General features: G+C 42.0%; 1 protein-coding gene across 1 annotated transcript; it reads right to left on the bottom strand.

Moving 5' to 3' along the window:
• Positions 1 to 13,097: 13,097 nt before the first annotated feature.
• LOC111144918 (phosphodiesterase 6C) lies at positions 13,098 to 60,731 on the bottom strand. The gene is made up of 22 exons (XM_022499523.1): positions 60,297 to 60,731; positions 54,025 to 54,177; positions 53,832 to 53,921; positions 52,768 to 52,908; positions 51,464 to 51,538; positions 50,188 to 50,252; positions 50,021 to 50,087; positions 45,636 to 45,683; positions 41,637 to 41,786; positions 40,908 to 41,051; positions 39,554 to 39,622; positions 34,641 to 34,787; positions 34,294 to 34,401; positions 33,792 to 33,901; positions 27,995 to 28,082; positions 21,196 to 21,296; positions 19,320 to 19,427; positions 19,151 to 19,214; positions 15,987 to 16,061; positions 15,789 to 15,872; positions 15,264 to 15,417; positions 13,098 to 13,385 (listed from the first exon to the last, which is right to left on the bottom strand). Exons 1-22 carry the CDS (start codon positions 60,729 to 60,731, stop codon positions 13,324 to 13,326), a joined length of 2,538 nt encoding a protein of 845 aa, XP_022355231.1. The 3' UTR covers positions 13,098 to 13,323.
• Between the last annotated feature and the right edge of the window lie 1,604 nt (positions 60,732 to 62,335).

Raw genomic sequence — 62,335 nt, 5'->3', positions numbered from 1 at the left:
GTACTAAGGGTTTGACCATTTAAAAAAACTTGAATTCATGTTCAGAGTTGACCCATCTGAAAAACAGAATCTTATAAATGATTAACCAATTAACATCTGTTTCTCAAGCAAACCACTGAACTGCACAATCTGGGAATCTGAGTTGTTGCTTTGTGCCAGGCACAAAGTTTGTTGCCTTAAGATACAAAATAATGTTTTTAGTTCACAGAGACTTGCCAGGGTAGCAGGAAGAAAGTTCAGAAGTAATTTTTTATGCAAATAAAGATAGATTTATATCCGATACACTGAATACGAACAGAAAATGTCAAGAGCCACTTAAAGATTCTGATAGCCTGTTCATCATAAAATTGAGATAGGGATTAAATTTAATTGTACTAAGAAATACCTTTGCTTTCCACTTGCATCGTAGAATTTACCTCTTTTGTTATCTTTTTGAAGTGAAAATCAGGTTCTTGCTTTCCCATCTAAATCCTTTAAAGACTTCCCTTTGCTCCTCTAGAGGACAAATCCTCAAGCAAGGCCTTTAAGGCAGCATTATCCTGCCCAACTGCCTTACCAGCTCTACCTGGTACTTAGCCCAGCTTGCTCTCTGGACTCTGGCTACACCAGCTTTTAGATTCTTCAGTCGCACCAAGCTTATTTCCACTTCAAGGCCTTCGTGCATATTCTGTTCCTTTGCTTCCTCCCCACCCCTCCCCCTTTCTTGGCTTAGCCAAAGCCTCCAGTCTTCAGAGTTTAGCATAAGCATCCTTCTTCAGGAAAGTCTTCCCCCATGCTTCCTCTGATAGTTATAATCAGTTGTTCATGATGATAGATAATCAGTTCATTTATTGGTTTAATGTCTACCTCCCCGACCACGGGGTAAGCCCTGTGCGATAAGGACCCCAACTTTCCCCAGGCCCTGCCTAACCCAGGACCTTGTACAGAATAGACCCCCAATAAATACATTGGTGAATGGGTATCAAAAAGTCAAACTCCTACTTTTATTCTGTTGAAGGACATCCTTAACCTTTTAAGCAAACCACTTTCTCCCTCCATGATTTGTTGGTTACACGATAAAAATTTCCTACAAAACCTTTGAAGTGCTGAACCCTCAAGACAAAATGCAAAGTGGTGACATTAGCATTCCCATTTCAAGATGACATTTGAGTCATCTGATAAACTCTTAGTTGATCCCAACAGAGTAATTTCAGGAGTAGAAGTTTCATCAGGAAAAACCACTATCTGGGGACATTTGAGGCACAGCCAGTCTTAAAATACCTGCCAAGTCATCCTATTCAGCTGGCCAGCTCTGCTTTTCATGAGGGGCTTCCTTAAGTCTAGAAGGGAGGCTGGAGGTCTGTAAAATCTCATATAGAGAAGAATATTGAGCTCAGAGGTTAAGCAAGTTGCCCAAAGTAATAGCTAACATGTAATGTTAGTACTAAATTTGTTTTCTCACCTAACCCTGATCCCACTGATTCTATGGCTTTCGTATTTCTAAAATCTCAGTATTCTGTGGAGGTGATCAGGAGCCACATACCAGAGTGGATGAAGCAGGCTAGCCCCAACCCCTACTTCAGCTGAACCAGTCAATTCAGCTGAATTTGTGGGGGGGGGGGGGTGTAATCTGAAAAGCACTAATCAATTTATTATATATAATTACTTGAAAAGCAAGTTTCCTGTTTACATTTACTTTTTATGGTTTTGTCATGTGAAATTAAGCTCAGACTGACTCCTGGTTACTTTACAACAAGCAAAAACAGATTCCATCTAACCTTTTGTGGTCATGTTTCCTTCTTGCTTTTTCATCTCCTCTTCAAGCACCTTCATCTTTGCATCATACTCATCAGCTAGGGATTTCCACTCTACTCTGTTGTTCTGAAGACCATTCAGCATTGGTGTGATTTCTGTATGAAACCGTGAGAACTCCTAGAGAGAATTTTAGGTCAGAAACTATTTAAATCATGTAGTTGATTTTCAGTACTTTTCACATGCAGAGAAGGAGCTGTAAGGAGTTGTATCAGTGCTCAGAGCTGCTAGGATGAGTTTAACTCAGTGCTGTGGAAACAGGGAAGACAGGTACTGTTTTCTAAGTGTGTCTGGTCTGTTCAGGGTGCTCCCGAGTTCTAGTTTTTCTTCCACCCTTAAATGAGATTAGGGTAATTCCTCAAGCTACTTTGGAGAAACAAGGATACCCCTAATGGCTTTCCATGTGAGTGACTTTTGATTTTGATAACACTTTGAAAGAAAAATCCTCATCCCCAGATGATTATATATTTCACTCAATTTGTTTACTTACCTTATATACAAAAGTACAGACAAAATCAATAAATCCAACTTGAAGTTTGGGTAGTTCATCTTTTTTGTTTCTGTCCATCATAGGCTAGAAAGAGAAATAAATCCTTTAAGGATAGTTTTCTAAGACTCTGTGTACAAAAGAGACTGATTTGTATCTATAATTTGTAATAGAAGTGCATTTTTATGTCAAGGTCTTTACAATAGGCTGTTGCTGCAGCACAGTCCTCTCCAGATCTCCTTGTTCCCAAAATTCATTTGCCACCAGAAGTGCCACCTGCAAATAAAAATAAGACTTGATTCGTGAAACTCAGTCATTCATAGAGAATTTGCATTTTATTAGTATGAGTGACATTTAAGGGTAGCATTTATATTAATGCTTGAGGCATTGTCACACCATGTACTCTTTGGTTTTAGAAAGATGGTGTCTGGGTGGCTCAGTTAGTTAAACATCCAGATTCTCGATTTCGGCTCAGGTCATGATCTCGGTCGTGGGATCGAGCCCCATATTGGGCTCCACACTCAGCGGGAAGTTGGCTTGAGATTCTCTCTCTCCCTCTTTCTCTCCCTCTGCCTTTCCCCCTGCTCACATGTGCTCTTTCTCTCTCAAATAAATCTTAAAAAAAAAAAAAAGATAAAAAGATGTCATCTACAGATTATATTGAAATGGAAGGGGAAATTTCTCCTGTCACTTCAGCATTCTAGGCCCATTCTGGAAATACCTATCTCCATTTGCTATTGCCACTACATCTCAACAATGAAAAGGGGAGATGGGAGGATATTTAATTCCATTACATTTTGCTTCAAGCTCTGCAGCTTCCTACACATCGTCATCTTGTCCTGCTTATCTGTTAGCTTCTAGCATATATCTGGGTATACACACATGCACGCAGATGAGCACCAAGATTTACTTGATAACGGTGAGGATATTTGAGGGTAAATTTATATAGCTTTTAAAAACCCGATATCAAGTTTAATGAACACCTACTAGCTTCCTTATATTGGCATGAACCAGGCTTGCCAGGAGGAATCAGATGTGACCTGTTTCTTTAAGATGCTTCTAGTCTCATAGAGACAGTCATGTAAATCATATGGGTAAGGACTGTAACAGTAGTAGTATGAAGTGTTGGGGATCAGGAGAAGGAAGTAAAGATGAGTTTCATAAAGGAGCTTGCATTTATGTTGTATCAAGGATGAATAGTAGTTTTTCAGATAAAGAGGAGGGGAAGACTATCTGCAGAGATAAAATTGAGCCTCCAGAGCTTAGAGTGAGAGACAGTGAATGGGAGAGAGTGCTGGGAAATAATCTGATGAGTGTGAGTTAAGGACAGGTAGGGACAGACCGTGTAAGCTTTGCTAGGAAGTTTGATTCTCTACACCAGCGATTCTTTTTTTTTTTTTAAGCTTTTATTTCTTTATTTATTTGACAGAGAGAGATCACAAGTAGGCAGAGAGGCAGCAGAGGGAGAGAGAGGGAAGCAGGCTCCCCGCTAAGCAGAGAGCCTGATGCGGGCCTTGATCCCAGGACCCTGAGGTCATGACTCGAGCCAAAGGCAGAGGCTTAACCCACTGAGCCACCCAGGTGCCCCTAGACCAGTGATTCTTATTCTTGGAGCCCTAGTGCACCAAAGAGCACTAGCAGCCCCAGCAGGTAGGGGCCAAAAGAGATTTCAGCTAAAGTAACCTTGCTTCTTTCTTTTATATAAAGTGATTTTGTATAACTTTTTGTGGGGGGTTGCGGGGGAGGACTTTACTTCTTTTTTTATTATTTATTTATTTGTTTTTTAAAAGATTTTATTTTTATTTATTTGACAGAGAGAGAGAGAGAGATCACAAGTAGGCAGAGCAGCAGGCAGAGAGAGAGGGTGAAGCAGGCTCCCCACTGAGCGGAGAGCCTGATGTGGGGCTCAGTCCCAGGACCCTGAGATCATGACCTGAACCAAAGGCAGAGACTTAACCCACTAACCCACCAGGCCCCTTTACTTCTTTTTAATAAGAAAGCTTGAACACCTCTGGCCGGAGGGGGTGGGGGGAAGGGTGGGGTAGAGGGGTGGGGAGTGGTTAGTAGGCTTTTAAGTAGAGGAGTGGCTGAGCAGAGGTCTCAGTATAAATAATCCCAGCAGCAGCTCGGAGGAGGGCTGAGTAGTGAAGGAGGAGGAAGGATCACTTAGGAGGATCCCACCACACCATCTTGCTGATGAAAGAGGGTAAAAGTCTGACCTGAGGCTATAGCCAGCAGGACTGACAGGAATGGGGAGGGGAACTTCATGCAAGGCCCTAGGTTTCTGGCCTGAGTGATTGTGCAGATAAAGAATAAAGAGTAAATAAAGAAGGAAGAACAGGCACATCAGGGTGGAAGGAGCACAAGTGTTTGGTTTTGGAATTTGACGGTTCCAATTACTCTATCCTTATTCATATAACCCACAATTACAGTTGAACCCAGTGAATTCTGGCCTCTCTTCCCCCTAGGGTTTTTCCTAGAAGTCACTGAGGGAAAAAGATAAGTTTCTTTCATCCAGTTAGAAAGAAATCAAGTAATAAACTAGTGACTCCTGACTCTCATTGCCCGAGGTTGGCAAAGAACTGGGGCAGGCACCCTTAAACACGAACTTACTATAGACCGTGCCTTTTAATTTTTTTTTTTTTTAAGATTTTATTTATTTGACAGACAGAGATCACAAGTAGGCAGAGAGGCAGGCAGAGACAGAGAGGAAGGGAAGCAGGCGCTCTGCTGAGCAGAGAGCCCGATGCGGGGCTCGATCCCAGGACCCTGGGATCATGACCTGAGCCAAAGGCAGCGGCTTTAACCCACTGAGCCACCCAGGCGCCCCAAACGGTGCCTTTTAATTACTGACAACACAAGAAGAGGTTGTAGGAGCAAAACCACCCTTGATAGAGGAAAGCACTATGATTCTTTTCTTGTGCCAATTTATCTCCTCTATTAAAAACTCAGACATTCCCTAAATAATTGTATATAAAGTTTTTGCAGTCTGTTCAATGATAAGGAATTCTTTGCAAAAAGCATTTTCTAAAGTCCCTTCTCTTTGCCTTGGGGCCTAACCAAATGACCTGTTGTCTTACTGACACTTGTGAATTCTTGAAAGCTAGTTGTCTGCCTTCATTAGCAGAAATCCAACAGGGAACATTTTATTTTTGTTCTAACTTCCTAAGTTTCTTTTATCTTTTTAAATATAAACCAATTGTTTGTTCTAGGATAATGAAAGGTAATCGCTTACAAAATATATAGTCACATAATTGCTACCTATAGCAAAATTCCAAGATTGCCAGAATATTCCTTTTCTCTCTTACATATGATCTAGATAACATCTGTGCATGTGACAGAAGAGGAGACATAACCGTACTTGCCTGACTTTGTACCTCCCAGGGTTTGGTTATAGCTGACAAGTCACATGCAGTCATCATCATTGCCCTTGGGAGAAAACAACAATTGTTAAAATAGAAAGATATACAAAATAAGTGGTTTATTGTTTTGTTTTGTTTTTGCCAAAAAAGAAATAAAATTCTGACTACTCACATGATAACCTCTTTTTTGGTTGGATCAATGGTTACGTATTTGATGGCCTCTTCTTCAGTTTCCATTTTTTCACAGGCATCAACAATTTTTTGAAACATGGTTCTCTTCCTAAAAAAGATACAGCTGTGCAACAATCTTAGCATATAAGACCAGAGATAAAAAGTATCTTTAATATGTGCTTTTCAGATTTCATGTTCCCACTTTCCATCAGATGTCCACATAGTGGATCTAAGGGGTTGGGGAGAAGAGAACAGGGAATGGCTATTAACCTTGGCATAGAAAGAGTTTAAGAGAGAAAAACCACAAGCCACAAAGGGGGGGGGGGAACCACTGGTAAGTTTGAATACATTAGTAACAAAGGAGATCATAACATAAACATAAAGGCCAGAGGCTGTGTTGAGATAAGATGATGATAAAAAATTCGTAAAACCAACAAAGAACCTAAAATACATGAAAAGATGCTCAGCCTCACTGGTAAAAAAAAAAAAGAAATACAAATTTGAATAGCAGTAAGATGCCATCTCACACTCAAACTGACAAGATAAATAAGTGAATAGATGTGTGACCAGATCAAAGGTAGTCCAGATATAGGATAACAGGAATTCTTGCACACTGCTGGTGGGAATTTAAATTAGGGAAACTACTCAGGAGTGCAGTTTTGCAATGTAGTATTAAGACTGAAGATTTGCAAACTCTACAGCAATCTCAGTTCTAAGTATGTACATTAGAGAAACTCACATGCATACAAGGATATACAATACAGCATTGTCAACAATAATGAAATCTTGGAAATGATCTAAATGTCCATGTGTAGAAGAATGGCTGAATTCATTATGACATCTTCATGAAGTTGAATATACAGTTAAAACTAATAAACTGAATCTTCATTTATCACCGAAGTAAATCTTTAAAACATAATGTTACATGAAAAAGCAAGTTGTAGAAAAGTGTGTACAGTAAGATACCATTTATGGACAATTTAAAAACACAATTAACAATATAAAAACATGGAAAGGATGAGTACACATCAACATCAGAATGATGGTATCTGTGAGGGAGATGGTAGGGGCTTTTCATAGTGGGATGGGATGCCTTGAGTGCATGATTTTTTTTTCCACAAAAAGAGATCTCAGATGGGTGTGGAAAAAATCTTAGTATTTGCTGAATCCGGGTTATGGATATTTGGATATGAATTATATTATTCTAAGTATCTGTCTTCATCTTCGAACTAATAACTAAATTTTTAATTAAGAAGGATCAGAGAGCCACAATTTGATACTACCCATCTAAGTCATTAAAGAGTTAGATACTACAACTAGTTCACCTTGTTCTAATCCATTTTCACTAACAACTTTATAGTTCACTGACAAGAAAATGGGCAGAAGCTTGGAGTGTCTGGTCTCCTTGGTTATTATTACTATAAACAGGCTAGTACTCTGCTGTATGTGACTCAGAATTATCCGAGTTTTATCAATGTGCATTAGTATCACCAAGATTTCTTAGCTCCCAGATTGCAGCAGAATCAAATGTCTGATCCCGCAACTCTAAACCTCAGCCCGTGGACCACGTGAACCCACCTGGGCAAGCATCACCTCCTAAGGCTTTGTGGCGTCACCCTTCTGGCAATGCACCAACCTTGCTGTACATTCTTCAATTCAAATTTCTTCAGAGAACAAACCATTGACATTAGGGGGTTAGTTTTCTAAAATGTGTTTTCAGATGTCTAGTAAATTATGAGGTACTGGGAGGGTATTCTACTGGTGATCCCAAAGGAAAGCGAATAAATATGTGTGTGAAGAAATGCCTTTTAACTTAAATGCAATGGGTCGTTTATGTAAGGCAGAAGCACGCAGAGTATAAGGAAGTTCGTACTTACTTAAAATACAAAGCCAGGTCAGTTGCTATTATTGCAACTTCAAACAAATGAATAACTGTTTCAAACTGGCGTTTATTTAGGTTCTGGAAGATATTCAAACTCTGTAAGATAAAAATTCACATAAATGGGTCTATTAGTTTTAAAAAATCACAATAAAGTACAATCATTAATTTGCTTTTGATTCAACAAACCAACAAAACTATGCCTAACAAAATAAAGATAATTAGCATAGAAGAAAAACTAAGTCTTTCACTTTTTTTCTTTCAGCTTTCTCCCTTGGACTGTTACCCCTCTACATTGAGTAAGGTAATTTAAAGTATAAAAATAGATATTAGCAAACACTCATGTAATCAGTGTATAAGTTTGGGAAGCAAATAATAGTGCTTTTTCCCAGAATCAATTATAAATATAATAGATTTAAATTTTGCTTGTATTAATTGAGGAGCTTTAATAAAGAATATCTGGTACAGCCAATTGTTGGATATGCTGAATTATCCACCAGATAATTTTAGAGTAATCACAGAAATTGTTGGAAAACTTTCAGAAACTACAAGTTAAACTAGTACCCATGTGTGTGTGTGTGTGTGTGTGTGTGTGTGTGTGTGTGTGTGTGTGTGTATGATCATTTAATCCTCACAGCACCTCTGTGAGGAAATACATTGTTCTCCTTTGTACAAACATGGAGACTGAGCCCAGAGAAGTTAAGTAACCTGCTAATATAAGCTAATAAGTGACAGAGCTAGAACTTAAACATTGTCTGACTTGAAATCCTGTGGTATTTTCCTGTATCACTCTGGTTCCAAGTGCTAATATTTATTTAGTACTTGATAGTTTTCATTTTATTTTACCATATTATAGTACAATTTAATATCTCCTTTCAGATTTTGATTCATTGTTTTACACATGATATTTACTGCTACGATTATATATTTACTATTCCCATAGCAATAAAGACCTACAGCCTAAGCAGATTTTCCCCATTCCTAGGAGTAAGACTTGTATTTTTCCTGAAAATAGTTTTCTTTTTCATTCATTTCTTGGTCAGACTATAATTTGAAATGAGAAAGAACAGAGAATTCTGTCAACCAAAAAAGTAAAGAGAAGTAGTAACGTTTCATAACAGTTATGAAGCACGACTCTTCACAAATAAAGTAACATTTTACTTTAAAGTAAAATCTTAGGTAATAAATACATTTAGGGTGTGGGGGCAACATACAAAACATTTCACATTTAATCAATCTGGGTATACTTATGATTATTCCAAAAGCTGAGGATTATTTGATGGCTGAATCATGAAATATATCAATGTATAGAAAAATCAGCAAATGAGTTAAAATATTTTATTTTCATTAATCACCTATAATGTGTCACCTACTAATTTTTTTCTGTAATTGTTGATCTTAATCAATACATATACTTTTTCCTTTAAATAGAGAAGAAGAATTTGATGACTATTTCCAAGATTTATTTCTGTGAGATGGAAGAGAGAAGCCCACATTCCTTACTGTGAAAGTACACTTTGAAACTCTTCACAAAAATTTTATCTACAAGTTGCAGCTTGAGTGGTTTATCTTCAGAAATAAAAATCCAAGTACTCTCAAGATGTCAGCTGCTTTGGAAGTTTTTCAGTTCTATTGGAGACATGTTTCCTCATCCCTTATATATCTTTTCAGATGCTTATTTACAGCCGCTCCATCTGTAGCTGCTAGAGGATAAAGCTAGTACACTGTATGGAGAGTTCATTGTTCCTGTATTTTGTAGGGGTTTTTGTTGTTGTTTTTATTCATTCACATTTATCTTCCCTTGCCTGAATTAATTTAAATTATTAGAATTACTGGTATCTCACAAAAATTATAAAATAGAGTAAATATGTCTTCACCTTCTTTCCTTTGATACACGGGTACCCCTCCTTTTAAGCACCTACTTTCCCATTACCACCTGTTTCTAGCTGCCTTTTTTTTTTTCTTACTTTTCTCTTGCTTCCTTCTCACCTATACTACTTATGGGAGCTTGTTATTATCAGATTTGACTTCCGAGTGTGTGAGTAGTTTATTATAAAGTAAATTAATACTGTGAGGCAGCAGGAACAGCAAATGAGGTCACAGAAGTCTACAACAGTAGATTAGGTTCACAAAAGTTGACTCTCCAACAGAGATATTCTATAATAAGATAATTTAACTAATAATAGTATATGCTGGAGCTTATCTCAGATGTAGTCACACAAATACGGATATACTTATACGCCAGGATATAGTATAAAATGGAACTTCTTAATTTGCTGATCATCCCCCTTAGAGTCGATGAATGTGCTTTAGGAGATCTAAGCACTCCTAGAATCTGAGTGTAAACTTCTGTGATTATGTGTATTTATGGGGGGAAAAGGTCCATAATTTTCATCAAATTTTCAAATGTATTGATTTTTTAAAAAAAGGTTTTAACCCATTTTTGTAAAGTGCAAAGAGATGGATAGGAAGACGCATGATTTAGTGAAGAGAGGACCTATAAAAAGCAATCACAGCATTTCAATTATTTTGTTAATTAAGTATTTTAAATGACATTTAAACATGGAATGATTGGCATTAAATTGCAGAATAAGTAGTTTAGTGTCTTATTTTTAAGTGGTTAGTATCTGATTTTCCTTTTATTCAATAGTTGTTATTCATTAATTCAAATATTTATCAGGCTTCTGTTATATGTGAGGCACTATGCTAGATGTTGCTACAAAGGAACTATCTAGGAAGTAATTACACAGTCATTTCTAAGCCATCAAAAACAGTAAATCAGTATTGGTTTGTTAATGTTGAACATTGTTTTTAAATCCCCTTATTAAAGAAATTGTATTTTTTTTAATCTCACTACTTACAGTGAATAAAAAGGAATCTTGGTTTCTAAGGAGAAAGTGTTGAAATGTCCGAAAGCAAACTGATATTAGTATATATGTAGCTAAAACATGTTTATGATTAAAAAAAATTCATAGTTTACTGATCATCAGAAAATAAAATTCCTATAAATGATAAGTAGGAAAACTAGACTCTCAAAATAAATTCATGTATTTGGTGTTATAAGTATGGTTTATAGACATTAGGTTCATTAGTAAATTTTAGATCATTATATATAATCACAACACTTAATCCATTCATACATAATCGAAGTCATATATTTTGTTTTGTATTTTTCTTGAAATTATATTTTTAAGGAGCGTTTGAAAAGGCCACAAGATGATGAGTTTAAAGATTAATTCTCCGACAGACCTCTCTCATATTTGGCTATAGTGCAGTCAGTAGTGTTCAGTGGGCCACTGTTTGGGATATGAAGTTAATACCTTCTTCTACTTGCTCTTTAGCAAAGTTCCTATTTTTGCAGATCTTCAATGGCAGTACATCTCTGCTCCTCAACTTGCTTTCTAGTGAATGAGGAGGGGATGTTGTTTGAGCTGATAATTTGGGGTCCAAAATTACATAAAACTAAAGAAAGAGTTCCTTTTTTTTTTTTTTTTTTTAAGATTTTATTTATGTATTAGAACATGAGCAGGGGGAGGGACAGAGGGAGAAACAGACTCCCCTCCAGGCAGGGCTAAGTTGGGGCTTTCTGAGATGATGACTTGAACTGAAGGCAGACACTTAACCGACTGAGCCAGCCAGGTGCCCCTAAAGGAAGAGTTTCTTAGGCAGTTTCTAAAATAATCCTAAAAGTAGAGTTTCAAAATTATTTTAAGTAATGAAAGTAAGGTGTACATGTTATCACTTACTCAAGGTGATGACTTATTGTCTATACAACACTCATGCAAGTGTATATAATAAATGAGTTTTTTCCCCCCTAAAGATTCTTTATTAACTTACAGGTACTCTTCATTTATACCTGTTTGTTATGACATTTATTCAAAATATCATTCATTTGTATTCACATAGCAATCCTATGATTCTAAATCTTATAATTTTTACTTGTAAACGTACAAGAAATGGTGATTTTTTCCCCCTTGGCCTTAACATTGAAAAATATTTTCTGTATAACAAAACATTGGAGGTTTATAGTCTATCAATTTGATTTATTAAAATTTAGATACCTTTTGGTAAGAAAAATCTGTGGCAGAATTTATGGCATAATTTTTACTTGGTCAATGATTTTAGATAAGTAAAGGAAGAAATCCTAAATTTCTCTGATGTCTAAACATGCACCATGTAGTAGTAGTAGTGGATTGTCCTTAGTTTCTCTTGACAAAAGAGTATTTAGAATGCTTGGTAGATGGTTTTAGTAATCTTTTTTTTTTTTTTTTAATAACCTCTGTTGAAGTGCCACTAAACTGCTTTTGATAGTAAAGTTCTTGCATAATCAAATCACATGCTTCTTAATAATGCATAATATTTATTAGCTGATTTAATTTACATTAGGATTACCCGGGGAATATCTTATAAGCTGATTATTCTTTCAATGAGAAGAATAGAGTATTGGGGTGCCTAGGTGGCTCAGTGGGTTAAAGCCTCTGCCTTTAGCTCAGGTCATGATCGGAGGGTCCTGGGATCGAGCCCCGCATGGGGCTCTCTGCTCTGTGGAGAGCCTGCTTCCTCTTCTCTCTGCCTGCCTCCCTGCCTGCTTGGGATCTCTCTCTCTGTCAAATAAATAAATAAAATCTTTAAAAAAAAAAGAATATTAAAAAATATTCTTAGTTATACATAAAATAATTGCTTTCAGACTTGGGGAGAGGGATGGGCATAGGGCAAAGACATAAACTGCCAAAAGCAGTGTGGTCTTTACCCTTCCATTATCAAGGTTAAAAAGTAGAGGAAAGATGATAAGCATTTCAGATGGAATAACATTTGACATCCTATTACTTGTTTTGTGTATAGTACTTACAGATGTTATAAATTCTAAATTGTATTTGCTCTTAAGATGCATAGATGAGAGATTTTTAGTTTAGGAAGGAATCTGAGATATGAATCACAATTGTTATGCGCTGAATTGTGTCTCCCCGCCCCCCAAATTCATGTTGAAATTCAACCCCCCAGGACCTCAGAATATGACTATAATTGGAGGTAGGGTATTTAAAGAGTTAATTAGAGTAAAATGAGATCATAGGAATGGGCCCTAATCCAATATGATTGTGTCCTTATAAGAAGAGGAGATTAGGACACAGACGCACAAAAGGAAAGACTATGTGAGGGTAGAAGGAGAGAAGATGATTATCTACAAGCCAGGGGGAGAAGCCTCATAAGAAACCAACCCTGACAACACCTTGATCTTGGACTCCTAGCCTCCAGAACCGTAAGAAAATAAATTTGTGTGGTTTATGCCACACAGGCTGGTATTTTGTTATGGTAGTCCTAGCAAATGAATACTATTAATAAGAACCTTTAAAAAAAGAATTGGTGACTGGTTTCAGGATTATATGTTTTTAATTTAAAACAAATTGGCACCAAGAATGCGCTTATTTTCATCTTCTGTTTTGCACTTTTGTTGAACTTTAATTTACCCTCAGGGTTTTCAGGCTATCAATATATTTCCTTTTGGTGGCCACAAGGGTAGTGTATCTGAAGATCCTGATACTCTGTTAGTTGATGGTGTGCTGAATGAAGTTTGTTTCTTCTGTTTTTCTTCAAAAGTAGAAACGATATTTGAAATTTTGACCAGTCGGATTATATTATAACATGAGGCATGTTTTCGACTTTTTGTCATCACCGCCACCTCCTACATCTTCTGTGGCTAGTAAAAATGAGAAAAAGCGGTAGCATTGGGAATCCATGGTCACGCAGTGTTTATTCTAAAACTCTGATGATGTTAGTATCAACTTCATAGCTAGTTAATAGTTGTTAACTTAGAACAAGTACTAAGGGTTTGACCATTTAAAAAAACTTGAATTCATGTTCAGAGTTGACCCATCTGAAAAACAGAATCTTATAAATGATTAACCAATTAACATCTGTTTCTCAAGCAAACCACTGAACTGCACAATCTGGGAATCTGAGTTGTTGCTTTGTGCCAGGCACAAAGTTTGTTGCCTTAAGATACAAAATAATGTTTTTAGTTCACAGAGACTTGCCAGGGTAGCAGGAAGAAAGTTCAGAAGTAATTTTTTATGCAAATAAAGATAGATTTATATCCGATACACTGAATACGAACAGAAAATGTCAAGAGCCACTTAAAGATTCTGATAGCCTGTTCATCATAAAATTGAGATAGGGATTAAATTTAATTGTACTAAGAAATACCTTTGCTTTCCACTTGCATCGTAGAATTTACCTCTTTTGTTATCTTTTTGAAGTGAAAATCAGGTTCTTGCTTTCCCATCTAAATCCTTTAAAGACTTCCCTTTGCTCCTCTAGAGGACAAATCCTCAAGCAAGGCCTTTAAGGCAGCATTATCCTGCCCAACTGCCTTACCAGCTCTACCTGGTACTTAGCCCAGCTTGCTCTCTGGACTCTGGCTACACCAGCTTTTAGATTCTTCAGTCGCACCAAGCTTATTTCCACTTCAAGGCCTTCGTGCATATTCTGTTCCTTTGCTTCCTCCCCACCCCTCCCCCTTTCTTGGCTTAGCCAAAGCCTCCAGTCTTCAGAGTTTAGCATAAGCATCCTTCTTCAGGAAAGTCTTCCCCCATGCTTCCTCTGATAGTTATAATCAGTTGTTCATGATGATAGATAATCAGTTCATTTATTGGTTTAATGTCTACCTCCCCGACCACGGGGTAAGCCCTGTGCGATAAGGACCCCAACTTTCCCCAGGCCCTGCCTAACCCAGGACCTTGTACAGAATAGACCCCCAATAAATACATTGGTGAATGGGTATCAAAAAGTCAAACTCCTACTTTTATTCTGTTGAAGGACATCCTTAACCTTTTAAGCAAACCACTTTCTCCCTCCATGATTTGTTGGTTACACGATAAAAATTTCCTACAAAACCTTTGAAGTGCTGAACCCTCAAGACAAAATGCAAAGTGGTGACATTAGCATTCCCATTTCAAGATGACATTTGAGTCATCTGATAAACTCTTAGTTGATCCCAACAGAGTAATTTCAGGAGTAGAAGTTTCATCAGGAAAAACCACTATCTGGGGACATTTGAGGCACAGCCAGTCTTAAAATACCTGCCAAGTCATCCTATTCAGCTGGCCAGCTCTGCTTTTCATGAGGGGCTTCCTTAAGTCTAGAAGGGAGGCTGGAGGTCTGTAAAATCTCATATAGAGAAGAATATTGAGCTCAGAGGTTAAGCAAGTTGCCCAAAGTAATAGCTAACATGTAATGTTAGTACTAAATTTGTTTTCTCACCTAACCCTGATCCCACTGATTCTATGGCTTTCGTATTTCTAAAATCTCAGTATTCTGTGGAGGTGATCAGGAGCCACATACCAGAGTGGATGAAGCAGGCTAGCCCCAACCCCTACTTCAGCTGAACCAGTCAATTCAGCTGAATTTGTGGGGGGGGGGGGGGGGAATCTGAAAAGCACTAATCAATTTATTATATATAATTACTTGAAAAGCAAGTTTCCTGTTTACATTTACTTTTTATGGTTTTGTCATGTGAAATTAAGCTCAGACTGACTCCTGGTTACTTTACAACAAGCAAAAACAGATTCCATCTAACCTTTTGTGGTCATGTTTCCTTCTTGCTTTTTCATCTCCTCTTCAAGCACCTTCATCTTTGCATCATACTCATCAGCTAGGGATTTCCACTCTACTCTGTTGTTCTGAAGACCATTCAGCATTGGTGTGATTTCTGTATGAAACCGTGAGAACTCCTAGAGAGAATTTTAGGTCAGAAACTATTTAAATCATGTAGTTGATTTTCAGTACTTTTCACATGCAGAGAAGGAGCTGTAAGGAGTTGTATCAGTGCTCAGAGCTGCTAGGATGAGTTTAACTCAGTGCTGTGGAAACAGGGAAGACAGGTACTGTTTTCTAAGTGTGTCTGGTCTGTTCAGGGTGCTCCCGAGTTCTAGTTTTTCTTCCACCCTTAAATGAGATTAGGGTAATTCCTCAAGCTACTTTGGAGAAACAAGGATACCCCTAATGGCTTTCCATGTGAGTGACTTTTGATTTTGATAACACTTTGAAAGAAAAATCCTCATCCCCCAGATGATTATATATTTCACTCAATTTGTTTACTTACCTTATATACAAAAGTACAGACAAAATCAATAAATCCAACTTGAAGTTTGGGTAGTTCATCTTTTTTGTTTCTGTCCATCATAGGCTAGAAAGAGAAATAAATCCTTTAAGGATAGTTTTCTAAGACTCTGTGTACAAAAGAGACTGATTTGTATCTATAATTTGTAATAGAAGTGCATTTTTATGTCAAGGTCTTTACAATAGGCTGTTGCTGCAGCACAGTCCTCTCCAGATCTCCTTGTTCCCAAAATTCATTTGCCACCAGAAGTGCCACCTGCAAATAAAAATAAGACTTGATTCGTGAAACTCAGTCATTCATAGAGAATTTGCATTTTATTAGTATGAGTGACATTTAAGGGTAGCATTTATATTAATGCTTGAGGCATTGTCACACCATGTACTCTTTGGTTTTAGAAAGATGGTGTCTGGGTGGCTCAGTTAGTTAAACATCCAGATTCTCGATTTCGGCTCAGGTCATGATCTCGGTCGTGGGATCGAGCCCCATATTGGGCTCCACACTCAGCGGGAAGTTGGCTTGAGATTCTCTCTCTCCCTCTTTCTCTCCCTCTGCCTTTCCCCCTGCTCACATGTGCTCTTTCTCTCTCAAATAAATCTTAAAAAAAAAAAAAAGATAAAAAGATGTCATCTACAGATTATATTGAAATGGAAGGGGAAATTTCTCCTGTCACTTCAGCATTCTAGGCCCATTCTGGAAATACCTATCTCCATTTGCTATTGCCACTACATCTCAACAATGAAAAGGGGAGATGGGAGGATATTTAATTCCATTACATTTTGCTTCAAGCTCTGCAGCTTCCTACACATCGTCATCTTGTCCTGCTTATCTGTTAGCTTCTAGCATATATCTGGGTATACACACATGCACGCAGATGAGCACCAAGATTTACTTGATAACGGTGAGGATATTTGAGGGTAAATTTATATAGCTTTTAAAAACCCGATATCAAGTTTAATGAACACCTACTAGCTTCCTTATATTGGCATGAACCAGGCTTGCCAGGAGGAATCAGATGTGACCTGTTTCTTTAAGATGCTTCTAGTCTCATAGAGACAGTCATGTAAATCATATGGGTAAGGACTGTAACAGTAGTAGTATGAAGTGTTGGGGATCAGGAGAAGGAAGTAAAGATGAGTTTCATAAAGGAGCTTGCATTTATGTTGTATCAAGGATGAATAGTAGTTTTTCAGATAAAGAGGAGGGGAAGACTATCTGCAGAGATAAAATTGAGCCTCCAGAGCTTAGAGTGAGAGACAGTGAATGGGAGAGAGTGCTGGGAAATAATCTGATGAGTGTGAGTTAAGGACAGGTAGGGACAGACCGTGTAAGCTTTGCTAGGAAGTTTGATTCTCTACACCAGCGATTCTTTTTTTTTTTTTAAGCTTTTATTTCTTTATTTATTTGACAGAGAGAGATCACAAGTAGGCAGAGAGGCAGCAGAGGGAGAGAGAGGGAAGCAGGCTCCCCGCTAAGCAGAGAGCCTGATGCGGGCCTTGATCCCAGGACCCTGAGGTCATGACTCGAGCCAAAGGCAGAGGCTTAACCCACTGAGCCACCCAGGTGCCCCTAGACCAGTGATTCTTATTCTTGGAGCCCTAGTGCACCAAAGAGCACTAGCAGCCCCAGCAGGTAGGGGCCAAAAGAGATTTCAGCTAAAGTAACCTTGCTTCTTTCTTTTATATAAAGTGATTTTGTATAACTTTTTGTGGGGGGTTGCGGGGGAGGACTTTACTTCTTTTTTTATTATTTATTTATTTGTTTTTTAAAAGATTTTATTTTTATTTATTTGACAGAGAGAGAGAGAGAGATCACAAGTAGGCAGAGCAGCAGGCAGAGAGAGAGGGTGAAGCAGGCTCCCCACTGAGCGGAGAGCCTGATGTGGGGCTCAGTCCCAGGACCCTGAGATCATGACCTGAACCAAAGGCAGAGACTTAACCCACTAACCCACCAGGCCCCTTTACTTCTTTTTAATAAGAAAGCTTGAACACCTCTGGCCGGAGGGGGTGGGGGGAAGGGTGGGGTAGAGGGGTGGGGAGTGGTTAGTAGGCTTTTAAGTAGAGGAGTGGCTGAGCAGAGGTCTCAGTATAAATAATCCCAGCAGCAGCTCGGAGGAGGGCTGAGTAGTGAAGGAGGAGGAAGGATCACTTAGGAGGATCCCACCACACCATCTTGCTGATGAAAGAGGGTAAAAGTCTGACCTGAGGCTATAGCCAGCAGGACTGACAGGAATGGGGAGGGGAACTTCATGCAAGGCCCTAGGTTTCTGGCCTGAGTGATTGTGCAGATAAAGAATAAAGAGTAAATAAAGAAGGAAGAACAGGCACATCAGGGTGGAAGGAGCACAAGTGTTTGGTTTTGGAATTTGACGGTTCCAATTACTCTATCCTTATTCATATAACCCACAATTACAGTTGAACCCAGTGAATTCTGGCCTCTCTTCCCCCTAGGGTTTTTCCTAGAAGTCACTGAGGGAAAAAGATAAGTTTCTTTCATCCAGTTAGAAAGAAATCAAGTAATAAACTAGTGACTCCTGACTCTCATTGCCCGAGGTTGGCAAAGAACTGGGGCAGGCACCCTTAAACACGAACTTACTATAGACCGTGCCTTTTAATTTTTTTTTTTTTTAAGATTTTATTTATTTGACAGACAGAGATCACAAGTAGGCAGAGAGGCAGGCAGAGACAGAGAGGAAGGGAAGCAGGCGCTCTGCTGAGCAGAGAGCCCGATGCGGGGCTCGATCCCAGGACCCTGGGATCATGACCTGAGCCAAAGGCAGCGGCTTTAACCCACTGAGCCACCCAGGCGCCCCAAACGGTGCCTTTTAATTACTGACAACACAAGAAGAGGTTGTAGGAGCAAAACCACCCTTGATAGAGGAAAGCACTATGATTCTTTTCTTGTGCCAATTTATCTCCTCTATTAAAAACTCAGACATTCCCTAAATAATTGTATATAAAGTTTTTGCAGTCTGTTCAATGATAAGGAATTCTTTGCAAAAAGCATTTTCTAAAGTCCCTTCTCTTTGCCTTGGGGCCTAACCAAATGACCTGTTGTCTTACTGACACTTGTGAATTCTTGAAAGCTAGTTGTCTGCCTTCATTAGCAGAAATCCAACAGGGAACATTTTATTTTTGTTCTAACTTCCTAAGTTTCTTTTATCTTTTTAAATATAAACCAATTGTTTGTTCTAGGATAATGAAAGGTAATCGCTTACAAAATATATAGTCACATAATTGCTACCTATAGCAAAATTCCAAGATTGCCAGAATATTCCTTTTCTCTCTTACATATGATCTAGATAACATCTGTGCATGTGACAGAAGAGGAGACATAACCGTACTTGCCTGACTTTGTACCTCCCAGGGTTTGGTTATAGCTGACAAGTCACATGCAGTCATCATCATTGCCCTTGGGAGAAAACAACAATTGTTAAAATAGAAAGATATACAAAATAAGTGGTTTATTGTTTTGTTTTGTTTTTGCCAAAAAAGAAATAAAATTCTGACTACTCACATGATAACCTCTTTTTTGGTTGGATCAATGGTTACGTATTTGATGGCCTCTTCTTCAGTTTCCATTTTTTCACAGGCATCAACAATTTTTTGAAACATGGTTCTCTTCCTAAAAAAGATACAGCTGTGCAACAATCTTAGCATATAAGACCAGAGATAAAAAGTATCTTTAATATGTGCTTTTCAGATTTCATGTTCCCACTTTCCATCAGATGTCCACATAGTGGATCTAAGGGGTTGGGGAGAAGAGAACAGGGAATGGCTATTAACCTTGGCATAGAAAGAGTTTAAGAGAGAAAAACCACAAGCCACAAAGGGGGGGGGGGAACCACTGGTAAGTTTGAATACATTAGTAACAAAGGAGATCATAACATAAACATAAAGGCCAGAGGCTGTGTTGAGATAAGATGATGATAAAAAATTCGTAAAACCAACAAAGAACCTAAAATACATGAAAAGATGCTCAGCCTCACTGGTAAAAAAAAAAAAGAAATACAAATTTGAATAGCAGTAAGATGCCATCTCACACTCAAACTGACAAGATAAATAAGTGAATAGATGTGTGACCAGATCAAAGGTAGTCCAGATATAGGATAACAGGAATTCTTGCACACTGCTGGTGGGAATTTAAATTAGGGAAACTACTCAGGAGTGCAGTTTTGCAATGTAGTATTAAGACTGAAGATTTGCAAACTCTACAGCAATCTCAGTTCTAAGTATGTACATTAGAGAAACTCACATGCATACAAGGATATACAATACAGCATTGTCAACAATAATGAAATCTTGGAAATGATCTAAATGTCCATGTGTAGAAGAATGGCTGAATTCATTATGACATCTTCATGAAGTTGAATATACAGTTAAAACTAATAAACTGAATCTTCATTTATCACCGAAGTAAATCTTTAAAACATAATGTTACATGAAAAAGCAAGTTGTAGAAAAGTGTGTACAGTAAGATACCATTTATGGACAATTTAAAAACACAATTAACAATATAAAAACATGGAAAGGATGAGTACACATCAACATCAGAATGATGGTATCTGTGAGGGAGATGGTAGGGGCTTTTCATAGTGGGATGGGATGCCTTGAGTGCATGATTTTTTTTTCCACAAAAAGAGATCTCAGATGGGTGTGGAAAAAATCTTAGTATTTGCTGAATCCGGGTTATGGATATTTGGATATGAATTATATTATTCTAAGTATCTGTCTTCATCTTCGAACTAATAACTAAATTTTTAATTAAGAAGGATCAGAGAGCCACAATTTGATACTACCCATCTAAGTCATTAAAGAGTTAGATACTACAACTAGTTCACCTTGTTCTAATCCATTTTCACTAACAACTTTATAGTTCACTGACAAGAAAATGGGCAGAAGCTTGGAGTGTCTGGTCTCCTTGGTTATTATTACTATAAACAGGCTAGTACTCTGCTGTATGTGACTCAGAATTATCCGAGTTTTATCAATGTGCATTAGTATCACCAAGATTTCTTAGCTCCCAGATTGCAGCAGAATCAAATGTCTGATCCCGCAACTCTAAACCTCAGCCCGTGGACCACGTGAACCCACCTGGGCAAGCATCACCTCCTAAGGCTTTGTGGCGTCACCCTTCTGGCAATGCACCAACCTTGCTGTACATTCTTCAATTCAAATTTCTTCAGAGAACAAACCATTGACATTAGGGGGTTAGTTTTCTAAAATGTGTTTTCAGATGTCTAGTAAATTATGAGGTACTGGGAGGGTATTCTACTGGTGATCCCAAAGGAAAGCGAATAAATATGTGTGTGAAGAAATGCCTTTTAACTTAAATGCAATGGGTCGTTTATGTAAGGCAGAAGCACGCAGAGTATAAGGAAGTTCGTACTTACTTAAAATACAAAGCCAGGTCAGTTGCTATTATTGCAACTTCAAACAAATGAATAACTGTTTCAAACTGGCGTTTATTTAGGTTCTGGAAGATATTCAAACTCTGTAAGATAAAAATTCACATAAATGGGTCTATTAGTTTTAAAAAATCACAATAAAGTACAATCATTAATTTGCTTTTGATTCAACAAACCAACAAAACTATGCCTAACAAAATAAAGATAATTAGCATAGAAGAAAAACTAAGTCTTTCACTTTTTTTCTTTCAGCTTTCTCCCTTGGACTGTTACCCCTCTACATTGAGTAAGGTAATTTAAAGTATAAAAATAGATATTAGCAAACACTCATGTAATCAGTGTATAAGTTTGGGAAGCAAATAATAGTGCTTTTTCCCAGAATCAATTATAAATATAATAGATTTAAATTTTGCTTGTATTAATTGAGGAGCTTTAATAAAGAATATCTGGTACAGCCAATTGTTGGATATGCTGAATTATCCACCAGATAATTTTAGAGTAATCACAGAAATTGTTGGAAAACTTTCAGAAACTACAAGTTAAACTAGTACCCATGTATTTACTAGGGGGAAAAAATCCTCTCCAAGTTGTTCTTAAAATGTTTTCCTGAAATTATGTCTTACAATTTAACTAGACCTTTCTTCAAAGAGCTTCCCACTAATTATCTCCTCATAAATGGATCAGCTTCATAGTGTTCTAGAAAATGAGAGCAAATTTGGGAGGGGTTTTTAAAAGCTCTTGTATTCCAAAATGTATCATTTTGATGATTACATGGTTTTAAACAACAAACTACATCTAGTTAATAATATTGTAACAATATATATCATTTTGCAAAAGCTTTCATATTCCAAATCCATCATTTTAGGAATACAGGCCAAAGGACATGGATAGTGGCTTTGCCAAATGAAGTTGATGGTTATGAAATAGGCATATAGACCTGAATCACATTTTTATCTTTTTTCTCCCTCATTTTCTTTGTAAAGATTTTATTTATTTGACAGAGAGAGAGAGAGACACAATCAGGAGGAGCAGCAGGCAGAGGGAGAGGGAGAAGCAGACTCCCTGCTGCACAGAGAGCCCTACAGCATGGGCCTCGATCCCAGGACCCTGGGTCATGACCTGAGCCGAAGGCAGACGCTTAACTGACTGAGCCATCCAGGTGCCCCTTCTCATTCATTTTTCACTTTCCTTTAAAAACATGGGAAAGTCTCCTAATTGAAAAACCCTGTCTTTATTCTTTTTATTTTCTCTATTCTTTCATATCTAAGGATCTTTAAAAAAGAGCTTCTAAGTGGTTTCTTTATAACCTATGGATATAGATTCATATAAAAGATCCTGCTTCTGTTTTATATTAGTGGCTAGAAAGCCCTTGACCAAATTTGGGGCCCATGTCTTACACCTCTCACTGTAGACATTTGGGGCCTTTACTATTTCTTTCTTCTCTTTTCTTTCCTTTTTTTTCTTTTCTTTCTTTCTTTCTTTCTTTCTTTTTTTTTTTTTTTTTTTTGTTAGATAAGGCAGAGTCAGTGATTAGAGCAGGAAAAAATTAATACAAGATGATCAATACCAAGACATCCAGATGACATTACTAAAATATGAAGAATTAAGTATCAGATGAACATCTATGCAGAAAAAACAAGTCATATGTAAGACAAAAAGACTGGCCATATACAGCTCTTCAGGACAACACTTCAACGCCAAAAGACAGTGAAGCAATGTTCTTCAATTTCTGAGAAGAAGTGTGATGCAAGACCTTTATGTCCCGCCAAACTGATCTTCAAAAACAAATGTAACAAACAGGTATTCTTAAACATGTACTTAGATTAGCCTCTCTTGGAAAAACTGCCATTTGACAAAAACCTAGCCAATCAAGGTGTGAGTCAAAATAAAATACAGATGAATGGAGAAGCCATAATAAAAGGATTAATTTTAAATACAGGGCCCATTTAAGAGTAGAATTAAGAATAAACAATTGTGGGGCACCTGGGTGGCTCAGTGGGTTAAGCCTCTGCCTTCAGTTTGGGTCATGATCTCGGGGTCCTGGGATCGAGCCCCGCATCAGGCTCTCTGCTCAGCGGGGAGCCTGCTTCCCTCTCTCTCTCCGCCTGCCTCTCCGCCTGCTTGTGATCTCTCTCTCTGTCAGGTGAATAAATGAAATCTTTAAAAAAAAAAAAAAAGAATAAACAATTGTGTTGAAGCTAGAGGGTATTGGGCGAAGTGAAATAAGTCAGTCAGAGAAAGACAAATACCATATGATTTCACTCATATGTGGAATTTAAGAAATAAAGCAAATGGTCATGGGGGGGAAATGAGAGAGAGAGAGAGAGGCAAACCAAGAAACAGACTTAACTACAGAGAGCAAACTGATGGTTACCAGAGGGGAAGGGGTGGGGGCACCAGGAGAAATAGAGGATGGGGATTTAGGAGGGCACTTGTTCTGATGAGCACCCTTGTACGTAAGTGTTGAATTACTACATAGTACGCCTGAAACAAATATTTCACTGTATGTGAACTAACTGGAATTTAAGTAAAATTATCCTTTTAAAAAGGGTAAACAATGCTGGAAATTATCAAGCAACATGTGAATTTTGTAAATACTGATAATGATAAAAGAAATAGTAATGATAATAAACACCTTACAAAACAGAAGTGAAGATCTGGGAAGAAGTAGAAGTATCTTAATTGCTTCATGTTTCAAAAATATCAAAATTCTAAAAGTTGAGCTCTAGTTTGTCACAATTTCACAATTTCTCACTGTGAGAAATTTGTTCATTGTAGAGGGCTCTTTAAGAGCTAGTATCTCTTGCTTAAAGACACAGTGTCCAAAGTTCTGCAATTCCTTCCATTTCCAAAATGTTTCTTCCATTAAATTCAAATAGAATTAAATAAAGATACATGGAAAACTAGTCAACAATGAAAAGGAATGAATTACTGATATATACAATGCAGACATATCTCAAAATTATTGCTTTGTGTGCAAGAAGGCAGCACAAAAAATTACTTGTATAATTGCATTTATATAAAATCTACAAAAATCTAAACTAATTTATAGTGACTGAAAGTGTTTCAACGGTTGTTTAGGACTGGGAGCAGAGAGCAGCATGCACTGTAAAGGGGAATGAGGAATGGTTTGGGGTGATAGAAGTGTTCTATATCTTGATTGTGGTGGTGGTTTCTTAGGTGTATAAAATTATATAAATTCATAAAACTGTACACATTGAGGGGGTAGAGTTTATTGTACACATATTATACTTCAATGAAGCTGCTTTTAAAAATGTAACTCTGACTTTTAAAAAAGCTTGGATAGTATAACCCATTTTTCTAAAATTGTTTCCATCCTGCCTGTATATTCACAGGGTGGCCACAATGAAGTTCATCACGTGGTAACGAAATAGCTATTTTCTGAGTGATAGGATTTGAAATAATTTTTTTAATATTTGTTTTTGAATTTTTCCCTGTCATTGAGTTTTCATATTGGCAAGTATAATTTTTACAACCACTATGAGGTCATTGATTTTAAAAACATGTACATATGTAATATTCCATTTGTTTCCCCAAAGACTGTGCTGAAAACCTGAGGTGGGAACAGGTGCACGAGAGTAAGAGAGGAGGCCTATTTCCCAGCTGACTCCTGTGGGCCCCGGTGTGCACAGTGGCTCTCATTAGCCCACAGAGAGTCTGTTTCTTCTCCCCGACTATTAAAATGGCAGTAAGTATATCAGTTCCGAGTGGTCCACCAAAATAAGCAGGAGTGATCCATTTCATCCCGAGTAGGGCTTTCAGGTGAGGTGAGGCAGGAGAGAGTACAGGCTGCTCCAGCCTTCAGTGTGGTACCTGCAACACCCATCAAAAGAGATTGCTAACATGTTCATGGCTCACTGGGACCAAACACAGGATATTTCACCACTTCTTCACTGCTTTGTATACGATGGGCTTGGTATGAGAAAGCATAAGTAGAATTATAGACTCTGTAAAGAAGTGTTTTGAATAATAACAAGGTTCCTGTTAGTTAAGCTGAGAAATTCATTTTGTTGTTTCTACAATACAGGATGGCGTTAAAATTTATACTTTTACAAATTTGACCAGCATTTTTCCACCTGTTGACTCAGGTGAAAGAGTGGACTTCTGTCTGGTTTAGAATTCAGGTGGTTCTTAATCCTCAGAACAGTGAATCCCACTCTACTAGAACATAAGGACATTTTAATTCAAAGCCTCACTAATATGCAAAATAAAATGAGTAATGACCACAAAATGCCAAAATTGTTATATAAATCATGAGGATTTATCTTATTTAAATGCTTTTAATGCAAATATTTTCTTTATACAAAAAAAAACAAATGGAAGAACAACATTGTCTCCCAAAAGTGTAAAAAGAACATCTGATGGCTAAAAATTTCATTTTTTTTTAGTGTTCCATTTGCCTGCTCATAAAAAGCTCTGTGATTGCATTGCCTAGAAACTCTATTTACAGGCCCTGTAAGTTTGCAATTAGCAGGTTGGATAGCATTGTAGACAGGTCCGTGCCAAGGTGGTATGGATTACCCAGATGCAGTATGACTTTTTAGAAAGAATAATAAGCCTTTATATAGCCATCAAAACCAATTTCAGACTCCAGTGTAAATAAAATTAAAAAAAAAAAATTAAGATGGAAAACCACAAGTCTATTTTAAACCTTTAAATTCCAGAAAGGGAAACCATAGGAGATAAGAAGACCACCCCCCAGCCCCACCTCCACTGCCCCCCCAACCTCCAATGTTAAGCATTTAAATACTTGGTTGAAGTTCTTTTTTTTTTTTAAGATTTTGTTTATTTATGAGTATAAGTAGGAGGAGCCGTAGTCAGAGGGAGAAGCAGGCTCCCCGCTGAGCAGGGACCTGAGCCAAAGGCAGAGGCTTAACCAACCGAGCCATCCCGGCGCCCCTTGGTTGAAGTTCTTAAAATATATTTTGCTTTGTAGGGACATGTAAAATTAAAAAATAAATTATATTAGACACTACCAGCTTGTGGTGTAACATAATCAGTGACACCACATATACTTTTTAAGTATAACTAGAATATATATCCACTTTCCCCCAAGTCTATATACCCCTTAAATAAAATTGATAAAAAGTAGGGAAAATTCTTACTCAAAAATGTAAGATTGTCCCAACAAAGACTCATAACAAATTAGTAACAGGAATTTACTCTTGTCTTCCTGAATTACTTTCAATTCCACTCCTTTTAACTTTCATAGAACAGATAATATCATCATTTTTATGTTATAAACCCTACTGCAGGGATAGGTTTTGGTTGTACACTAGAATTATCATTCTCATTAAAAATGTATGAGATGCCTGGGTGGCTTAGTTGGTTAAGTGTCTGCTTTCAGCTCGGGTCATGATCCCTGGGGGTCCTGGGATTGAACCTCACATGGCATCCAGCTCCCTGTGCAGCGGGGAGTCTGCTTCTCCCTTTCCCTCCGTGGCTCCCCGACCCTCGCCCACACATGCTCTCTCTCACTCTCTCTTTCTTTCAAATAAATAAATAAAATCTTTAAAAAAGCTAAAAATGCAAATTCCTGGGCCAGAATCCCAGAAAACCCCGTCAGGAAGTGCAAAATGAAGCCCAGGAACTTTTTAACAACCTGCGTGAATTCTGATAAATTCGTGAATTCCGTGTGAATTCTCCCTGTGAATTCTGATGCACCGGGTCTGGGTCTCCCTGTCTGGGTGTGGAATCAATCACAGGCTATTAAAAAAACTCAACTATTTTTTTTTTTCTTTTCCACCTTTCTGCGTGGTCAATCTACCTTGCAAGTTTCCCCACTTGCTTTACATTACTTGGGAGAATTTAGTGTTATCTCTAAATTATTAAAATTATTATTAAAATAAATAAATGCCTGGGCTCAGGCATATATCTGTATGTTCCTTCCCTGAGCCTTTAATAAAAGATTGTTACAGAAACTGAGAAAAGCTCCACCCCGCCAAAGGGCTTATTTCTCCCGACTGAGCACGTGTGATTCCCAACATGTTCTCTGCTATGACAAAATGTTTCCCTCCATATAATAATGACTCGTTTTAATCAGCTTTAGCTTGGAATTTCTCAAGAGGTTTTTTTTTTAAGTATAACTAGAATCTATATCCACTTCCCCCAAGTCTATATACCCCTTAAATAAAATTGATAAAAAGAAGAATGACAGCCTCCTGTAGAATGTTAGTAACACAGGACATGTGCAAATCAAAGTGAATTCAAGACCAAGCTTCCTGCACAAAGCTGTCGCTGACCCCATCCCTTTGCTCCCCTGTGCCCTACCCACTCTTGAATGTGGCATCTCCTTCTAGAATCTCAGCATTACCAGTGCCTCTCTGACCGCAGATGTCTGTTTCTGTTTTGTACCGTGGTTTCCTGCTTACCTCCACTACCAAAGCTTGACTTCCTCAACGACACAGACAAAGCCTCAGAGGGCGTGCCCCGTGAATAAGAAAATCATTGGCTATGTAGCCTACGTTCCCCTTTCCATATATATATCCCTTAGGGAGAACAGGGCCCTCTCACATCCATCATAGATTTTTCTTCTTTCTCCACAGACCCACAGAGATTTTATGGCTTCCTATGGCTCTTTTCTATCTCAGCTCCTTCCAGCCTGGTTGTTCAAAACTCTTGCAAAATAGGCATTTCTAGCAATTGACTACAATAAGGGGATAGGCTGCCAAGTGCCGTAACTCAAGGCCGTCCTCTTTCTAGGCATTTTCTGTGGGTTAGTGCTTTGATCCAGAGCTTCTGAGCTGGAGAAGGGCTCATGTACCTCGTCCTGCAGGAGAGTCTTACTGTACTCCAGGTGATGCCTCTCCAAAATGGAAGATCCGTGAAGCTTTGCTAATGGAGACGTAGATCTAGGAGGAAGAGGATATGCCGTAAGTTCAGCAGTTTAGAGATTACACGGAAGTCCATACAGTATAAAGTCTTTACTCTCTGAGGATGTTTTCCATTTCTTCTTTCTCCCTCTCCTCTAATACCTGTGAAATGATCGAAAGGAACATATTGGGACCAATTTTTTTTAGATTTAGAACATTTTAAAGAGAAACACTCTTTAAAAAAATTCTTTAAGAAAGCTAATTTGTTGAATGCATACAATGACTGAATTATTTAAATTAGGAAGTTTGGTTCATCCCCTGCATCTTTAAGTTTAAAATCTTGAGGTTCCCTGGAGCTTATGGCACTGGCCTGTGACTCCCCGAACATGGAACAAACCTCTTGAAGGCCCACAGATCATTTGCATGGAAAATGTTTATTAAGAATTTCCAGGAACTGGGGCACCTGGGTGGCTCAGTCAGTTCAGCATCTGACTTCAGCTCAGGTCATGATCCCAGGGTTCTGGGATGGAGCCCTGCTTTGGGCTCCCTTCTCAGTGGGGAGTCTGCTTCTCCCTCTGCCCCACACCCCACTCTCATGCTCTCTTTCTCTTTCTCTCTCAAATAAATAAAATCTTAAGGCTAAAGAAAAAGAATTTCCAGGAACCAAAATAAAAATGATTATAAAGTGATCATTTTTTTTTCTCCTCTAAGACAGGGACATCAATTTTAAGTTAAACTTCCCATTCGTTAACTGTTAGGTCACAGCTTTCTATAAGTGGGGACTGCAGTCTTGGGTGCCCTGTCTTCCTTCAAGTCTTTCTGTTTGAGAAGGGGAAGCCCTCAAAAATAAAAGGTAGAGAGAGGAAGTGATAGAGAGAGGAAGTGATAGAGAGAGGCTGAGGTCAAAGGCCTACACAAGTAGTATGAAGAATTTGTTATAAGAACTATGGAATGAATAACTAAGGAAGAAATCAGAGATAGGAGTGGCAGCCTTAGTAGAGAAGTTTCATCTTATTTGAGAAAGAACAGAACTTTAGAGAGTAGAAGAGATAGTAACAGGTCACTAACAAGTCTGGTAACCCACATGCTCTAGTTAGGGAACAGTGTCTGAACAATATGATAATTGATCATAATTTTAGGACATATTTAAATACCTCCTCTGTGTTAGCACTGGAGATTTAAAAAAATTAATTGAAGCTCGATTCCGGTCAGAAAAGAATGGTGTCTTTAATTCCTTTAGGTTTAAAAGCATCAGTCAAGAAAGATTTCTGGGGATTTAGAGATACACCCAATCTCAGAATAATACCTCACAGATTATTTATTAATACAAAAGAGAAAATGTACCTTTACCTAAAGAGAGCTCCTGGATATTGCCCATAAATAATTTAACTATACCTCATAAATAATGGGACAAATTGCTACTATGGGCTTCCTGATGCACTGAGAAGGGTACTATCCATGTAGAAATCCCACCAAAAATGTTTACCCTGAATCTGGTAAGCAGGAAACCACTGGGAAAATCCAAATTGAGGGCTTTTTCCTGCACAAGAATCGGCCTAAACTAAAAAATGGCCATATTCAGAAAGATACAAGAAGGTTGAGGAGTTATTACAGATTAAAGAGATTAAAAATACTGGACAACCAAACACAAGGGGTGATCCTTGATTAGATCCTGAATCTAAAGGGGAAAAAAAAGCTATGAAGGACATTATTGGGAAAATTGGAATCATTTGAATAAACATTCTATATTGGATAATAGTAGTGTACCAATGTTAAATTTCTTCAGCATGATCATCTTGTTTTGTCTCTATGGGCAAATGTCTCCCTTATTCTTAGGAGATACGTGCTGAAACATTTTGGGGTAAAATGTCATGATGTCTGCAACTCACAGATGGTTCAGTAAAAAGAAAAAGAATTAATTTATATACATGCACAGACACACACATATGTATATACACATTTGGAGAGAAAATTAATTTAGCAAGATATATTTTTAAAGTAAATTTCAGAGATGTCATTAAAAGTTTCCATGGGATACCGAGAAAAAAATATTTTTTTTAAATCATACCATCCATCAATAATTCTCTGTATTTTGGAAGTCTGCCAACAGTAAGCTTGAAGGATGGAAAATAGCTAGTTTAGACTGTGCTACTATCCAGGGAGAAAATAACGAAAGTAGAGAAACTCAAGCAGGAGATCATGGTGTGACTTGACTAGCCAACCTACCAGTTTTCCTGGACTTTTCAAGAATGATTTTTGAAAATTAAGACTCCAGCCAGGGACAGTGTTGGTAAGAAAGTGCTAAAGGGGTTCTTTTAAGGTAGACGAGTAATATCCCAACTTCCTGAAGAAATCTGAGGACTGTTGTTGGGGAGAGGGACACCACCATAAGTATTCCCTAGAGAATTCTGAGGTGGTGGAGGAGATGATTGAAGACTGGATACAAGTAAATTTTATCCTAAAATTTAAGAAGCAGAAAATGACACAATATGTAGATGACAGAACAGGAAGGTTGACCTTTATCTCTGAAACAGTTTAAACTATTTCAGAGTTTGTAAGCACTTACAGGATAATCATTAGGAAATCCCAAAGCAGGTTTAGAAGGAATACATGAGGCCAGGTTGATGTTATGGACCCTTCTGTGACAGGGTTGGTCGGGGCAGAAGGCCGCAGAACCCCTGTGTCTGGATTTCAGCAAGGCAGTTGACAGGGCGCCTCAGGATATCTGCAGTAGGTCCTGGAACAGTGAGTGTATCCGCTCACACAGCTGGGCAGCAGAGCCCAATGAGTGGGCTTAATTGACTGTCTTAAACCGTGAGAACAGGTTTCCAGTCCTGGGCCCCAAAACTTTGCCCTTGCTCTTGTCCTGATGCATAATTTTACCAGTGACTTGAATGAATATTAATGGAAATCATGACTAATTTTCCAACGATAAAAAAACTGGGAAAAAAAAATGAATCCATTGGCTGACAGAGTATGGCAAAGGCGATTTCAATTAAGAGTGAAATGAAGAATCAAGAAGATGAAATTTAATTAAGATTAAATGTAAAACACTTCAGATCCTGTCTGGATTACTGTGTTAAGCCCCAAGACCTGCATTTAAAGAATGACATAAAAACACTAGACTGGATTCACAGAAGAATAGCCAAAAAAATGACGTGCGTGGAAACTTTATATATGAAATGGTTTAAACAGCTGGGTGTGTTCAACCAGGAAAGGAGGAGGGGGAAGTGTTAATTCTCTTTTATATGAAGGAATGGTCTGTGGTATGGAAATTATACATATTCTAGCAGCTCCAGAGAGAAACCTGAACAGGACAAACAGATGTGATTGGGAGACCAATTTCAGTTCAGTATCATGAAGAACATCCAACCATCAGAATCATCTAAGAGTAGAACGGTGTGTCCTGTGGGCCATTATGGGAAAAGCCAGATATGGACTCGAGGACGTCGGGAGGAAGGCAGTTGAGGAGAGGCCTGTGTTGGATGGGGGATAAGATAAATTTTAACATTCCTCATATTTTGTCCCAGTAACTGCATTTCTTCAGGGAGAAGACGGAGGAGAGAAAAGAGGCAGAAAGACAAGATGGCTGAAAAACTAAACAAGGAAAAGGGGTGAAAGGGATAAAGAAATCAGTAAGCTTAGAGATGAGTGAAGCAGAAAACAAACTGGCTGGAAAAGTGAAGGAACCAAAGGGAGTAGGAGAACTGGAGGTAACGACAGAAATCTGAAAATGGCAAGGTTTTTAAGGCATTGTCAGAGGTTAGTCTATAAGGCTAATAAATGAGGGTGGAAACCAGAACCAAGGGGGCCAGACATTCTAGAGACAAGAAATCAGACCATGCGCACAAGGTCCAGACAAGAAGCAGAGTCATCTGTGATCCCTTCTGCTTCATGTCACCCTCCATGGCAAGCTGATTTGTCACCATCAATGTGAGAGTAATAATCGTGTTTCATTCCACCTTCTCAAGAACATGCCAATATCATGTCTCCATAGCTCTGTGGACTCCTAAGCAATTCTTCCAGAACAATGGGGATATGAAGAGCCTCAGTGAGCATCACAATTGAAGGACAGCATGCAGCAAGGCTGTGTTTGATCATGGTGGCATAGCAGAGCTGCCAGGACCAAAGACACCCATGCTAAGGTGCCTGCAGCGAGGAAACCCATACACAGGTCCCAGTCTTTCCACCACCTCATATTCCTGCCGTCCAGTCTACAGAGAGAAATGGCAGGAGACATTCAGCGTGCCCCCCTGCAGATGGATGGGGGCACCCACACAGACCCCACGCCCAGCCAAAGCAGAGACCTGCTGCATCCTTCCTGGAGGCCAGATGCCACATCCAATTTGGCAAGATGGACTTTGCCTTTCTGAGCTTGTTTCTTCCTCAGTAAAAGAGGGAGGTGATAGGAGCACCCATGTAGGAGCGCTAGGAGAATTCAAAGAGGCGATGAGTGCCAAGTTCTCAGCACGGGGCAGCACACCCTGGCTACTCAGTAGATCTGAGGTGGCTACCACACCAGTGCTCAGAGGAGAGGAAGGGAACCCAGCCACTGTCAGGACACTGGCATGCAGGAGTGCAGAATGGCCCGCGTGCACGGGGATCTCTGGAGGGAAATCCGTCCCTTGCCCGAAGCCACAGAGCCAATCCTCTTTTCAAGACAAAGCCCCATAGCTGGAGTTGCGGAAGGTGAGACTGACATCACCACTCACAGGGTGCTTTTCATTCACTGAGTAGATTTTTTGGGAGCACCTCCTGTGTAGTTTCAAATACATGTAATTTCATTTGAGTCCCCTAACAGTCTTTGAGAGGCAGATATTGTGCCCCTTCTGTGGTTCTGTGGAATCTCAAATAGACCAAGTGACTTCCCCAAGCTCCCCCAACCAGGAAGTGGTTGGACCCCACAAACCCAGACTTCTCTCTAAATGCCTGGTGCCTCCGGAGAGGGGTAGGTAGTATGTCAGAGATGAGGATACAGTGTGTCTAAGTCAGACAGAGCAGCTTAAAAGCCATGATCAAGGAGCTCAGCTGGCCACGGGCATTGCTGATGAATTTTGAAGAGTGTCAGTGACATCATAATAATACTTAGTGTTTATTTACTGTCCGGAGGCTACCAGGAGTGGAATGCTTTATATGCATGATCTCATTTGATTTTTACAAGGATCTTACCTGTTAGGTACCATTGCTACAATTCTTACTTTTCAGATGAGGAAGCTGAGGCTTACAAAGTGTAAATCACTTGTGAACCCAGTGAGCCCACATCTGTCTGAGCTGAGAAACTGCACCTTCATTGTTGCCCTTGGCTGGGGCAGGAGGGGAAGGTGGCAGCGAGGATAAGGTGCCAAGCCAGCTGTAGGAGAGCTCGGGAGGGGAGGGAAGGGGAGTGAGCCCAGGAAAGAACGCCCTCTGGTTGGGGGTGTTCCACAAGTGTGTGTGCGTGTAAGCCCAAGCCTGGTGCACTTTCATATATGAATTCCATACTCTGACTAAGCACTTGAAGAGAGGAGGAGTGACAGTATTTATGAATAAGGCAGAGCACGTCTGGAAATGAAAACCATAGGGGACGGGGGCTGCAGGCTGCAAACATCCAGGGAGAAAGAGCAGACATTATCATGAGGGCTGAGGCTCTGAAGGAACAGAACATGACCCTGAGATTCCTGAACATGATGGAGAAGAGCTGACAGGCTAAGAGACAAGTTCTCTTCTCCCCCAAGATGGCTTCAAACATCACCAGTACTCGTCACTTACTTCATCTGATACAAATTATTGGTGCCTCGGTGGTCAATGTCGTGGCAGAAGGCAGCTGCGAGCATGGCGAAGGCTTCAAGATCCGTATAGTATTTCTTCAGTCTTCCTGTCTAAAAACACACATATGTATACATATATATTTACTTAGACATATACACCTCTGAGCGGGCGCACTGAGGCCTGCCTGCAAAGGAGAAGATGGCCTGCCCGGTTTGTAGAGCAAATCGGCTTTACATCTCGGGTACTGCAGCTCATTCCCAGCAATTACAAAACCCAGCAGGTTCCTGTCTGTTTCCAATAAGGCCATGAGTATGTGAATGCCACGGTACTCATCCAACCACGTGCCCAGAGATACCCATGTTGCCTGGCATCATCTACAGGGGCATTTGGGGCTTATAGGATCCAAAATTACTGATCTAAAACCATGGACCACAGCCGCTTGTCATCGTGCTCACAAGGGAAATGTGCAGGTTTCCCGCGGTTCGCAGCTCTCTGTACCTACCATGAGCAGAGTGAACATGGTCTGCCCCACGTTGAAGCCGTGCCGCCAGTTGTGGTAGGTGATGGAGCGGTACCCTTTCCTCACCGTGTACATCCACCTGGTCAGAACCTGCCGCCCAAACAAGACAGCTCTGTTCAGACTTTGGAATCGAATTCTAAAGATCAGAAGGTCTGTGACCATCTTATCTAAAAAGATAGGTTGGTCCTGTTTGCAGGGCTCAAGCTGATATATTTACAAAGTTAATAATCATTGAAAACCCAAACGGAAGTTAATCTTTTGAACCACGGGAAACACAGGCAAGGGCAGCAATGGCATCACACCTTCCTTTCAATTACATGCTATCTGACCTCGACGGGTACTTTGAATTTCTCCACCACGTTGATTTCAAAAAACAGCCGCAGCCCACACTTAATCAGCTCGTGCTCTGTGATGGGGAAATCGCTGAAACGGAACTCGTACAGGTCCACCGCCTGTGGGTCTGGTAGGTCCTCTTTCTGCGGAGACAAGGGCAGACTGCTTCGGATCACCTGCCTCCCCCGCCCCACCCTGCTCTCCCCTATTTCACATGGGGTGTAAAGCAGAATTACCATGAAAGGGGACCATGTGCAGCCCCCCGAGCCTCTGTGCACCTGACCCCAGGGCCATGCAGAGGCCGTGTGTGATCCCCCAACAAGCCTACACCATTGTCCCCAGTTTCCAGAGGGTGACGCTGAGACTTGGCTCTATTAAGAAACTTTCTGAGCGATGGAATTCAATTCTGAATCCATCTCCAGCGGCCGTTCTCTTTTTCTGATGCTAAAGAAAAGGTCTTGTTGCAGCAGCCTGGTCCATTTTCAGGATTCGATTTCTCTCTTCTCCTCTTTCAGAAATACTTGGCGAACAGTGAACGATCACTTCATTCATTCTTATCTGCTCTTTACCTGCTCGCAGACTGCGGGCTCTGCCACGTGGGATCGCGCGTGTCTTATTTGCCGCGGCTCCCGGTGTCCGCAGGCCTGTGCCAGGGAGGGGCTTGGGAAACGTCTGTGGGATGAATGACGCCTCATTCACCCCACACCTTGTTAGATCAAGGACTATGGATAAAACAGTGAACTTGGCCCGTGACGACTGACATGGCCAGGGAAATAAAAATAGGGATCGTGCCCTTAAGGAACTTAGCTCATTGAAATATTTCTAATATTTCTAATATAGATCATTGAAAGGTGAGAGCTTAGAATACTCACAGAGTGTAACAACATCCCGGGCCCAAGGCTGGGGGTAGAGATTGAAGGCAGGCTGCAGGGGGAATTAGAGGGAGAGAGATTCTGGAAGGATGTGTGGACTCAGCTGGTTTGGTGGAAGGCGGGGAGGAGACCATCCCATGGGAGGAGAGGAAGCTCCAGGAGGGAGAAAGAAGCTAGGAAGAGTGACATGGGTCCACCAGAAGCACGCAGGAGCAATTCGGTCCAAGGGGTATTTACTGAGCCAGTCCTAAGTCCTGCACACTGTGCTAAGGCCATGTTGCTCAGCAAGTTATGGTTTCCCAGGAGGAATAGTTCATGCTCTATTTTACACAAATTTCAATACCAAATGGTAGATGGCTGTTTTAAGCAAAATTATGATTTCTCATCCCTTAAGCCCTCAGTCTGGATTGATCTCTCCCCCTCGCCCTTCTCTCCCTTCCCCAGGTCTCCCAGAGCCCTGTGATGCCTTCTCACCCGGGCTAGTCTCAGACTGGTCACATCAGGCAGACATGATTTTTTTTGCCCTCCAAAGCAATGGTTTAGAGCCAAGAGACTAGCCTTTAGTTCTGGGTTCAGTTTAGCTATATCTCCCAGACTGCACAAGCCGTAGTGTTCTCATCTGTGAAACATGAACAACAATAGTAACAATTTTGTCTTTGCCGTCTTAATTGAAAAGCAATGCTAATCTTATCTGCCTGCCTCACAGAGAATTAATGAAGATTCAGCTCACAAAAACCCTTTCTCCGTTTCTCATAGAACCTGCCTATGTCCTTCGTTACTCCTTCTTGTCACCTTCTTTCTCTGTCCAAACACTCCCAGGTTCCTTGCCCATGTAGGTTCTTCTTTTCCTCTTACGCATTCATCATTTATTCATTCAATAGACATTTATTGGTTTCTATCTGTGTTGTAGGCATTATGGATGACGAAAGCAGACACTGTCACTGGCCCTGAAACATGCATTCTTGTGGGGAGAGGCAGACAATAAGCACATCTTTTAAAAATCAGAGTAGAGAAGGTTAAAGCGGTATGGTGGGGAGTACCCCGGGCCACACAGACTCCCTGCTGGAGGTTGTCTCAGCCCTACAATTTATAGAGTGAAGATAGGATGTGAAAATGATTTTAATGCTTTAAAGGCTCGGTCACACTAAAGTGTAAGTGTGCATTTTAGCAAGAATCCAAGGAAGAAGTTCTCAGAAGAATGACCCCCAGGTCTCATTTGCAGTAACAGGCAAACCAATCAAAGTAGTTTAGGACAAAAATTAAAGAATTTGGAGAACAGCTATTTTACAATATGTGGTACAGAGGGTCGATAAAAAATAAAGGCGTTTGGTTGGTTTGGTTGGTCTAATAAGTAGGAACTCTGGGCACCCAACGGCCAGTCTTCTCCCTGCTAAGCTGGGATGAGGGCAGTTGGGAGCAGCTCTGATGGCACCTTTCAAGGCTGGCTCACTCCATCTACTCCCAGAAGGATCCCCTGGGCACCTGAGCAGGCCCCAGCTTCACCCTCTGCCCAGACAAATCCTGCTTTCCCCTCAGCCTTCTTGCCACAGCTCCCATCTTGTGTTCTACCATCATCCGCGAGTAGAAACAGGCCCTTGGCCTCCCCTGCGCCTTTGGTGCTCACGCTCTGGAAACTCATCCCTGCAGGGCAGTGTGATTGCCTGTATTTTATCCTTAGGGAACACGGCTTCTTGGGGCGCCTGGGTGGCTCAGTGGTTAAAACCTCTGCCTTCGGCTCAGGTCATGATCTCAGGGTCCTGGGATCAAGCCCCACATCGGGCTCCCTGCTCAGCGGGGAGCCTGCTTCCCCCTCTCTCTGCCTGCTTCTCTGCCTACTTGTGATCTCTGTCTGCCAAATAAATAAATAAATAAAATCTTTTAAAAAAAAAAGGAACGCGACTTCTTGACCAGACCATTACTACCTTTTGTGCTCCGGATGGTAGAGTGTGCCTCGCTAACTACTGACTGAAGGAAAAACACAGAATTAAGGATGGGTGACCGAGGTCCTTCTCTGGGAAGTCCTCTCTGGGTCCACGGTGTAATTGCGAGGTGCAGGGCCTCCTGATGTGTCCTGGAGAGGAGGGAAGGAAGGCAGGGGGAGGACTTGCCTCGCCTCCTTTGCCTGCATTGGTGCAGGCTACCTCAGTCCTCCTTGTAAAGCAAAGCTGCCATTGGCATCCATGACATTGTAGAAGGTCGCTAGTTCTCCAGTTAGAGGACAAAGGACCTTATGTTGGAGAAGCAATAAAATGGGTAAAGAACCAATAGCTTTACGAAGAAACACCTGTTTGAATATAAAATCTGCTCTAGGCTCATCCTAAATCATTACTGCATAAAACTTAGGAACTCAAACAAATATTTCAGAAAGGTTCCCCCAAAATTATGATCTCCACTTACGATTACATTTTCATTGCAAGCATTTTCGTTGCCAACATTTTTGCCACATAACTAATTAGCTACAAGGCAATTTTTGCCGTAAAAAATAAAATCACAAAAAATAAGAGAGGGACATTCATTAAAAAGAGTGTAATGAGGGACACCTTAGTCAGGTAAGCTTCCTAATCTTGAGCTCAGCTCAGGTCTTGATCTCAGGATCATGAGAATCGTGTTGGGCTCCAAGTTAGGCATGGAGCCTACTTAAAAATTAATTTAAAAGGATGTAATGAAACACACCAAAAAATGAATAACAAAATGAAAGAGACTTTACTGCAAAATAAAAAATATTTGAATAAATTTTAAACGTATAGGGTAGATTCATGGCAACACGGTGCAAATAACTGATTTTATTCTGTGCACTTGTCTTTGAAGTCTTTCATTCAGAGTAATATGTATGTGTGTGTATATATATATTATATGCATACATAAGATATATATATATATACACACATACATATGTATATATATATTTACTTCTTGATTTATCTCTTCCTTTGCAATCACACTTTCTTTTTTCACTAAAATTTCTTTTAGGTTTACGTAATCTAAGAACTATTATTTTTTATTTTACAGCAAGATTGCCTTACAAACCAATCAGTTATGCAGCAAAAATGCTTGCCCTGAAATGCTTGCAGCAAAAATGTCTATGGCAAAGAAGTTTAGGGCAAAACTACCTAGAATCAAATATAGTATTAATGACAAGAAGAGAAGTTATTGCAACCGGACATGATAGGGGTGGCCCAATGGCAACCATAGGAAAGAATCAAATTCCTCCAAGTTCCAGAAGGAAGAAACCAGACCTGGCAGAAGACAGTTGTGCCTCAGAGGGTCTAACATTCTACTGTGATTTTTGTCATGTCTTCTGGGGTGATTACAGTGCAATCCAAAACTATTAAAATAAATAAGGCCATGATATCCTTAGAGTCTGTGCCTGTGTTTCCTTATGTGGAAGTCTGGTTTCTTTCTTTTTTCTTTTTCTTTTTCTTTTTTTTTAAAGATTTTATTTATTTATTTATTTGACAGAGAGAGAGAAATCACAAATAGGCAGTGGGGGGAGCAGGCTCCCTGCTAAGCAGAGAGCCTGATGCAGGACTCGATCTCAGGACCCTGAGATCATGACCTGAGCTGAAGACAGAGTCTTAACCCACTGAGCCACTCAGGCACCCCCCTTTTTTCTTTTTTTTTTTTAAGATTTTATTTATTTATTTGTCAGAAAGAGAGAGAGAGAGAACACAAGCAGGGGGAGCAGCAGACAGAGGGAGAAACAGACTTTCCACTGAGCAAGGAGCCCGATGCGGGACTCAATCCCAGGACCCTAGGATCATGACCTGAGCCGAACGCAGCCGCTTAACCAACTGAGCCACCCAGACATCTCAGAAATCTGGTTTCTGATTCTAAATTATCTTTGTGTATTGGACTGTAGGAGACAAGGAGGAAGAAATGCAGAGAACCAGAAGATCACTCTTTATAAGAAATCTCTTTTCTTTTTAGCCTTTAAAGATGGCAGAGAAGAGGAAAGTCAACACTTACTTGAGAAATGAGAACATGTATCCTAATATATTTTATTTAAAAGATGTAAAGGATAGAAGTGAAACACTTACCAAAATTGTGATAAGTTGTTTTTCTTCACAGTCTTCAATTACATCTGTATTTAACTTCTCTTTAATTTTCTAAAATGTAAAAGGATTCGGGGTGTGAGATTCCTATAAAGTAAATTTCTATCTGATTCCTCTACTCTTAAAATTGGTTTAAATGTATTTAAAATATGCTGTAATGAGTTCTATGCAAAGATGTATTCTGGATACAAAGAAGACCTGTAGTATAATTATGAAGAATTTCCTAAAAACAAACAAACAAACAAACAAAAACCCTAATATAATTGATTTCTTTCTTCCCCCCAAATGTAAAATGTAACAGTGACTGTCTGAGAGACAGAGAGAGAAATGTAGGTTGTTTGTATGTAGGCAAGAAAGAGAGAAAAATTTGTTTTTCTATGAGTTCTTTTATTTTCTCTTTTGTTTTCTATGAGTTAATAATAATTTCCCTTCATCCTCCCTAGATTTTATTATTTTTAACATCTCAAATTGTCAAGTAAAATTTCTCTCAACTTTCAAACCACTCAGCAAAACCAAAATGAGAAAAAAAGAAAAAAAAAAACACCCAAGAAAACTGCACCTACACACACTCCAAAAACTAGGGAAATAAAAGGAATAAAGATAGTGGGTGTGTGATATCTTCCCTTCATGTGGTGGTGATTAGAACATTGTTAGTAAATATCCACTTGCTTCCCCATCATCCATGATATTGGTCTTGGTCACATTTGGCCAATGAGACTTTGAGTGAATGTGACATTGAGTGAAGACTTGAAATGAACTTGCACACTTGGGCTTACTCTCTCACATTTCTGACATTACCATAAGAGGAACACTTCTCAGGTAGCTGCTGGTCAAGAAGAATGATATATGCATAGAGCAAACCAAACCCACAGCTTAGAGCCAAGCCCAACTAAGAATCAGTTGAAGCCTGGTCAACCTACCAATGCCTAAGGAGGAAATAGGTGTTTGTTGTCATATACCACTGACATATTTGTTATGCAGCATTATGTGGTAATAGCTGACTGGTACATTTCCCTTCCTGGAAATATTTTTTCCTCACTAACACACTTGAATCTAGCTGCCACTCCTCTAGCTCCTACTGATCCATGAACTGTTTTTTAAAAAATTTTTTTTAAATATTTTAAGCAGAGTCCAATTCCAGCCAAGCAGCTGAGACATCTAATAAGGCTCTGTGTCTGCTGGGCACCCAGGTCCTCCCCCAAACTTCCTTCTTTGTCTCCTCCTCCTTAGCCCAGGACTAAACCTACCCTCATTTGTCAGACCTCTAGGTAATTAAACAAATTCCAGAAGCTGCGCTTAGATGCAGCCAAATGTCCGCAGAACCGAATTCCCCACTTACCAGAATGGACTTGATTTCATCGGGAGTGGCTTTGGTCTGACTCATGAGCATTTCCTGAGCTATATCCTTTCTGTTTTCTAGCTTATTCATTTTATCATAGGTGTCAGTATTTAAAAGAGACCATCCAAGAAATTGTGTGAGAGTCTGAAATGGATAAAATGTGATTCAATTCTCTACAAATTGAAAACTTGTTTTGGAGGCAACCATTGGCATCTTTTCTATCAATCAATCTCCTTCCCACCATCAACAACCCAGCTTCTTATTTCAATCAAAGAAAAAAAAAACATACTAATAATCAGCCCCAGACAATAAAACTGGCTAAGCCCTTGCTTTTCAAAATGCACCATGCCCCATAAATACTTTATTAGAGGAGAGGAATTTCAAATACACAGTAGAATAAAGCACAGTCTGAAACTCAGAGGATTGGGGTAGATAGCAAGAATGACAAGGAATAGAAGGGGTGGGGAAAGGAGATAGAAACCTTCTTCCTGATTTCCTCATATCTTAAAGAATTTTGATTAAGCCAGAGTTCAATCTCAGGAAGAAAATGTTGCAGTCTACAGATGTCAGGAAATGGAAATGACACAATGGGCACATACTGACCACAACCATGTGTGACTCATGCCTTAATTGCCCTTCAACAACATCCCTCCAGAGTAACAAATAATGACGCTGCCTCCATTGTTTCATGAATTTCATTTACCTCCATTATTTTATAATCGCACTTACCTCAGTAATGTGTTCATCATACTCATCGAAAGGTTTTCCATCTTTTCTGTTATAAAATGTAGCTACTCCCACAATATCTTCTTTCTTATTGACAATAGGCAGGGATAAGACATTTTTAATGACCCAACCCGTTTCATCTACAGGTCCTTTCTACAAACAATAAAGACATTCAGATTATGCTTCGACTTTCAATTTTGAAATAACTATAGATTCACAGGATGTTGCAAAAGAAACGTACAAAGAAGTGCTATGCACCCTTCTCCCAGTTTCTCCAGTGGGAACACCTTGTGTAACTGTAGCACACTACCAAATCCAGGAAATAAAGATTGATACAAGCCCTGGATCTCACTCAGATTTCACTAGATGGGTGTGTACTTACTTGTGCATGCGTGCGTGTGTGTACGTGTGTGTGCTTTTCTGTGCAAATTCATCACATGTGTAGCCATGTGCACCCTGCCCAGAAGCAAGATACAGAACTAACACAGCACCCCAAGTCTTCCCTGAGCTACCCTCTCACCACCATCCCCCCAAACTAGGCTACCTTTAAAGAAAGAATAATCTAGTATCTCTGTCAGCTGCACAATTCCACACTGTATCAGAACATGGCCAGGACTAGAATGCCGTAAACATGTTCTAGCACATGTGATTCAGTGTACTAGAACCAAGCACCTGCATTGTGATGACCTTAACCTCTTTTCTTTGCCCCCCCTAGCACTTACGTCTGTGTTACCTCCTTATTCCCTGGTCACTTTTTCTGTTCCCCAACACCTGTTTAGCTAATTCCTCATATTAAATTCTCTCTGTTGAAATACCTAGTGTGGTTTCTGTTTTCCTGCCTGATCTCTCAAAACAGTCTTCTGCTTTGGGGGCTGCTCCATTTAGTGAACATCCATCGAGACCCAGCCTGTCTTGCCTCTCCCATGAAACCTTCTCTCACCTTTCTGACCCATATGGAACTTCTCTTTTTCAGAACTCAATCAGCGCTTAGTGCCTGGGGCACACAACTTAGCAGTTAGACAATTTCCACATGCTTCGGAGTTGTTGATTTTTGTCTGTGAGGCTATAGTCTAATCCTGCCGAAGAGTGTCTCACACACTGTTGAGCTCTGCACAAGTGACGGGACAGGGCCAGGCATGTGACAGGTGCTCGGTAAACAGCGGCTTTTAGTCAGAGGTTCGTCTCTGGACTTGCAATGAAAAGCAGATGGAAATCAAACCTCAACTTATGTGTCTTGATGGTAAAAGTTTTGGGGAAAAAAATCACACAGTGTTTCTCAAAGTCTTTATCCTAAGAAAATACTGTGAACTGTTTCTCTACGTACACTGCCAGATAGACTAGGGACAAAAGCAATTGCAGAGAGTATATTACCTGTGTACAAAATGCCTTCACAACCATAAGCACCCTGTATATTTTTAAAAGCTTCCAAAACAAGTTTTAGTGACTGTTTCTCAGTTTTCGGTAAATATTCTTTTGTTGCCTGGGCATGTTCATGTATTTTGTTGTTGTTAAGTTAGTTAGAGCTTGCTGACAGAAAAGTGCGAGAAGGAACTAAAGATTTAAGAAAAATTAATAGGATGAAAACTTAAAACTGAGAAAATTCTATGTGTTATTTTTTTTTCCTGTGAATGGAAGACCACTTCAATTGGCTTAAAGGAAGAACCCCTTTATCCACTTCAAGGAACACCCTGCAGGTGTCTACATCCAAATCCTAGAGCTTGTGGATATGTTACTTTTCATGGCAAAGGGGCATTAAAGCAGCACATGAAATTAGGGCTGCTCACCAGCTGCCCTTAAGACAGGGAAATTATCCTGGATTTTGCAGGTGGACCCAAAGTAATTATAAGGGTCCTTAAAAGTAGAAAAGAGAGAATTAGAATCGATGAAGAAGACAACAGAAGCAAGGTCAGGGATGATGTCATTGCTGGCTTTGAAGATGGCAGGGGGCCATGACCCAAGGAATGCAGGTAGCTTCTAGAAACTAGAAAAGATGAGGAGATGGGTTCTCCCCTACTGCCTCTAGAAAGGAACACAGTCTTGCCAACACCCTGATTTTAGCCTAGCGTGACCCATTCTTGGACTTCTGACTCCAGAACCATAAGATAATGTAGCTGTGCGTGAGTGGTAATTTGTTACAGCAGCAATAGAAAGCTAATCCACCAGGTCGCCTGAGGAACACAGTTTGAGAACTTTGCCTTTGCAGGTTTGCTGTGACCATAGTTCACTTGGAATCAGTCGTTTTTCCATTAAACTTCCCAGGTACAAAAGGGTCTAGTGAGAATAGAAGTGGGGTATGAGCAGGTGGAGAGATAGTGGGAAGGTGAAGAGAGAGCTGGAGACCTGGAGGGGCGGCAACCCTATCCCGAATCTGCTCTGTGGAATGATCCCCAGGGGCGATGTCCCTGAGGAAGCTGGGAGGAGGCCCGAGGAAGCCGAGAACACCATCAAGATTCAGTCCTCACCCGGGCTAAGGACGGGCGGGGTGGGGGGAGCAGTATCTTAGACCAAGATGCCGTTGTCAGAGTTCACAGGGCTGTTGGGGGGGTTCCTGGGGCCAATGTTGTGGTGGGAGGAGCTGGGGTCTCCCAGCAATGCATCTGCCTCAGTATCCCCACAACGCTCAGCCAGCAGCTGGAGTGGCCCACGGGAAGCAGCCCTGTGCTCTGGTGACTGTGGACTTCCCAGCCCAGCAGCCATTGCACAGTCACCACCCCCCACCCCCGCCACCGCCAGAGACCCGAGAAGCCCATGTTCACGGGCACCACACTGGTGTTTCTTGGAGAGCTGGGAAATTCCTATGGGCTGGAGGTTTACTCAGGCAGGTCTGCAGCCTCCTGGCAGCCAGGGCCATCAGAGCCATGTGTGGCTGCCCTCAAACCTCAGAGCACAGCCCCGGGTCCCCTGGGTCAGCTCCCTTCCCTCCCCAGTCAGACAATAGCTGCTGAAGGTCAGACACTTTAGAAAGCGCTTGTCCCCTTTTGTTCCTTCCTGCACACACTTTTCTGGCACCCAACTGCCGTAAAGGTCAGGGTCAGGACCAGCACAGTGTGGCCACCGTGAGGCTGTGGCTGCGAAGGGTGGGGAGCTGGAGCAAATGCGCCATATGGTGTTTGTGTGTTTTCCATGTGGGTGAGCAGCGGGATGAGTGGGGAGATCGGAGGGAAACCTTCCAGGAAACTAGGCAAGTGCGCCTAGGTTTGCCTGCCCAGCTTGGGACGCTGCTTCTCATCCAGTCCTCAGGCCCTAGGAGGCTGGCATCTCCATCAGGCGGAGATGGGGCTCTGTGTGTGTGTCTGTGTGAGACAGGAAGCCAGGACCGATGGCCCCACGGGGAGGGCTGTCTCTATTCCTGACTGGAACCCGGGCTCTAACTGGATGTTTGTTAAAACAGGACACTAAACACAGGCCAGAAGGCAGAAAAGGAGAGGCTGCAGGGACACACGCCAGCTTCTCCCCCACAGTTGCAGAGTAGTGGGGAGGGTTGGAGAGGACCGGTGGGGAGGGGGATCCCTGGATGTTGCAGGAGGAAAGATAAAACCAAGAGTCTGACAGCAGGAGAGACCCCCAAGGACCCAACAAATAGATTTTCTTTCCCAGTAAACTGCAGGGAAGGGCCTGGGAAAACCACCAAAGGGTTGAATCCAGGTGGTAGTAGGCATACAGCTAATCACTCAGCCGAAAAACACTCTGATGTGCGCCTGTGATGTGCCAGGCACTGCTCGAAGCCCTGGGCGACCAGGAGTGGGTAGAATGGAGAAGTGGCAGAGACCACATCCTCCTACCCCCTGTTGCTGGGGTGATAAGCTTCCTGTCTCCTTCTCTCATCCCCCTCCTTCTCTCACCTCTTCTCCCTTCCCTGAAGAATCTGCTATTTGGTGGCACTGGCCCAGCCAGGGTGAATGGGACAGAAGCCTTGAAGGCCACCTAACCCCAAGGCAGACTCCAGGGATGGGGGGCGGGGAGCAGCGCTCCTGGGTGAGGCCTAGCTGAGGGCAAAGTTACCTGAAATGTGAAGTATTCGTCTGCAGGGGCATTCAGCATGTTACATATCTGTAAAGCAAGAGGACATGAGAGACCTAAAACATCATGTGGCGGAACCATGAACCCACAAAGCCCACGTAAGAAAGAATGCAACGGAGGAGGGTTTTCTCCACAGCTCTACATGGCTCGCAGGTAAATTATTCACACCAAACTTGGCTGGGCCAAACTCACTAACAACACATTGAGGGTCTAATTAAATCATTGTATGACATTTAGCACAATCGTTGCTCTTTCTTATTCCCAGTCTCTCAGGATTCTTCTTCCAAATTCTAAACAATTTGGAGAGGAGAGGAGAGGAAGCTGAGAGGAGAGGAGGAAGCTGAGCAGAGGACTGTTCTGCTGGGGCAGGTGTGGTAGTGATGCCGGGAAGACTCTGTTTCCCTCCCTCCCTCCCTATCTCCCTCCCTCCCTCCTTCCCTTCATCTCTTTCTTTCTTTCTCTCTCTTTCTTTCTTTTCCTTTCTTTCTCTCTCTTTCCCTTTCTCCCTCCCTTCCTCCCTTCCTCCCTCCCTCCCTTCCTTCCTTCCTCTCTCTCCCTTTCTTTCTTTCCTTCTTCCTTTCTTTCCTTCTGATGTGGGACCTGAGTTGCAGGCAGGTGGCTAAGGGAGGAGGAAGCAGCCAGGCAGATTGAGGTACAAGGTAAGTAGTCACTGAGATGTCATGGGAAGTACTGAATTCAGAAACTACTGCTTTCAACCACAAGGACAAGAAACATTCCATTCTTGGTAATTTTTAATTATCTGTATGTCAGATCATATCCACAAACATCTCAGTAAAATGTTACAACTTTCTTTCCACCAAAACTATAGTAGATCCTTAAAATCATAGCATTCTAAAGTTGGAAGGAATTTTAATCATTAAGCTTGAGCTTCTTATTTTAAAGATGAGGAATTAGAAGCTCAAAAAGGTTAAGAGACATTGTTCAAAACCATGGGAGGAAGCTCAAAGTGGAGTCTGAGTGAAGGGGCTGGTGTGGCCCGCTCTCCTAGGGTGGGGAGGGGCGGGGCGGCCCTCACTTTTAAGATCTGCCCATTTCCGTGGCACCAATACTCCCACCGTGGGCAACAGTTTAACAACCTGCTCATAAAGGTGTCGAAACTCTAACACTGGTGAACAGGGAGCAAGGCCTTCTACCCCCACTGCCCTGGCTCTTGGGGGTCACCCCTGCTTCCCCCCTCCCCGCAGTGTTAGCGCTTGCAACCAACCGTGGTCAACCCATACATGCTGGGTTTGTGCTACACTTAGGAAGCAACTGTGCAAGTCTTCCAAAGGTTTTGTTAGCATACACAGCCGAAGAGTCAAAGGAATTACGGGTGCCGTCCATTAATTTTACGGTCTAACCTGAGTGAATTCGTGGCTGAGCATCCTTTGGGTATGTTTTAAAGAGGCAAGAAGTAGCTTAGTCCTCTTTTCTGACCTTTCTACCAACAGTGTCAGTTTCCACCCATACTTTTAAGGCACTTGGAGAACATCTACCTGTGGGTCAAGATCCTAGAGGCCAAGCTTTTTAGCTCAGTATTCAGAAATCCTTGCTCTCTCTCAGTTTCCACATCTTAATTCCAGCTTGGCTTGATCCTGTATTTCGTGCCTCCAATGCAACAATCTGGCCTAGTTCTCATTTTTAATATCTGAGAAATCATTAACTGGTGCCTGTCACGTCCCATTCAGAGCTGGGAGGTACTTGTTTAATGAGAACTCTGTGCGCGTGTCCCCTACGACCCGAGAGGTCGGGCTGCGGGACTTTTGTGACAGCTCGCCCTAAAGCATGCCTCTACTTTCTCTCTCTAACCCAGCGAAAGGATTGAGGGAAATGTTTTAAAAAGCTAAAAGGAAAAGTTTCAGCATTTTATAGGTGCACCAATAATTATGATTAAAATTGCAGATCATTTTTATCTAGAAAATAGCATCTAGAAATTCTCAAAGGCCCCATCTCTTAAATAATTAGGTCAATAACCTTATTCTACAAATGTGAGTGTTAAAGCCCAGAGAGGTCAGGGGATTTGTCCAAGGTCAAGGATTTGCCAAGGGTTTTGCCCACAGCAGGACTGAGTCAAAGCACCCAGGCTCTTGAGCCGTAGCCTCTCGCTCTCTTGTGCCGCCATATTACCGGAGGCTCCCAGGGAGGCATGGCTTCGGCTGAGGCTGCTGTAATGTTTGACATCATCCTTTAGACTGGGTGTTCCCAGCCAGGATGGTGTGCAGCGTCTGTGGGTAGAGATCAGTGATGCTGCTGAACATCTCACTATGTACGGCATAGCTTCCTGCCTGCCCTCCGCCCAACCCAAAGAATCATCTGGCTCCAAAAGTCAATAATGTTAAGTTTGAGAAAATGCTGTGCTAAGCACAAAATGGGTTTTTAGTAAGTCCGGCCCCTTGAAAGTACATCGTATAGGGTGACACCTTTGGGAGGGAAAGGGAAGAACATTAATAACTCCAGCACAACAACTGTCCATGGAAGCTGGCCCAGGCTCACTGGGATGTATGCTCACCCTAATTACAGAGTCCCAGGAAATGGCTCAAGCTCACCTCTCTGCAAATCAATTCCCACTTTGGGAATGCAATTTGCCTAAGAAGGAATTTGGTGAGAAGTACCTTAAACAAGATTTCCAAGAGTTTGCCACCAGTCCTGGGCTACCAGCAGAGCAGGGATAGGGCCCAGGGTGGGAGCTGAGATGTGGAAGGCAGTGGGACAGTGTAAGAGGGGGATCTGTGTTAGAACCGAAACTTGGGGGAGAATCCTCCCCTGCTTTTGGAATCCATCTCTTGGCAAGTTGGTTATATGGCAGTTTGATGACTTGTCAGATTAGCCATTCAACAAATTGGCTTTTGACACCTTCACTTCATCCAAATGGATTTTGGCAGGGAAATCCGTTTCCCTGGGAAATAGCCGAGGAGAGAATAGGTGCTTAAAAGTCGGGGCATAAATCTCTCCACACTGACCATGGCAGCGTTGGCCATATTGAATCTGATAAAACTCCAAACAGGGATCTAGTAGGTGGCCTGCCAGGAAACCAAGGACAGGGACTATGGTTGAGCAGTCTGGTGATGTATTGAAGCTGAAAGTTGTGGTACCTGTGGACTCGGGAATGAACTGGAATGCTTTGGTCATTACTACTAAGTCAGGAATGACATTTAAAAAAACAATTATTTTGCAAACATGAAAACGTGATATTTGTGCTGTTTATTCCTAAAGGAAATAAACTTATTTTTTCTCTCCTTTTCCTTTTCTTCCCCTATGGCATGTCTCTACTCTAGAAAAAGGGATCATGTCATCTGTTCGAGGCCACCTGGTCCGGTAACCAGTGAACCCAGGGTTTAGGCCTCCCGGAAGCCCCCTGACGTATGAAGAGCCTTCAGCCACATCCAGAATTTTCCTTACTCTGCTACCATTCCAAACCCAGCAATATTCACACTGAGCCGGTTAACCTAGCTAACCTCTGACCCTCGAGTGGCTCTATTAGTCACTATAACTTACATGCCCATTTACTAAATAACGAAGATGAATGAACACTGCCAACAACACAAGGACAACACTAAAGAAAAACCAAATATGCAAATGAGTGCTATAAATATATTACAGAAACTTGGATTTGTGAAGGGGAAGATAGGAAAATGCCAACATAAAGAAATGTTGGAAGCACTGAACTCTCTTGCAGGGAGGAATCTTGATGCCGAAAGAGGACACAGATGGTGGAGAAGCCCAACAAGGGAGAGAAATTCACCATGGAAAGAAGGAGAGTATGGTAGAAGAGTGGGAAAGCTGTGGTGAGTCTAGTTCTCTGACCTTAAGACGTATGGGACCTACCAGAGACCTCTTGTTTGTTGTCTCCCCACACCCGAGCTCTCTTTGCCAGACCTGGCCGGCTATCTGTCCACCCCATCCCACCCCGACCTAACAGACCAAGGTAAAACTCTTCACTTCCTTTATTAACTCACTCATTTTGCGTGGCTGTCAGTGGCAATGTCCTCCATTTACACATTTTTGGTTTTTGTCAGTAATTTCCCATGCTTTGAAAGTCTTGACCAAGGTAACTGTACTTGAGATCAAATTAAACCCAACATGAATCATAGTCACAGACCTTCAAAAGACATCTGAAATTTGCATGACTACTGAGTAAGAAGTTGGGGGGATGGATGGGTCTCTCTCATGTTGACTAAATATTTTCGTGTCAAGTTTGGAAGTCTCTAGTTAACCTCCTTTCAACTGCCAGGAGTCCTCTCTCCCACGTCCTGTGAGGGCATGTCATTCTTTCCTCCTGCATCTCACTTTCACATCCATTCCCATCCCATAGCTAGTAAGAGTTTCATCCAATACTATTCAAGATTTGAATGTGTTCAGGAACTTACAAATCCATTTTCGGCAACGTATGTTGGCAACCCACTAACAAGAGTCCAGTGGTCTGCAGGGGGGGTCCTTGAGGAAGATGAGAAGAAAGAGAATCATTGCCATACAGAGACACGCAACGTGCACAAAAACAAAATGGCAACTCCTGCTGCCTCAGGACAGTACTCACGGAATCACTTTGATCTCTTCTTTTCCATGTAAAATGTAATCAATGATTTTATAAAAGATGACTTCCTAAGAGGAAAGAGATTATTAGGACAATCTTATTTCCCAAAGAAAAGACTTTTCATCAGCAAACTTGTACTTTAAGGCTCATTTAATTGTGCCTTATTTTATGCTTGCTTTGTGTAACTACCGCAGCCACTGCTCACATCCTGATTACAAGCTCACGCTATAACTGGAAATACTAGTGGCTCATTAGCCACACAAACAAGCCTGTGCAGCTAAATTTTATTTTATTTTTTTAAAAGATTTTATTTATTTATTGGACAGACAGAGATCACAAGTAGGCAGAGAGGCAGGCAGAGGGAGAGAGGGCAAAGCAGGCTCCCCGCTGAGCAGAGAGCCTGATGTGGGGCTCAGTCCCAGGACCCTAAGATCATGACCTGAGCCAAAGGCAGAGGCTTAACCCACTGAGCCACCCAGGCGCCCCTGTGCAGCTAAATTTTAAAAGCTGAATTTATCCACACAACTTTCAAATGACTCTTGTTTTACTTCTAACTGATCCCTTTCTATTGTCTGGAAATACCTGACTGATAACTAGTAGTGGAACACAGCATGTCATTTCTCAACCTCGGCCAATGTGTTTGCTCCCTTCTCCACTATGCAATGAACGCTTCCCACCTTTCAGCACTGGCCGATAGGAGCAGGTGCCTCAGGAACAGGATTCATTGGGTGCTTCATCAAAGCTGGGAGGGACTGGAGAACTAGTCTCTCTACTTTAGGCAGATGAAGAACCTGAGGCCGGGACACATTCCATCCCAGTACCCTCACTTTCCTCTGCTGGGAATATGGTGGTGAGACATTGTTCCTGCCCTCTGAAGCTTGCTGGCAAGGGGCAAATTTAATCCAATCCATCCCTCACCTGGAGTCTCCAATCTAGCAGGTTTGAAGGAGAGCCTGGGCACTGGGTGCTCAAAAACTAGGCCGGTGGCTCTAATGTGTCCTTCCCTCTTGACAACTACTGATTCACCAAGCCCAGCTATACAGAAAAGGAAATTGAGAGGTAAACAATGAGTTTAGGCAAGGACCACCCAGCTGGCTTGGGCAGAGCTGAGACGTGGACGTCAAACTCCTTGTCCAGTGCTCTTTCTACTATAGTGAGGTCCCACCAAAACTTATGGGACTAGGACCCAGGGCCTCTCAGACCAGTGCTTTTTCCTCTCTGCTGGTTCTGGTGCCCTGTACCAAGCACACATAGCACAGAGGAAGATGTTGGCACTTACTCGGCCATCCGGGGTCTTTGGACCTTTATAAGGCTCGACTTCTCCAAGCTTGATTGGCCATTCGTCATAGAATTCCTGGAAGCAATTATATTTAAATATTATCAAACAAACTGTTCCATGACCTACCATGTCTTCTGTGATTTCATGGCTTTGCATATTTTATGTTAATTTAGAATTCTGGAATTTTAGAGCTGAAAAAGACCTATAATTCCCGGCAATACTGCTTACGAACTTGAGACAGTGAAGTCTCTTAGCCTTTTTCCTCTGTAAAACACGGATAATAATAGAATTTATACTATAGGGTGGTTGTGAGGATTAAATGAGCTACACATGCAGAGCACCAACCCTGACACATAGGTAAAGGGACTCAGTAGCCAGCAGCTCTTTTATAGATAAGTAAACTAAATCTAAGTAGGTTAAGAAGCTTGGCCAAGGTCACGTGGGGTGGCCAACAGTGCGGGCTGCCTTACCCAACATCTATTCTCCCCCTCTTCCTCTCTAACAGACCCCCATTTTATTTAGGCATCAGGAGGTCATTTTCTCAAGGCAGAGGGGCCTGCACAGCCCCTGAGTGGCCTTTATAAGGTGCCTGAGATTAGTTGGAGGCAGGCACACAGCCAGTCCTGGACAGCAGCGAAAGGGGAAGTCTGCTGAGCCCTTCTCGGGAAGGGCATCCCTTGGATGAAAGGCAATGGAAGTAACATTTGCAGGAGGCACCTCCCAGTTTCTTCCTCTCTGTGTGCTACCTCTGGAGCTGCATCAGCCAACTTGTCACCCCCAAGGGGAGACCTTGTCAACGTGCTGCAGACAGTGGAGACCATGCCAGGGTAAACAGGAAGCCCCTGGGACCTTGATGACTGTACTGAGCTTTGAATGACCCAGCCTTACACTGCCTGATCTTGGGACTTCTTGTTAAATGAGATAATAACTGTCTTGCTGTTACTTACTGGGTCTGACGTTCCTTGCAGCCCAAAGCACCCCAACCAATATGCTCAACCACCAAGTCCCAGAGCCAGGATCAAAGCCCAACACTCCTGACGCCTAGTCCTGTGTTTATCCACTTAGAACAGTTACTCTGATAAAAGTAACTTCCATTCACATGGAGAATAAGAATGTAAAAGATATAGTATTCATTACTTATGTTCAGCTAGGAGCGCTCCAACCGAATTAATGAAACAAGATGAAAAATGAACATCATATATTGTGTTTGAATAGTATCCATTTTTTAATGGATCACATTTCATGTGGTGGGTGTTGTATAGATGATTTCAGAGGAAACAAAAAAGTAATGGAGTGATGAGGACCTTCTCCTTGGTCATGTCCAGCAGTCCAATGGAGTACCGCTCACAATTCAGATATGTTCTAACTGTGTAGAGTGCTTTGTGAAACTGACGCTCCACATCTGTGAGCTCTTCAAACACTTTGTTGGCCGACCACATGAGGATCTGAAAGGGGGAAATAAAAAGAAAACACTTAGAACAAAACTCACAGCGAAGAGGTAGAGCATTTGCTGAAAGTAGGAGGTGCCTCGAATAAAAGAACATGTATCACCAAACAATGCAATTTCATTTTTGAACTTTGTCATGTCTGACCCACTACTCAGATTCTCTGAGTGGGATGATGAGCAGACCTGTGCAAAGGTGAAGGTCTCTGAAAGCGGTACACCATGACTGGTCCCCAATGTCAAAGGGCAGGTGACCTCACATTGGAAGCAGAGACAGTCTCTAGGCAGAGGGTCCAGTATTGGTGATGCCCTGGCACCTGCTGCTCCCCTGGGGGGCAGAAATCCATATGCCTCCTTCCACGTGTCCTGAGCTACTCAGAGGTAACCTCATCTGGACAGTTGGCTAGGAGGGGACATTGGAAGCCCTTCATCCCCACCCCTCTCCCACCATTATACAGATGAAGAAACTGACATCCAGAGAATGGCCTGGTTCCCTGGTTCCCAATTTTGTTCCATATCCCTCTGGCTCAAGGAGGCAACAGACTTCAGAAGAGGGATTTGCTCCTGAAATTAATAGCTTCCAGATGACCAGGAACTCCTAAGAGCTTTGTGTGGATGAATTCATGTAATGATCAAATGATCACAACAACCACATGGGGTAGGTACTATAATTATCTCACAGAAGAAACCATGGCTACCCAGGATAAAGACGAGGGAAGCCAGTTGTACACACAGATGGAGGAGCAGGGAGGTGGGGGTGGGAGGCAGGGGCGGACATGAGAAGACAGCCAGGACTAAAGTCTTGGAATCAGTTCCACGTGGCCTAAACCCTCAAGAGCGATAGGAGGGGTTTGGGCTTGTTGCCTCTGGGTTCCTTTGTCAGAACAGGAAAGCATGGAGTGAGGAAGGTCAACTTCCAAGTACCTGGCTTCTTCGGGATTCAATGCTGTATAGGTAGTTGGTATGATGAAGCTTTAGGATGACAGAAACAAAGTTGAGGTATTTGCAAAAGATCTATAGGAAGCAGAGAAAAACAAATTAGCTATGGTATCTCTCTCTCCATTAAATAAGAAATAAATTCCCTGAGCCTCCAGCTGGATGCCCAGGGTAGCATTACCTCCTCATCCTGTTTGGAAAATTCAGAGGCGTTTACTTTGTTAATCGCCATAACCACGGCAAGAACCTCCTTGCCCATCATGATCGGAGTTGCCAGCAGGTTCTTTGTGACATAGCCAGTTTGTTTGTCCATGAAGTCAGAGAAGTGGCTGTTCTGAAAGACACATTCACACGTTTGCCAAAGCAGTACAGGACCATGAAGCGTAAGTCTAAGAATGGCACCAGAATGTTCTCTCTAGTCCAAACCTGGTCTGCACAGGCGACCAGGGCTCCAGCACAGTGGTCCTGCCCACACCCCCATCCTATGATTGCACAGAGCGAACTCACGTGTTTCAGGTTAAGTGTCTCCCACCTGAGCTATGGCCTATCTAGGCAAGGCTGTGGTAGGGCCAGGAGAAAGGAGGTAAGGTCATGGCCAAGAAGAAAGTGGGTTGCTAAGAGGAAACAGGGTTACAACGGACAGAAGGTGTGCAGGGAAGGAGTCACAGCTGGGATTACAGGTGTAGGGCCACGGAGCTCAGCTTTCTAATTGTGAGAGTAAAATGTGCATGAAACCAGACAACCAGTACACTATAACATAAAGAAAAAATGAATGACTTCTTCTAATCTTGCTGACTTGAGGGAACTGGTGTTAACAGCTTGGTATGTGTCCTTTTTTTCCCTTTATTTTTTAGAGATTGATTGATTGATTTGAGAGAGAAACTACAGGTGAGGGGAGGGGCAGAGAGAGAGGGAGGCAAGCAGACTCCTTGCTAAGCAGGGAGCCCAACCCCAGTCTCCGTCCCAGGACCGTGAGATCACGACCTGAGCCAAAACCAAGAGCAGACACTTAATAGACTGAGCCACTGGGTGTCCCAGTATGTCTCCTTGTACGCCTTTCTCTAACTCTTGGACAAAAGTTTTTTTCTTTTTTATAAAATTTTTCTTTCTAATTCACACCATGCTTGCAACCTATAATGATACTTTACAGACTTCCCTCCAGACCTGTGCAAATGAGAGTGAATTCAGCCTCTAGATTCCTACCCAGTACTGCCCAGTGTGGGAGGCCCGTGGTATGCTCAGCCAGTCTCCACTGACTCCGTAGTTTTCTTCACTGAAAACAATGCTGCATTAATCACTCTTGCTTTCATTTTTATGGGATGGATCCTGAGGTGAAAAATCTCTTTCGCGGGAGCCACTGATATATGCAGTTTGTATTTACAACGATGACTGTTATAAATGGTGGGAAATCTTACTTCCACTGGTCACGGGTGAAGGGGCCCTCTTGCCAGCACCAGATGCTTATCAGTTTTTAATGTTCTACCAAGCCAACGTCTTTCATACATGTTTCTCTCTCTCTCTCTCCTTCTCTCTCTCTCTCTCTCCCTCTGTCTGTGGGAGAGAGGAAGTGGATCTTCCCAGACCCAAGCTCATGCAGTAGATGGGAGAGATGATTCTAACACCCTAACCATGGAAAGGGCAGAGTGATGAGTGTGGCAATGTCCCCAAAAGGAAGAGCTTCAGAGGGTCAAGGACAGCGGTTCTTATGGGCTGTAAGTTAGAGGATCGCCCACTCTAGATGGGTGTAGACACAGCCTTCCCTGGTTAATACTATCTCATCTTTGAACCTGAGTCTCCTTCCATTGGAACTAAACTTTCTGTCTGATTCTGAGACTCACTGGCCAGAGTGAATGGGGTTTTCCTTTCATAGGTTGTATTATTTTCATTTCCTTGTGTTGATGGTTAACACAACCCCCTAGGAGCTGGACTCTGTTTAGTTTCCAAAATTAAAAATATGGGAGTCCTCTGGTATGTGACTTCTGGGCCAGAATCTCACCCAGGGAGCAGGGCTCGTTGGCCAGTAGAACCTTCAGCTCAGCAGTGGACCTGGGCTCTGCCTCACAGACCCCTGCAGACACACTCAGATTTGCAGACCTCCCAGCAGACCCACTGACCCCCAGCCTCCTAGAGTAGAATCTGTCTTCCCCAGGAATCTGTCCTCTTAGTGGGTGAATCACTCCTGCAGAGGACCCGGTTAGGAATGGTGAGATGCTAAGGGGGTCAGAGGCAGCCCCTTATCCCAGATCTTTCTACATTTCCCAGTGTGGACCCATACAAACCAACTCTTTACTTAGGAGGCCACGTCACCTAATGTTGAAGAAGACTCTGGAGTCAGAGATCCCCGGCTAAAACAGGACCCCAGTTCACCCGCTGAGTGAACCCAGGCATGCTATATAGCCTTGTGGAAATAGGAAGCCTGACGGTGTGGACTCTAGAATCCCTGACACGTAGGCTAACACAGTGTGGGTAGAGCACTTCGAAAAGTGTCTGACATATGGCAGGTGCTCAAAAATTACTGGGAAAAGACACTTGGAATTTTATTGGGCCTCCCTGGATGAGAAGAAGTTCTCTTATGCAAAGGCCATTCTGCTTCTAGTTCTAGCTTTTGTAACCAGTCCTAACCACAGAAGAAAATAGATGCTCTTATCATTGTAGGCCTTCTATGCCCTATGCCCGGAAGCATGAGTTTGTCTGAGGGCTGGTCTCTGCCACCCCACCCCCCTCCCCTACCTCCACTCCCCGCCTTCAACAGCCACATTTCTAACCACATTTCTAGCCACTCTAACCTCCTGATCTGCCATTCTCTCTGCATCTGGTAACATCTTCCCTCTGAGGCCAGGACATCTCCAGACTTCATTAGCTCCTTTCTCTTCATCCATTGCTTGCCCAAGCCGCTCGCATTCCATTTTCCTCCTAACCTACAACCCATTATGGGTTGCAATTCCCTTTGTTTACACAGCAATCTTGACCACTAAATGAATAATCAAATGCCAGGTCAGATGCACACACACCATGGGATGATCAGGCAGGCGCGTTTCTTTGCAAACACACTTTCCTCGTCAGCTTCAAAGCTCCATGCTATTTGATTCTAGATTCTAAACACAAGGAAGTATTCCTAAGTTCATTTGGCTGTTTCGAAAAAATGACATGCATTTCAAAATGTAATGCTTGCTTATTATTGTATCAGGAAGCCCTACATAAAACCATCCATCAGATGGCAGGTAGGCAAGGCGAGGCTTTCAGGTTCACTAGCTCAAACAATCCCTAGTGAAGTTTGCTTCAGATTCGCAAACTCCCCTGGGTAGACCTTCAAAGAAGTCACTGAAGGCATCTGGGAAACACTGTGTCCAGCAGCAGACTGACCGGGTCCCTCATCCAATCTCAGCATTGTTAAATTCTGATTAAGTATCATTATTCCTCGAGACCAGGAGTCAGAAGAAAGAAGGGAAGGAAGAGGGGAATGGGAGCTAGAGGTGTTCTGTTAATTATTGAAAACTTAGGACTTCTCCCGTGGCTTTCTTTTAAACCACAGTCAGAACGAGAACCACCCATAGAATTAACCAGCAGTTTTCCCAATAGAAAAAGAAATAATTAACCTGAGGAGGATATCTCTCTGTTTCCTGTTATTAAAAGTTTTCCTGTCTTTTAACCTGTTTTAAAAACAGGCGATAATCAGTGACCCTTTTCTGGGGCACCTACACCTAGCCCCCAAACACCCCTGCGCCTAAATACAGTATTATCATGGTTGTCGTTTACTGAGCACCTACTAGGAGTCAGGCACTTTATGTTCATTTAATCTGTATATTTATTTACCTCCATGCCTCAGGTGCAGAAATGTAATCTATCACATAGTTACCTAGTCTCAAACCCACATCTGTGCTGAGGTCTGTCTGATGCCCACATTGCCAACCGGAGAGAAGCCACGTGTGGTAGAAGAGGGGGAGGCCTCAGAAGACCCACATCCTGACCTGCCACATCCTGCCTGATTGGCCTTGACAAGATTCTTCCTTGTACAGGATGGAAATAAAAATATGGTCCCTTGTTCCTCACAGGATCTTGGCCAGAATCAAAGGAGATTAAGAATGTGAACATGCTTTACAAATGGTCAAATACAATGAGAAGGTAAGAATGAGTAGAAATTTCATGAAAACATTGGTTTCCCTCTTTTTTCTTTTTGCAGATTTTATCATAGTGATTCAAGTCTAGCAAGGTGCAGGGATGTGGGGGTCAGTGGAGGGTAGAAAGAGTGCTGGACGCAGAGTGAGGACGCCTGGTCCGGCCCAGCCCTTCTCACTCACTGACCATACCATGGGCTCTAGGTGAGATACAGCCCCTGTGACCTCAGCTTCCCGTCTGCCCCAGGGAAAGAGTCAGTTCAAGATTCCTGGAGCCCCTGCCATGGAGGATCCCCCGGCTGCTCTGAAATCCAATTTCCACCCCACTCTGTTCACCCAACACACCAGTGGTTTTCAATACTGATTGCATTTTAGAATCACCTGGAGAGCTTTTTAAAAATGCTGTTGCCTGCATCCCAACGCCTCAGAGTCTGGTGTATTGGTCTATTGCATCTTGGACAGTATTTTCTTAAGTGCTCCAGATTCAATTTTAAATGTGCATTTGGAATTGAAAAGCACCACTCTTCTTTCCATAAGAAAATATTTACAAGTGATAGAAATGGAAAGCAAATGAGGCCTTTGTCTCTCATCTGAGCTGAAGAAGGTGTCTGTCTTCGACTCAACACTTCTCCATCCTGCTCACAACAGGGAGTCTTTAAGGAAAAGGACAAGGGGACAACATGGCCCCCTGCCCACCTCCATTTCCTGCTCTGTCCACCCGGTGACGCTCACCATGGACAGCAACACACCAAGGCCGCCTGCTCTTCCCAGCAGCTCTCTGCCATCATTCTCTTCTCAACATGCAAACTGGGCTCATAGATAACACATTACAACAGAAATCATTTTATCCATCTCTTTAAACAATTTTTTTTTTTTCAGAAAAAAACTTGCATGTCACTTTCTTAAGTTTGAAGTCCTAGTAACTTTGGAGATGGGCTCGCTCGCTTGGGGGCTGGCAGGAAGCATACTACCCTGTGAGAAAACCTCAGGGTGTGTAGGCATAGCCTCCTAATTGGTGTCTGGAGAATTTTGCCTAAAGGGGACAAACCAGTCCAGTCACAGGCACAGCGGCAGTTAGTGTCAGAAGCTACCTGAAACCAGCTTGACCTCCCTGAAGCCAGGGATTAGAAAGGACTGACCACTCTGCGGTGGTGGAGGGCAACCCTTGCACTGGGGGGTTGTGCTGGGCTTGTTTGCAGAGTGTTGCTAATGTTTGATGACTTCTGTGCCTTCTGGAACCGGAGGAAGGCCCTGCTCCTATAATCAGCTTCAGGAGGCACATGGGGGATTAGCCTCCTGCCAGCCAGCTGCCCCCATTCACGAGTGATTTACATTCCTTCCAAATTTGTATTTTTTTTTTAAAGATTTTATTTATTTATTTGACAGAGAGAAATCACAAGTAGGCAGAGAGGCAGGCAGAGAGAGAGGAGGAAGCAGGCTCCCTGCTGAGCAGAAAGCCCGATGTGGGGCTTGAACCCAGGACCTGGGATCATGACCTGAGCCGAAGGCAGTGGCTCAACCCACTGAGCCACCCAGGCGCCCCGTATTTTTTTTTTAACGAGCAACCCCACTGTGGTGATAAGAAGAGTGATTTGTTGTTGTTGTTTTTAAAAGCACAAAACCAGCGGTGTGTTTGCACAGTAGGCTATCTCAGGACCACACCATGTGATTGTAGGTGATTCTGGATAGAGCTGACTTGGGGGGGGGTGTCAATTGTGTTTATCATCCAAATCATCCAAATTTACATTTTTCACAATCCAAATGTCAACACCTGAACTTTCAAATGGCATTATTTGTTCTTTCTGTGCATTTGGTCCGTAAGTGAAAGAATCCATTTATGAGCTAGTCCATCCCCAAGAACTGAGGGACCTGAAAGGGTTGTGAGTGAGAGGTGTGGGGAGCCGCTCACAGGTCTCAGTGTCAGGCACTGGATCTCACCAGCGTGGGCTGCTTTGCCAGGCTGTCCAGAAATAAAGTCTCCAGAGCTGGGAGGATACATAAGGGAGAAAGTGTGGAATGCATCTGGCCCTGCTAAGTTTGCCTGAGAAAATGCCCGACACTATAAGGGACACCCGCTGAGAACTCACTCATTGTTGACCTGGAATCCAACTTGAACTGAGCATCTTGTGTCTTTATTTGCTAACTCTGGCAACCGTCCGCCTAGGGGATCCTCTCCTCACTGTTCCTACTCCTCAGGTTACAGACAACCCCATGCCGCAGGCTGCCCCCCCCAACCCCCCCACCCCACCCCACCCCACCAGCTCCCAGCTCTTTCCCACTGGTCTTCCCCGACCCTGCCAAGATATCCGGTCGGCCCCACTGTCACAAAGCCACCTACCTTTTGCACATCTGGGACATTAATGGCTTTCTTCGTGTGAGCAACCCAACCCACTATCCCGATGTCCAACGGAAACACAACTTCTCTTTCGGGGACCACCAGGCTGTCCTCAAACCTGGAGGTGGGGGTGATGTCAAGCAGCCTGGAGGCCACCTCGGGCGTGCCGTTGCGGGCCCGGCCGGCGAAGAAGCTGCAGCGGTCAGCCTGCAGCAGCTGTGCCAACTTCCCCAGGGCCCGGTGCACCATGGGCTCTGGGCTGGCCGTCTCCTCCTGCATGGCCAGCATCAGCTCAGAGCACAGGGCCCACTCCTCGGCCGACGACAGCGGCCCGCTGTCCCCGGGGGCTTCCCCCAGCCTCTGGGCGAGGTACTCCTTGGCAAACTGGGGGTGGTCCTCTAGGTATTTCTCCACGGCCTCTTGGCTGATCTCACCCATGGTGTGGTTTGCTTCGCTGCTCTGGCTCAGAGAGGGAGACCCTCAGAGCACCCCCTGGGACAGAGTGCCCAGAAGGAACTACATCCTGGTCGAAGTCACTGAGGAAACCCTACAGGGCCCCTCACAAGATCCCCCAAAGATGGAGCAGAATGGTTGCTCAGCAGAGCTTTCAAAAAAAAACTGCCGGAAGCTCTTGGGCTGTGACAGAAGGTCTGGCTTAGAGTAGGATTCAGGGAGCACAGGATTAAAGAGCTCTTCAGGACATGAAATCCCTAAGCGTTCTTAGCTCATAAGTCCTCAGAACATCTTAGATCAGCCAGGCAAGTGGCAAGTCGAGGTGACTATTCCAGAAAAATCAGTGAAGGGAGAATCATCAATTGTCCTATCATTAATGGGTACATTTTGTCAAAACAAAATCCAAACTATTAGACCTTGGAAGGGTCTGCTTATTTATATGGCAACTTTAATGAGCCTTTGGGGGAGACGGAAGGGTTTAGCATCAATGCAACATAAAATGGAATATTAATCTTTCCTTCTCTTAAAAGTCCTACGGTCATCCAAGTTGCCTGGCCTTTTTCTAAAACCTTCACCTCTCAATTCCCCTCATTTCAAAGCTTGACCTTGGGAGTGTTTTAAAGGAACAAATCTTAATCTTGTTCTAGAAAGGTGAACATGGCAAAACATTTGCCCGTGATCCAAGCCTTATCAAGCCACAACGTAAACAATAATCCTTGTCAAAAGACATGCTTATAAAAGGCAGCCAATGCACCTGCTAACTGGGTCTTCCTGCCACACATCATAGTTTGGATTTTGTTTTGAGTAGTAATAGCCAGCCTCATGCATTTTTGCTCCAAGACACAGTCTGTTAAATCTAGTGGATAAAACCTGTCTTGTCTGTTGCTAGGATCTCTAACGTCTCAGTGGGGTTAGGCATGGAAAAACACTTACCACTACTTAGTTGTGTTTAATGTTTAGTTTATTAAGCTTTTACATTGATTAAGCACACTTTCCCAAATATTTAAACACTATTATACAACTAATAATCAAACAACACATTTCATGAACCAATTTCCTTGAATATTTAAATGCTGATTTCAAACTTCGTCGAGGTCTTCTAGCATTTCAATACAACAATGCGAACTTTGTGGCAGATTCTCTCAAATGAACACACACGGTACAGGAACTCTAAAAGTTCGTGTTAGACCCACATTTAAGTCCATTTCAAAGACAGCAATCCCATGGGTTTCATTTACTTTGTTAAACTTTAAGCTTACCTTGATAGAGTGATAATAGCCTTATCAGAAAAGAAAAGACATCCACTGAGGTTGCAGGTTCTAGATGAGTAAACGAGAGGTTCTTGGTGGGAACGCGGTTTTCCCAGGGGAACTGAACTCAAACTGGCATTTGTCCAGCTGTGTGGCTTCTTAGAGTTGAGTTGACTTGCCGCCTCAAGAACCCTGCCAAGCGCAAACCTTTTCTTGTGTCTTCCTCTGTCACACTCAGTGTAGTCTCAAGAGGGTCCTCCTCAGAGTACTAGTAACTACGTAACATCCTATTAGCATCTCATTATAATTAAAATAATGCAGAGATATATCTTCTAAGAG

Source organism: Enhydra lutris, unplaced genomic scaffold, assembly GCF_002288905.1.
Source record: "Enhydra lutris kenyoni isolate GAN:26980312 unplaced genomic scaffold, ASM228890v2 scaffoldscaffold12, whole genome shotgun sequence".
NCBI classification, from domain to species: Eukaryota; Metazoa; Chordata; class Mammalia; order Carnivora; family Mustelidae; genus Enhydra; species Enhydra lutris.
This window is presented reverse-complemented; position numbering and strand designations above follow the sequence as displayed.

Coding starts and splice junctions, on each gene's coding strand:
- LOC111144918 (XM_022499523.1), bottom strand. CDS start 60,731: ATGGGTGAGATCAGCCAAGAGGCCGTGGAGAAATACCTAGAGGACCAC. Junction 50,088..50,187: donor GAAGAGATCAAAGTGATTCC/GTGAGTACTGTC, acceptor ATCTTCCTCAAG/GACCCCCCCTGCAGACCACT. Junction 33,902..34,293: donor CCATGTTCACTCTGCTCATG/GTAGGTACAGAG, acceptor GTGTGTTTTTAG/ACAGGAAGACTGAAGAAATA.